Source organism: Schistocerca americana, chromosome 3 (assembly GCF_021461395.2).
Source record: "Schistocerca americana isolate TAMUIC-IGC-003095 chromosome 3, iqSchAmer2.1, whole genome shotgun sequence".
NCBI classification, from domain to species: Eukaryota; Metazoa; Arthropoda; class Insecta; order Orthoptera; family Acrididae; genus Schistocerca; species Schistocerca americana.
The window spans coordinates 302456184-302528272 of record NC_060121.1 but is presented as its reverse complement, the minus strand read 5'-3'; the positions used below and the strand labels follow the sequence as shown (position 1 = coordinate 302528272).

General features: G+C 47.0%; 1 non-coding gene across 1 annotated transcript; it reads right to left on the bottom strand.

Annotated features, from left to right (window-relative positions):
• Positions 1-37609: 37609 nt before the first annotated feature.
• On the bottom strand, positions 37610-37681 carry Trnac-gca. Its single transcript has one exon. It is a non-coding gene; the product is annotated as a tRNA-Cys (tRNA).
• Between the last annotated feature and the right edge of the window lie 34408 nt (positions 37682-72089).

Below are 72089 nucleotides of genomic sequence, written 5' to 3'. Positions count from 1 at the left end.
ACTCTGCAACTTATATTACGAGGGCAAGCGTTCGTTTACAATTTCGTTCACCTCCCCATATTTAGAAAAGGCATCTTTGAGTTGAGCATTGTGATTTTCAATCGGGAGATTTAGCACGCTAACAGCCCTAAAAGAAGTGTCAGCATGTTTTAACGAAACGATACTTTTAGTACCGTCTCTATGAATAAATTCAACGTGACTGCCAAATTCGCCGCAAATTTTGTCCACAGTCACAGGATTCAAAAATTTGACAAAGACGCAGTAGTTACTAGAATCGAGCTGATTAGTACTTACTGAATCAGAAGATTCCGATTACCTCAGTTAAATCAGTCGTGTATCTCGAGGGCCGTTGGTTGAACTCACGGAGTTTCTTTGTCAACGACAAAACCAGGGTATTCTTCCGAACGTAGGTAACCATGGTATGCAGCGCCGGTGGGATTTCGGTCATAATCGAAATGCCTTCGAACGACGAAACACCGTCGAGTAACCAAGTGACACACAAGAAAACGACGTACAAATCACACTATTAGTACAGGAAAACCAGGAAGAGAAACACTAAACACTGGCATAAATACTGATTAAACATAGCGACAGTTAGTACGTCTGGTCTCGTCAACAGCTTGAACCAGAATAGACTGACCTAGACCCCTTTTCAGTGTTTCTATTCCGATAACTTGGCGATATATATTATACTCAGTCTTGGTAAAGACGTCTAATCGAGCAAAATATTGCGTTATCATTATCTCTGTTAGATATTAGCGTCAAACGATATAAATAACAAAAATACACGTCTAGAGTAAGTGCCAGTTGGCACCTTGACCTTAATGTCAGAATGCGAAAATTGCACTAGCAGACCTTTTCAAGCAGGCTCTCTTCACCCGTTCTCTGCAATCACCAGGGAGCGGACGAAACTGTCCCTGTCAGGCGAGACAAGGCCAAACAGGTGCGACAAAGAATGAACTATACCACAGCAACACAGGAGAGCAATCAAAAACCGTTGAAGAAATGAGCAGGGGAATAGTCAGACAGTGGAAATGACAACTTAGTGGCCTCCGCGCGTACAAAGCTGACTGCAAAGAGTAAAATTGTAACTGCAAAACAACGTACAGGAGCACAAGCGGGAGTAACTGGGAACCGGAAAGACACTCATTCCCATAACCGGGCTGGTGGTAAAGAAGATGAGGAACAGGACATTGACATAACGGAAGCCGCTGATGCACCGAACCTTTGAATTAGAGCGAAGAACAATCTCACCAAATACGACATTACCTGGCACGAGAAACAGGCACCGATGATGACGTAGGTTTCTATTAAGTGAACAGGCGAACACCGGAAAAGACAATATATATCTATATCGCCAGGAAGATAGAACGATAGGAAGTCAGTTATATTACTAACTTACGTTCAAGCTAATATGGCAGAATTACAAGCTTACAAGCGTACAGGATTGCAACATTAAATATTAATGAGATACTGTGTACACTGAATTTGCGGAATCTCCAGGACGTTATCTATGCAGCCGACATCGGTTTCGTATTGTTACAAGAAGTGATAGATATTGACCTCGAACACATACCGGGCAATAATGTTGTTAACCCCTGTTGCAACAAAGAACTTGGTACGGCGTTATTACTTAAAGAAGGTATTATAATCCGTAACGCTGAGAAACCACCCATCTGTAGAGGTATAGCTGGCACCGTCAATAGCACCACAATCATCAATGTTCATGCACCTTCCGGAACTGGTAACAGACAGCGGCGAGCCGTATTCTTCAAACAAGAGGTAGTATCACTTTTCGGAACGGGCCGTGATCACATGTTATTTGGCGGGGATTTTAACAGTGTAATTCATTCAAAAGACGAATCGCTGAACTTAACTAAATCACATGAGCTTGAAACCATTATCAATGAGTTATGACATGTTAACACGTAGGAACATCAACATGGTGACGTGTCCGGTTTCACACACGTCACTGGCCATTCTGGGAGCCGTTGAGACCGGATCTACACAACAGCTGATGTTCAAATGTGTGTGAATTCCCAAGGGACCAAACTGCTTCGGTCATCGGTCCCTAGACTTACACACTACACTAACTGATGCTAAGAACACCACACACACCCATACCCGAGGGAGGACTTGTCAGCGATTAGTTTCGTGCATCAGTGTGCGTCTGCTTGTCATCAGCAATTAGGCCTTCGTGTTAATTCGCGTCACGGTCCGCATTTTTTCCAGGAAAAACACGGCGAATTTAGAATTTGACAAAGAAACCCCATCTGTTCAACCTACTTCTCTCGAGGTGCATGCCTGGAGAGTGGATACTATTGGAGTGACCAGTGAGCAAATTCTTACTGCCTACTATGACTTAGAGCAGTATTGCTTTTTCGTGAAGCTGTTCAATCCCGTCCTTAGGGAACGCCTGGTGCTCAAATGTGGCGGAGGTGCTGAATTCCGGCATCGAGATGCGACGGTGAGTACTGTTAAAATATCCACTGCAGAAGTAGACTACAAAAATGTCCGTATTTACGATTTACCGCCTGAGGTTGGCAACTCGTTCTTAAAAGAAACGTCGCTGCAATACAGTGATGTCAGGAATATTCGGCTTGAACGGTGGTCCACCCAGCATAAGTTGCAGTGCTATAATGGCATCCGAAATGCACGTTACATTATTCCCTCGCACATTGTGATTGGTAGCAATCGGGTGCAAGTAACATATTCCGGCAAAGTGTCTAGCTGTTATATATGTAATACAGGTGTGCACATGCGACAAGATTGTCTGAAACGTGTAACAGTCCTCAAAACCACCCTCTAGCAACGTAAAAAATTAATATTAGCTGACGTGGTTGCTGAGAATCCCTTAAAAGCCCCGAGGCGTTCCAGTCCCGTTGTAACTGTGACTGCTAAGGATCTCACTACTCCCGAATTCCCCCCCACTGCCTCACAAACCGGACGTGGATCAGAACCCCTCCAAAGGTGTCGTACCGACCGCCACAAATACGAGACGCAAGACGTGCGACGGGAACGACACCGATGAAGACTCACCTGAACCGGATCCGATTGTCAAGCCTGATATGGTGACACCCATGACACGTCCAACTGCCTGGTGACACCATCCTGAAGCCCACATGCGTCAGTCACAGTTCACAATCCGCACAGCGTCTTGTCCAGTGTCCGACATCTTCGACCCTCAGTACCATGAACCCAGCCAACCAGTACCAGACCAGGCGTCAGTCGTAAATACTCCCGGCGCGGAAGTGAGTGAGTGCTAGTGCACAACCTGTTGCGTGGCAACGTCCGCTTGATGCCAAGGATAACATCGGTGATACTATACATTCACCGTCTGCCAATACCAGTGTTAGTAAACAATCTGAACACGATGATGTACACTAACTTACTCATTCTTTGAGTGAACATAGTGACACGCCGGATGAACAACGCGATGAGGCGCGTGTTACAGACGTTGCGCGTGAAGCTACCGAAAGGGAAGTGCGTCCAGGTCTTCATCGCCCCTGTGGTAGAAAAGGCGTCATCCGTTGCGCGGACTAGAAAGAAGGTACAGCCGAACGTAAATGTGCCGCCCTACAAGAATCGAAGCAAAGATCGCAAGGACGACAACAAAACAAGCCAGGACATCGACTCCCCGTGCGAGTCGACCCTGGATTGGTTTAACGATAATGAAGGACCGTTCAGTTTAAAATAAGCTCAGTCCTTGCATGCTCCAAGCATATAAACTGTTTACTTTCAATGTTATTAAACTGAAATCTGAACTGTAACTCAATTCACCAAGACAATTCGTCTATGAGTTACAGGCGGCTATTTTATTATTGCAGTAAGGTGCCACCACTAACATTATCATCCCCGGCTTTCCGTCTATCGAAAATGTTGCCCATGAACAGCATACAGGCACAGCGACGTTGGTTCGGGAAGGCACCTCTGTAGCCGACGATGAAAAACTAGAATCCGGCCGTAGTATTTGTTGCACGATCTTTGATTTCACTGTGGTAAATGTGAACGCTCCCTCCGGGAGTAGCCACACAGCGACAAGGAGTGAATTTGTCGAGACTGATCTGTGTATTTACTTTGAAAGGACCCGCCTAACGTAGTGATAGGAGATTTTAATGGTGTTTTCCACCAGAAAGATCAGCGACCACATTTTAACTACTGTAAGGAGCTACATCATCTTATTAAGCACACTCTGCTCAAAGATAGTGAGAATTATTTCACCCAACTGTTGTGAAATTTACATTTTTACTCCCACTTCCAGTAGCAGTCTCGACGGAATTTGTCTCGTCGTCCATCAGTGACCGCGTAATTGCCGCTGACGTCATCCCTGCCGCCTTTACAGACCACTGCGCCTGTGACGTTAAATTCAGAGAAACAGCCCACGAGAAGGTGCAGAGGCCAATGGATGGTCACCTTTGCTATGCAGAGCTCGAAGATGTCATCAGAAACAAGTGGACAGTTTGTTTACGCTCTGTACACAGGCACTGGACTAAAATAGAATGGTGGACTCACACAGCTAAACCAAAATTGCGGCAGTGCTGTACTTGCTCTAACGGCGGGGTAAAGAGGTATCCTTCTGCTGGGTGCCTGGTCATGTAGGAATATGGGGCAATGAACAGGCCGATCGGGCTGCCAAGGGAGCCTGCAGAGAGCAGGATGTGGTCCAGGGTCATATTCCCTTGCAGTCTGTCCTTTCTGCACTCCACAAGAAGTGCATGGAGTTCTGGGAGGAAGAATGGCTGACGGTGACGGCCAATAAACTGCAGTTCGTGAAGTCAACAACTCGGCCGTGGCATTCGTCCTGCCGGTTGCTCAGGCGAGAAGAAGTGACCCTCACGCGTCTTCGGATTGGGCACTGTCCTCTCACTCATAGCTTTCTATTACGGCGGGATGGTCCCCCGTTTCGTGATGCTTGTGGTGCGCCCATCTCTGTCCGCCACATTTTTACAGACTGCATTTTATACCGGGATGCAAGGGCAGAAGCACAAGTTGATGGGGATCTGCCCTGTGTTTTAGCTAATGAGGAGACGTGTGTGTCTAGGGATTTAAAGTTTTGTGATGTGTCTGGACTCTGACCTAAGCTTTTAGGCTGTAGGTTTTAGTGTATTGCACATTGGCTGGCTCCTCTTTTTCCTTGCGGACAGCCAGGTACTTCCATCTGCTATATTGTTTTAGCTCCCTCTAACACTTTTTTCCTTGTGTTGCCCATGTTTTATTGCTGACGGCATGCTTCGTCCCACGTTTCGGTGTGGGTAGGCACATATTTTTCCAACCTTGTTACCTGTGTTTTACGTTTTGTTTTTACTTACTGTCTGAGTATTTTCTTGACACCAATCTCAATCTGTTACTGAGCGGGCGCTGAAGACCTTGCCCTCATGCGCCCATACAACCCTCTCCATCCATCATCACCACCACCACCACCTCCACCACCATTTCTTATTGTCGCCAGAAAGCGCATGACCAAAAAAAGGATCACAGAATTTTATTACACTGTGTTAAGAGAATTACACGACCAGTCCGACGCTACTCACACCTCCACAGCCCGAATACGGCAGTTCAAAGCAAAATTGCTTTGCATTAAACGCCAGCAAATTGAATGCCTCCGACTTCAGTCCAAAGTGAAGTGTTTCCGAAGGAGAAGCGGTGTCATCGTTCCATTTAATCAAACATCGTCCTAACCAGGTACGTACTTTCATTGCTGCACTAACTCCTGCAAATGGCGAACAGCTCACTGTACAAAAGGATATCGTTGAGGAATTTTATCGCTATTATGACGAGATGTATACTGCAGATCCCATTGACAACGATTCAGCGACTGAACTCCTTCAGACCTTAAGTAGTGACGTAGCAGCTGCCGATGATGATTACCTCTTGGACGACTTCGCCGTTCATGACGTTCTACACTTAATTACTCACTCTCCAGCGAACAAATCCCCCCGAGTTTCCTAAAGAATTTTACACCAAAGTCTGGCACATCATTGGCCCGACTTGCACAGATCTGTTCAATGAAATTTTGAGGGGTACCCACCTACCAGTTGAACTGAAAGAACGTAAAATAGTCTTAGTACCCAAAATAAGAGTTCAGCACAGAATTGACAATTTTCGGCCGATCGTGTTTTTAAATTTCTATTACAAGACTATAGCCCGAGCTCTGTCGTCGGATGACTCCTATCGCCAAGAAGGTTGTCAAATAGCATTAGGCGTGTATTCCAGGCCGAACCATCACGGCGACGTTAGCGGAAATAAGGGATGTCATCAGTCACTGCTGTCTCTAATATATTAAGTGCCCTCCTCTTCGTTCACTTCTCTAAGGCATTTGATAGGGTCAGTGATCAATACATATTGCTGATTATGAGACCAATTGGTTTGCACGCAGCGGTAAAAAGTGATCAGAATTTCATTACAGGCATCACTGCCCGAATAGTAATTAATGGGCAACTGACGGCACCAATCCATCTGAGGAGAGTGGTACCACAAGGGAGTCCTCTTTAACTGCTGTTCTTTGCATTCTCATTAGAACCCTTTCTGAGGAAACCAGACTGTAACGTAATGGGTGTCTTTCTTCCGGGTGTAAAACTAGCAGTGCGAGCATATGCTAATGAGGTTTCAATCGTCGTAAGGTGTACAGATTAAACTAAAACGGTCAAAATGGAGCTAGACTTGTACTGTAAGGCGTCTGGAGCCCAACTCAATGTTGATAAAACTCAAATGGTGAACTTGAGAACATTGGCAAATGTCACCATCCCATGAACCCTGAATGTGGACAACGTGAGCACTCTTGGAGTAGTCATTGACGAATGCCCACTTAAAATTACGGCAAAAAATTGGAAGGCAGTTACCAATAGTATTGAGGGTCTGATGGTAGAAACCACCTGGCAAGCTGTCACTGTACTAGAAAAAATCAAAATAGCCAACTTTTGTCTCTTTCTTTCCAGAGCCTACTACCTGGCACAATTATTCCCTATACCTGAACTACGAGATCGGAAACTGATGCAACTGGTCAACAGATTTGTGTGGAAAGGCGAAGTATTTAAGCTGGATTCTAAAATTCTTACCAAATCAAGGACGGACGGAGGCCTGGCGCTCATAGACATCCAACGGAAAGCCACTGCCCTTCCCACCTACCATCACCGCAAATATCTTTGGAGTCGTTTGTCCAGAAAGCACACAACCGCCAATAAATGCCAGTAAGATAAACCATATACGTGAATTTTACATAAATGCCAGTTACGTGGGCGACATCATTTCCGCAACCCGTACTTAACGACTGGAGATATCCTACAGAAATGGTGTACAGACGAAAAACTCAATACTGTTGAAACTAAATACCCAGATTTTAATTGGGAGATCATATGGCGAAAACTTAGCCTGAACGTTCACACAATGGAAGTGGCATTAACGTGGATTCAGGTGGTAAGTAACACAGTAGCCACTAATGAGAAATTACACAGAATAGGTTTACACCCCACTGATAAATGTCAGAAGGGTGGACTAGTCGACACTATGCTGCACCGTTTCGCCTGTTGCGGACACCTACATAATTGGAGATAGGTGAACGAAAAGCTTGCGCTCCTGTCAAAAAGCTCGGCAGCAAGATACACGACATAAATATTCGTAAAGCCAGACCCTAACTTCTACCAAACTTCAAACCATAATACTGTGATGTGGTTATTAGCCAGTTATGTAAATTACTTCATCACTCTACGTGGAGAAGACAACCTCGTTAGTTTTCTCGCATATATGCACACCGCATACTGGTACCTCAAATAGGCGGCAAATGTGAAAAAAAACATTTGTCAACATGGTCGATATTGTCTTCGAGTAGCAAGCCGTCGGCTAGCTATGGAAGGCTCAAGGCCACCTGATATTGCATGCTTAAGAAACGACGTGTACTGACGACAAGTGACAAAGAAATGTCGAGAGAACTAAAATAGTGTTTAAGATGAAGCTTAAGTTTCGACGGACCCCTATGTTTTGATTTACATTTCAGTCAGTTCATCACAAGGGACTACTATTAACGACGGCCCAGGAAGAGCAGTTTTCGCAGATTTCTTAATTATTATAAGAAAACAAAATAACGTTGACAGGCATACAGATTCCTTCTAGCAACGCTACGATGACGAAGAAGGCGCCAATCTGTGGAGGCATGGGAGGGACATTGTGGCCAGGCGTCATGCTCTTTGACCCCTGCCCACTTTTCCCCACCTGCCTCTCACTGAGAAGCTCTTATAATGCAATTAAGAAACACTTAAGAGTAAAGAACTTAGAATGAAACTTCCGCTAATAATTTAAAAAAAGTGGTAGTGTCTGCTTCGCATACAGGAACGCCTGGATTCAAATCCCAGCTCCTCTAATTTTTGTTTCTCCGTGCAGCAGTACAAGAAAAATTTTGCTTATCGGCATAGCATACAAGATTCTTCCCCAAGCATGCGGATTTCGTACAGTCCGCCCTCATAGCGAGAGGACGATGACCTACACTACCCTGGGCTACGATCCCACCATTGAAATGTTGCTCCATAGCCTTCGGTATGGCGTGCGGAGTACATCACAAACATGAATTTGCAATTCATAGCGACAGTCGTCAATTTTTTCAAGATACTGAAAAATGAAGGGATCACCCGGGATTGAATGGGGACCTCTCGATCTGCAGTCGAATGCTCTGACTTTTTTTTTCTCCTAGAAGCTCATCAGTAACAGGCAGATGGAGGCAAAATGGGCAGGGGTCAAAGATAATTTGAGGCCTGGCCAGATTGCGTCCACCATACCTCTCACAGAGTTGCTACCGTATCGGTCTGTTGATAAAAATTGCCTTATCTAGCAGAACTTTATTTTTATTTTTAATTTTTCTTTTCTGTTGTTGTATGGTTTATTATTATTATTATTATTATTATTATTATTAAACCAAGAGAACTGGCTCCTGATAAATGTAATGGCGGTTTTTGAGCATAAAATAAAAAGTGCAGCTTAATCTTCTCCTTGTTTCTCAGTTTTTTATGATCGATTTTCCATAGAGGGAAATCAGCAAAAATGAAAGTATAAAAAAAGAAACAGCAGTGCCTCTTAACATGTAAAATAGTCACAATATTTTTGTGCAAGAATGCTAAAGTAGTTCTCAAGTCGATGGGTTTTCGCCTATCCCCATTCTATCAAATGTAATTTTCAGCATATTACCATTTTTTTCCCTTGTGATCTGCATCCATACTAATCTTGGAGTATTCACACTGCTATATATCTTAAAATCAGTAATGGTGTCAGGTCCAACATCGTGAATTACGTAAGTTACATAATTTCCTAGTAGCCAATATACGGCATTATTCTTTCTCTCTGGGAAATAACCCTCTTGTGGTCTGTGCAGCACTAACGATGAGATGTTCTGAGGAACGATGAGATGTTCTGAGGTGAAGTCTTTGTAATAAGAGCTATTTGCACTTTCAGCAAATTCCAAATATGTATATTGCCGTCACAGGTGTATTACGGATTATTATGTTAACTAGACAAATCAAAAGATGATTTGCATCACCTCGGTTCCGAGTGTTCCGGAACCTGTACAGAAAATTGGAATTTCCACTTTTTTATTGCTCATGAAAACGACACATTGCATGTTGTACCACCAAACAGCGAGAACTTCAGAGGTGGTGGTCCAGATTGCTGCACATACAGATACCTCTAATGCCCAGTAGCACGTCCTCTTGCATTGACGCGTCCCTGTATTCATCGTGGCATACATCCACAAGTTCATCAAGGCTCTGTTGGTGCAGATTGTCCTACTCCTCAACGACGATTCGGCATCCCTCAGAATGGTTGGTGCGTCATATCGTCCATAAACAGCCATTTTCAATCAATCCCAGGCATATTCGATAGGGTTCATGACTGGAGAACACGCTGGCCACTCTAGTCGAGCGATGTCGTTATCCTGAAGGAAGTTATTGACAAGATGTGGACGATCGGGGCGCGAACTGTCGTCCATGAAGACGAATGCCTCGCCAATATGCTGCTGATGTGGTTGCACTATCAGTCAGAGGATGGCATTTATCTATCATACAACCGTTACAGGGTGTAGTGGCAACTCCTGCCACCGAATGTAACAGCAACACCAAATGTAGCAGGAAGAGGTAGAAGGCACCATATTAAGATTCGACAAACTTTCCAAGTGATTTATTGTTTTCAACCACAGTGTACCCGTTCCTCTCGATCTGCATCACTGGATCACGCAATGCTGAGGACACCACTTGGCTGTCTATGAAACGGCTTGGCACGGAATGGCTGCCTCAGTGAACCGGGCACGCACTGCTGTTCGTTGGCCTTGTACAGCAGCAGAGTTGCGGCGTCATCAGGATGCTGGCAGCTGACTCAATGGTCTGTGTCCTGCTGACTCAGTGCTGCTCGGTGTGAACCGCAGACGGCCAGCTCCGTGCTTCTCGCCGGCAAGACCAAGATCGCGGCGACAGCAAGTGCCCGCGATCTGGAGTCCGAATCTGCGCCCCCGCCTCAGGATGCCTCCGGCGTGTGTTGGAAGCCAGGACGACTGCCTGCAGTAGCGAGCCATGGAGTGGCCTACCGCCCTACCGCTGGCTGGTTATGGACCCCGCATCAGCCTCAGAGGGTCGAACCAGCGACCTGCGGTGGACTGGAATGCTGGCGCCCCATCTGCTGCTGCGTGCGTGCAGCTGGTGGTGTGACACGCCCCACCGTCCAGGAGAGCTGCCACACTTGAATGAATCTCTGTTCGGCCATAAGCGCTGCTTCGCGTCGCATACTCATAACACGCTAGGTTCACCAGTGTGTCCCTTCTGTGTGTGATTTGCGACATGAAAAACCGCTACATACACTCTTTCAGCAATTTGACAGCCCTGTGCCCTCTATTCTACTTCGGTATATGTAACGCACAGAAATCCAGCCCACACCTGGCTGTAACTTGTGCTCATAATATTGCACAAAACTAACTTCCCCTATCCTAAACGGTGGTGACGCTATGTTATTTCCCTCTTCGGAAAGCCCTGTCCCCTTGGTCGACCCTTAACTAGCTCTTAACTTGTTTGGTTCGGCACCTATGGCATATTTCCTTAGTATTAGAAAACTTAATTGTGGTCTAGTGCCCCTTAATACCATGACATGAAAAGAAACGTAAACATCCCTTACTGGCCGACCACTACTTGATCAACCCCTTACCTACCCGTCTCGTGTCCTCGGTATCCAATCCACTGGGACTTGGATTACCCTTGGTTTCCTATTGGAATTACATCTCCGCCTCATCAGAAAGAAAACAACACATAACAAAGTAAAGGCTGCAATGACACTTGGCACCGAGGTGCTCAAAATGATCATTATTTGCCATTCCCTTACTTAAATCTGAGAGTTGCCTCACGGCTTCCACCATGTAGTTCAGTTCATTTATATCGCTTTCGTCTGCGGTTCCAAAAAAATCTTTAATATCTTTTCCCCTGCATTCAGCCATCTTCGTTTCCGTCTTACCCATGGCACTGCTTTCTTCATCTGTCCTACCTGCTTCCGTAGCGACTTAAAAGCCTCACGCAATTTCTTATACTCCCCTGCAACGTCCTTCAGCATTCCTTTGCCATCTGCACAATTACTAAGCTCTTCGAACACTTCTTCAAGCCTCCTTACTTCATTCGGCATTTCCCATACCTTTCATACCAACCTTAATGTCCACTGGTGACTCAACACCACATTATCTTCCTACCTTGAGTACAGCACACCCCCATCCAGGTGCTGCACCCGTAAGGCGTCCATCCCGATGATGAAGAGATGAATCACCACCAGTGCTCCCACATTCAGTGTCCTGAGGGCAGGGATCACCATCACCCTTCCTCCCTCTTCAAAAGGTCTGCTGTCTGCAGCAGGCTATGTTCGAAAATATATACAACATATGAAAATACAATGCCTAATAACACGCAAACCGAATGATACATGACACGAAAACAAAAAAATGAAACGTACAAATACTAGACTACTTTCTGGATCTCAAAGCACACGGTACATGATGTTGTATCTTCCTGGTTCTCTCCATGCTTAGCACTTCTCTTCACTCTCCCTTCCTTCCTCTTACACACCTGGTATCACATCTGGGCAACCCTTAAATGGCCGCAATCGCCCACTGTGTACTATCGTTGTTCTAGTTGGCAGCTGAAGCTTAACATTAACGGGGATGTGATTTCAACAACTTGGTATGGCCCTTGATACCTCATGAGGAACTTATTCGTTTTCCCTTTTTGCGTATGGGGGTTGGACAGTATTACCCATCGCCTCACTCTATACTGTGGTAAACTTCCTTTTCACTTTACTGCGTCTTCCTGCCTTTTCAAAGCTTTCACATTCGCCTTCTGTACCCATTTCCAAACATACCGAATTGTCCTTGTGAATTGACGTACAGATTCACTGGTCCTTCTTTTCTGTAGCCTCACCAAATCAAACGGTGACGGCATTTTTCGCCCGTACACTACCTCATGTGGAAGCAAACTGGTATTTGCATTGGATGCGCATACAACATGCTTCAAATAGTCGTCCCACTGATGCTGATGAGAATCCACATAAAAACTCGGCATCTTCCCGATTGTTCTGTGTACCCGTTCTGTCCTGTTGGCCTGTGGATGCAATGCTCTCATCCTTAAATTCTTCACGTTCAACAATTTACACAATTCCTTCATTAAATTCGATAAGAAGTTGATCCCTTGGTTAGTAATTATTGTCTCCCGTACACCAAACTTCAAAATCCAGTTGTTTACTAACATCTCCACATACCTCGAAAAATGGTCTATTATTGTCAGAACGAATCTGTTCCCCAATGGTGTTCACCTGAAAGGTTCTAAGACATCGATCCCCAGCATAGAGAATGGACATGTCGCTTCTGGCAATCGTTGTAGCTGTATATGTTTCCAGCTCAAATTTGCTCTCTGTGCACATGGTATACAATTCTTCATATATTAATCCACATCTGCTTTCCTGCTTCTTCGCCAATACCTCTCCGCCACTCTCCTATTCGTCGCCCTATACCTTCCATGAGCGGATAACACATACTCACGTGTTTCCTTTAAAACCTCATCCCTCAACTTCGCTGGCACTACTACCCTTGGTCTTCTATGCAGGGAAACGAAGTTAGCGCCGTCATACATATTAAATTGTTGCTGTGTCCGATACAATTCACAATCGTTGTCAGTGTCCTGTAATTCTTGCCATACCGTTAGGTCATAACCTATGACTTCTACATTTGCTACCTTCCTACTTAGTGCATCCACTTTACCGTGCTTCTTCCCAGGCTTCTGCACCACCTCGTAGTCGAATTCACTAAGCCTCACAGCCCATCGAGTCAAGTGGACGGATCCTTCAACCCGAACAACCATTTCAGTGCAGCAGCATGATCTGTCACTACCCGAAATCTTCTCCCATATAAATAACATTTAAAAGACGTGATTCAATTTATTACGCTAAGAATCTCCTTCTCAGTTGTTCAGTAATTCCTGTCTGCTGCATTCAACTGCCAAGACATACCCTAATGCTTGATTCGATGCATCGCATGCTTGTATAAACTCCTTTTCAAAATCTGGAAACACAAGAACAGGACTTGATATCAACACTCCTTTCAGTTTGTCTAACGCTTTCTGACTCCCTTACTGTCCACTCAAATTTCACACCCTTCCGTAACAATCGCCTCAAAAGCTGTGCTACATCTGAAAAACCCTTCACGAGCTTAAGATAGAAATTACAAATTCCGATGAATGACTGCACTTCCTTAACTGTTGTCGGTTTCCGAAAATCCCTTACAGCCTGTATCAACTTCGGATCTGTTCGCACTCCGTCCTTATTGATAATGACCCAAATATTTTTCTTCTAATGCAAAATGAATCTTCTCCAGGCTCAACGACAAACGAGCTGCTCTTAATCTCATAGAGACTTCCCTTAACCGCTGTCTATGTTGCTCCATATTACTTAAAAACCCTAGAATATCATCCAAATAGTCCAGACACTGCCGTGGTTTCAAACCCCCCCAAGACACGTCTAGCAGCCTCTGAAACGTTGTCGGAGCGTTTTTCAATTCGAATGGCATTCTAGTGTACTGGTAGTGACCTCCAGGACTAGAGAAAGCAGATTTTGGACGATCCTCTGGAGCCACCTCTAACTGATGATAACCCCTTATCAAATCCATTGTAGAAAAGCACTGACACTGTCCTAAGCGATCCACAGTCTCCGATATGTTCGGAATGGGGTATGAGGCCGTTTCCATCTTATTATTGAGGTATCGGTTGTCACAACAGGGCCTGTATTTATTAGTTCCATCTATAGATTTTTAGGCACAACGACAATGCCCACTCCCCTGCAACTATTACTATGCTTCATAATACCGTCCGCAAGCTGCTGATCAATGAAATCCTTCGCAATCGACTGCAGATACCTCGGTATTCTGTACGGCTTACGGTAAACATGTGCTTCATTCCCTGTTGGTGTCATCTGCTGAACTAATTGAGTTGCTGGTAACAGTCATTGTGGATAAAACAAATCCTTAAATTCCCACAATAATTCTTCCATATGCTCCTCCTCCTCCTTTCAAATGCTTAATTTTGTCACGTAGTGCAGTTCTATCGGCAGTTTGTGGTTGATCGCTTTGCCTACCTCTTGAACACCAATCTTCGTCATCTGGGACATTCAAATTTTCTACTAAAACTCCTTTCCTCAAATTCGCGTCTACAGCGCTAAAATCATCCACATTCACGGGATACGTACGGATACAACGCTACAGTTCACAAAACAACCCAATGGACCCAACACTTCATTATCCTTAAATGGTTCAATAACACATACTGTACCCACAGGTAGATTTGACTCCAAACTTACGCAAAGCGACTTTCGGTGCCACTAGACACACTCATGCGAATTAAGCCTTAATGCAAATGTATGCGGTTCAGTTGGTTTGTTAATTACGTTGATCTCCCCTCGAGACAGCTCGGCATTGACAACAGTTTCCACTATCGGAAATAACTTACCGCAAGGTTCCTCAGTTCGTTGTCCAGAGTCAATTTTGGCATGATGTGCATCCTAGGAGTAGATTTCTTGCATGATGTCGTAACCCCTGCTTACCCATGGTGCTATCTCCATGGATTCATTAAATAAGACTTTCTCTTTTCGGAAGTAAACTGTCACCGACCCCAAAGGCGTGACCTCCTGATCACCCACTCAACGCAACCTACAACGTGGTGGGGTCTAGCTTCCTTCGTCACATTATATTCCTAGTAGCCACTGATACTTGCACCTGTGTGTCCAACAAAATCTTAAAGTTTCTAGTTCCTATGTATCCTTCCACTGAACATTCCACCTCTGCATATGTATTCATAGCACTGAAATTAAACGGGAGCTCCCTTAGTGGGTCTTAGGCCCCCTCTGGTGAAATGGAGATAGGAGAGGTGGACAAACGTTAAACGGCATTCTCTCCGCTGCCGATTTCCAGCCCTTCCTTCATTCCTCGGTGACTGGGTACAACGCCTCTGCACATGCCCGGTACAACCACACTTAAAACATTTCACACCCGCTGTAAACACAGTTTGCCTCTTGCGTATCCCTGTTGCCACGTCTATTACCCCACACTGAATTGCCTGCTGAATAGCCGAATACAAATCTTTCGGAGTCCCTTCACGCACTCTCCGTGACATGTGCGCTGGTAAACCCTCTAAAAAATTGCGTCAAGTGCCCTTTGCCCGGCCTCCTGCAACAGAACACTATTCCCTTGATCGCTCTGACCCAACATGTAAGTATACTCATTAATTTCCCTTATCTTCTCCGCAAATTTCTCCGTCGTCTCCCCCTGTCTCTTTCTCATTGTACTTATCCTCTCTCTCTACAGTACCGAGCGCTATTCTGTTTTTTGTACCTTTCTTTAACTGCTTAAACTTTCCTGCCTTCCTTAAGGTGTCAGAACACCTTCCATATGCTTTCGCTTCACCCATTAATCTTATCTTAGCTATATATAACAACTGCTCATCAGACCAATCAATCATCACCGCTGAAATCTCAAAGTCCTCCACAATCGAGCTCACATCGTCAGATGCCTTGCCAGGAAACAGAATAATCAAACACGCGGCAGCTGGATTATTTTCCTGCACCCTAGGCGACGACGACTGATCAGATGCGGTTTCCCACTCACTTCTAGATGTTAATTCATTTCTGAACTGCGTATTGTTTGCTGTCAGTTGTTCTACTTTTTATGATAAAATCCATACCGCTTCTGGTTCAGACACACCTCGTGTCGCTGCCTCTGGGATTTTGTTGTTTCCATTCCCATTTAGTCCTGAAACAAAACATTTAAGTATAAGAACAACGTAACTACCTACACATCATCATCATTATACTCGGTAACGTCATACTCAAACCAATACAAAAATAGTTAAATGCCACAAAAAAAAATCTTACTGCCCCAAATACACTAACATTTATTTTGACATAATAATAATAAGCCCCGTGGAGGCCCGGGTAAAGCCCCGTGGAGGCCCGGGAAAAGAATAGGCCTCTGGTATGTTCTGCCAGTCGTAAAAGGCGACGAAAAGAAAAAAACCACTAATAGGGCTAACCCCCCTTTTAGTGTGATTAGTTGGTTCAGGACAGAACTAAAGAAGCCTCGGACAAGCGCCGTCATCGTCGGGGACGACGCTTGAACCCTATGCCCGCCCACAATGGTAACGACACTGCTAGCCAACTGGAAATTGATTTAAATCCAAATAGAGGTGTTTTGCAGGATATGCTTCCTGCAACCACCCTAGAAGGAAAACAAAGACAGAGGATGAGATGGTCAGATGAAGTTAATCGACACCTCATGTTCTGTTATTACCAAGCAACAAACCCAGGAACCAACACAACTGGATACAGATCACAAGTATACACAACATTACCAGATACCCAGAATTAAAATTTTTAACAGAACAACGACTAGCTGATCAGATCCGTGTAATAATGAAAAATAACAGGATACCCCAGTCAGAATTAGAAAACATCAAACAACAAGTACAACAAATACTGGAACAAAATAATGTGCAATCAGAAGAAGAAGAAAATACAGTAATGGACTCAAACATCCCAGAGCAAACAAACAAAGAACAACACGCACCAATTAAACAATCAGAGGAAAACGAAATCTTAAGACAGCCACCGGAACAAGCACAAATAGAACACGAAGTGACACAGATGTTAGATATAGAAGAAAAATTTCAGCTAACATATATAGAATACAAAGACACAAATACAGACATTAGACCATTCTTGCATAGACCACCAAATAACCCACAAGTCGAAACAACAATAAAAACTATCAACACAATCATACACAACAAAATAAATGAGAACACAACTATGGAAGAGTTACAACTACTGGTTTATATAGGAGCACTCACTACACTAAATATACACACTAGCCAGAGATCAGAACCAACCAACACACAGAAGAAACCCACAAAACCAGCATAGCAACATAGGCTACAGATCAAAATAGAAAAACTGAGGAAAGACATCGGACAGCTAACACAATTTATAAGAAATGAAATCTCGGAAAAAAAACGAAAAAGGTTAGGTAAAATCTCACAACAAGAAGCGATGGAGCAATTAGATGAAAAGAAGCAGAAATTACAAGCATTGGCCAAACGACTTAGAAGATACAAAAAAGTGAAAATAGAAGGAAACAAAACCAAACATTCAACACAAACCAAAAGAAATTTTACCAGACAATAGATAAGACACACATTAAAATAAACAATCCACCAAACATTAGACATGGAACACTTCTGGAGCAACGTATGGTCAAACCCGGTACAACATAACAGGCATGCACGATGGATACAAGCAGAAACAGACACATACAAGACGATACCACAAATGCCTGAAGTGATAATTTTGCAACATGAAGTCACCCAAGCAATTAATTCTACTCACAATTGGAAAGCCCCTGGAAATGACAAAATAGCAAATTTCTGGTTAAAGAAGTTCACCTCAACACATTCACATCTAACTAAATTATTTAACAGTTACATTGCAGACCCATACACATTCCCTGATACACTTACACACGGAATAACATATCTGAAACCTAAAGATCAAGCAGACACAGCGAACCCAGCTAAATATCGCCCCATAACATGCCTACCAACAATATACAAAATATTAACTTCAGTCATTAAACAGAAATTAATGACACATACAACACAGAACAAAATTATAAATGAAGAACAAAAAGGCTGTTGCAAAGGAGCACGAGGATGTAAAGAGCAACTGATAATAGATCCAGAGGTGACATATCAAGCTAAAACTAAACAAAGGTCGCTACACTACGCATACATTGATTACCAAAAAGCTTTTGATAGTGTACCCCACTCATGGTTACTACAAATATTGGAAATATACAAAGTAGATCCTAAATTGATACAGTTCCTAAACATAGTAATGAAAAATTGGAAAACCACACTTAATATCCAAACAAATTCAAATAATATCACATCACAGCCAATACAGATTAAGCGTGGAATATACCAAGGAGATTCATTAAGTCCTTTCTGGTTCTGCCTTGCTCTGAACCCACTATCCAACATGCTAAATAATTCAAATTATGGATACAATATTACTGGAACATACCCACACAAAATCACACATTTGCTATACATGGATGATCTAAAACTACTGGCAGCAACAAATCAACAACTCAACCAATTACTAAAGATAACAGAAGGATTCAGCAATGATATAAATATGGCTTTTGGAACAGACAAATGTAAGAAAAATAGCATAGTCAAGGGAAAACATACTAAACAAGAAGATTACATATTGGTTAACCACAGCGACTGCATAGAAGCGATGGAAAAAACGGATGCCTATAAATATCTAGGATACAGACAAAAAATAGGAATAGATAATACAAATATCAAAGAAGAACTAAAAGAAAAATATAGACAAAGACTAACAAAAATACTGAAAACAGAACTGACAGCAAGAAACAAGACAAAAGCTATAAATACCTATGCCATACCAATATTGACCTACTCATTTGGAGTAGTGAAATGGAGTAACACAGACCTAGAAGCACTCAATACACTAACACGATCACAATGCCACAAATATAGAATACATCACATACATTCAGCAACAGAAAGATTCACATTAAGCAGAAAGGAAGGAGGAAGGGGATTTATCGACATAAAAAACCTACATTATGGACAGGTAGACAATTTAAGAAAATTCTTTCTAGAACGAGCAGAAACTAGCAAAATACATAAGGCAATCACTCTTATAAATACATCGGCTACACCACTGCAATTTCATAACCACTTCTACAACCCTTTAGATCACATAACATCAACAGACATGAAGAAAGTAAATTGGAAAATGAAAACACTACATGGCAAGCACCCGTATCATCTAACACAGCCACACATCGATCAAGACGCATCCAACACATGGCTAAGAAAAGGCAATATATACAGTGAGACAGAAGGATTCATAATTGCAATACAGGATCAAACAATAAACACCAGGTATTACAGCAAGCATATTATTAAAGATCCCAATACCACAACGGATAAATGCAGACTTTGTAAACAACAAATAGAAACAGTAGATCACATCACAAGCGGATGTACAATACTAGCAAATACAGAATACCCCAGAAGACATGACAATGTCGCAAAAATAATACATCAACAGCTTGCCTTACAACATAAACTTTTAAAACAACACATTCCTACATACAAGTATACACCACAAAATGTACTGGAGAATGATGAATACAAATTATACTGGAACAGAACCATTATAACAGATACAACAACGCCACATAACAAACCTGACATCATACTCACCAATAAAAAGAAGAAATTAACACAACTAATCGAAATATCCATACCCAATACAACAAATATACAACAGAAAACAGGAGAAAAAATTGAAAAATACATCCAACTGGCTGAGGAAGTCAAAGACATGTGGCATCAGGATAAAGTTGACATCATACCAATTACACTATCAACTACAGGAGGCATACCACACAATATCCACCAGTACATCAATGCAATACAGCTACATCCAAACATATATATACAGCTACAGAAATCCGCAATTATTGATACATGTTCAATTACCCGAAAGTTCCTAAATGCAATATAACACATACCGTACAGTTAAAAGTAAGTGACGCTTGATCAAGGTCCGCGTCACTCCATCTTTAACCGGAGTTAATGTCTGAGAAAGTGAAGATAATAATAATAATAATAATAATAATAATAATAATAATAATAATAATAATAATAATAATAAGCCTACACAAAACATCTAAAATGTGGCTCCTGGCAGGCCATACTCAAAACACAAACAAGAAAGAAAACGACTAACACTCCAAACAAAACTGGTCAAAACTCACCACATCTTGTCAATGTAATGCTTGTAGAGGACTCGAATGGCGTAATGCACAGACGATATCTACTATTCTGACACCAAATGTGGTGGGACCTTCTGCCACCAAATGTAACAGCAACACCGAATGTAGCAGGAAGAGGTAGAAGGCACTGTATTAAGACTTGTCAGAGCTTTCCAAGTGATTTATTGTTTCCAACTACAGTGCCCCTGTTCCTCTCAATCTGCATCACTGGGTCCTGCAATGCTGAGGACACCACCTCATTGTTTGCAAAACTGCTTGGCACGGAATGGCTGCCTCAGTGACCCGTGCACGCACTGCTGTGTGTCGGCCTTGTACGGCAGTGGAGTTGTGGCGTCGTCAGGATGCTGGTAGTTGACTCGGTGATCTGCGTCCCTGCAGACTCAGTGATACTCAGTGTGAGCCGCTTGTGGCGAGCTGCGTGTTTCTCGCCAGCATCGCTAAGATCACAGTGCCATCAAGCACCCACAATCTGGAGTCCGAATCTGCGGTCCTCGCCTTGGGATGCCTCCGGTGTGTGTTCGAAGCCCGGACGACTGCATGCGGCAGCGTGCCGTGGAGTGGCCCGCCGTTGGCTGGTTACGGACCCCGCATCAGCCTCAGAGGGTCAAACCAGTGACCTGCCGTGGACTGGTACGCTGGTGCCCCATCTGGTGCTACTTGTAGCTGGTGGTGTGACACGCCCCGCCATCCAGGAGAGCTGCCACACTTGAAAGAATCTCATTAGAAACCTGCACCTATTTATAAGTGGTTGTGCGCCTCTCCTTTGCCATATGCGCCGCATTGCGTCACGTGCTCGTAACATGCTGTGTTGTCCAGTGGAGCAACTTCTGCCTGTGATTTGCAACATGCAAAACCACTACATATACTCTTTCAGCAATTTGACGGCCCTGTGGCCTTCATTCTACTTCGCAGCTATTGGTATGCGTGACTGACTGCAATCCGGCCCGCACCTGGCTATAACTTGTGCTCAGAATATTGCACAAAACTAACTTTCCCTATCCTAAACGGTAGTGCCGCTACAGGGGCTTTCCATGATCACCAGCGGCGTACGTCGACCCCACCTAATGCCACCCCGAGACAGCAGGGATCCTCCACCTTGTTGCACTCGCTGGGCAGTGTGTCTAAGGCATTCAGCCTGACTTGGTTGCCTCCAAACACGTATCCGACGATTGTCTGATTGAAGGAATATGTGACATCGGTGAAGAGAACATGTCAATCCTGAGCAGTCCATTTGGCGTGTTGTTGGGACCATCTGTACCGCGCTGCATGGTGTCGTGGTTGCAAAGACGGACCTCACCATTGACGTCTGGAGTAAAGTTGCGCGTCATGCAGCCTATTGCGCACAGGTCGAGACGTAACACGACGTCCTGTGGCTGCACGAAAAGCATTATTCAACATGGTGGCGTTGCTGTCAGGGTGCTTTTGAGCCATAATCGATAGGTAGCGATCATCCACTGCGGTTGTAGCCCTTGGGCGTTCTGAACGAGGCATGTCATCGACAGTTTGTGTGTCGCTGTATCTCCTTAGAGTCCGAATAACATCGCTTTGGTTCACTCTGAGATGCGTGGACACTTTCCTTGTTGCGAGCTCTTCCTGGCACAAAGTAACAATGAGGACGCGACCGAACCGTGGTTTTGACCGTCTAGGCATGGATGAACTACAAACAACAGGAGACGTGCATCTGCTTCCTGTTGAAATGACTGGAACTGGTCGGATATCGGACCTCTTCCGTCTAATAGGCGCTGCTCATGCATGGTAGTTTACATCTTAGAGTGGGTTTAGTGAAATCTCTAAACAGTCAAAGGGAGTGTGTCTGTGATACAATATCCACTCCCATCTTCCAGAGTTCTGGGATCTGGGGTGAAGCAAAACTTTTTTTTGATGTGTGTAGATTGCATCGTTCACATAGATTGGTGTAACAGAGGCCGATTTCATATAATCTGTCGTTGATACTAATTATTAATGGCTTTGTACCATGCTGTCTTTATTTCAGAAGATAAAACTTATAAATTGATATTTTGTCAGATAATAGTCCAGTGGCTGACCGGAAAAGTCTTTCTAATTTATTTATTCCTTCCTTCACATTGCTGCCAGACCCGCATCTCTTTTGGTGTTAGGTAACGTAGCCGTGTAACTTCCTCTCCCAAATAGCTAGGTTCAATATAAAAGGCTCGCACATGTTGTAGAAAGTTGTATATTTTTTCCACATCAATAGGGGGCTGCAAGCTGCGAGGTTTTACGAGGTGCATTCAAGTTCTAAGGCCTCCGATTTTTTTTCTTATTAACTACTCACCCGAAATCGATGAAACTGGCGTTATTTCTCGACGTAATCGCCCTGCAGACGTACACATTTTTCACAACGCTGACGCCATGATTCCATGGCAGCGGCGATGGCTTCTTTAGGAGTCTGTTTTGACCACTGGTAAATCGTGGAGGCAATAGTAGCACGGCTGGTGAATGTGCAGCCACGGAGAGTGTCTTTCACTGTTGGAAAAAGCCAAAAGTCACTAGGAGCCAGGTCAAGTGAGTAGGGGGCATGAGGAATCACTTCAAAGTTATCAGGAAAAAACTGTTGCGTAACGTTAGCTCGATGTGCGGGTGCGTTGGCTTGGTGAAACAGCACACGCGCAGCTCTTCCTGGACGTTTCTGTTGCAGTGCAGGAAGGAATTTGTTCTTCAAAACATTATCGTAGGCTGCACCTGTTACCGTAGTGCCCTTTGGAACGCAATGGGTAAGGATTACGCCTTCGCTGTCCCAGAACACGGACACCATCATTTTTTCAGCACTGGCGGTTACCCGAAATTTTTTTGGTGGTGGTGAATCTGTGTGCTTTCATTGAGCTGACTGGCGCTTTGTTTCTGGATTGAAAAATGGCATTCACGTCTCATCCATTGTCACAACCGACGAAAAGAAAGTCCCATTCATGCTGTCGTTGCACGTCAACATTGCTTGGCAACATTCCACACAGGCAGCCATGTGGTCGTCCATCAGCATTCATGGCACCCACCTCGATGACACTTTTCGCATTTTCAGGTCGTCATGCAGGATTGTGTGCACAGAACCCACAGAAATGCCAACTCTGGAGGCGATCTGTTTAACAGTCATTCGCGATCCCCCAAAACAATTCTCTCCACTTTCTCGATCATGTCGACAGACCGGCTTGTGCGAGCCCGAGGTTGTTTCGGTTTGTCGTCACACGATGTTCTGCCTTCATTAAACTGTCGCACCCACAAACGCACTTTCGACACATCCATAACTCCATCACCACATGTCTGCTTCAACTGTCGATGAATTTCAATTGGTTTCACACCACGCAAATTCAGAAAACGAATGATTGCATGCTGTTCAAGTAAGGAAAACGTCGCCATTTTAAGTATTTAAAACAGTTCTCATTCTCGCCGCTGGCGGTAAAATTCCATCTGCCGTACGGTGCTGCCATCTCTGGGATGTATTGACAATGAACGCGGCCTCATTTTAAAACAATGCGCGTGTTTCTATCTGTTTCCAGTTCGGAGAAAAAAAATCGGAGGCCTTAGAACTTGAATGCACCTCGTAGTATTTCAAAAAGTTGGCTTGAAATACTTCTCGGCATTTCTCGAAACATAGTTGCCTTTTGATGAAGAGTGCAGGGGCTTTGTTGGTAATCTTGATCAGACCTAAACCACCATTTCAAGGATCTAAGGTGGCTACTTTGGCGGTTACTCGAAACACTTCTCATTTCCACAGAAAATTTGTGACATTGAACATTATGCTCTTTGCTATCATTTTAGGTAGTGGAAGGAGTTGAGCAGTGTAGTATGCTGTAGCTGAGATAAACGAGTTTACGTACTTATTCCTCTGAGTCTGGTTCATATTCGGTGATAAATTTTCCGTCGTAGCACCCTGTACTTCCCGTGCCGCAGCTTCCCAATTCAAAGCGGTCATTTTGATTGGACATGTAGTTAATGTGATGCCAAGCGTCGTATACTGCCTGGTCGACTTTACCCAGCCTACGTTTAGTTACTCAAAACACCTAAGATTTAAAATGTTGCTTTACATTTGCGTTCGCTCTAAACGCACAACAGTAAGTTTGAATCATTGCAGCTAACGTGGCTACATCTTCGTTATTTCCGATTAGAACGCCTACATCATCAGTATAAGCTTTTATGACTGTTCAGCACTCTGAGAATGTTATACCTGTTAATTTAGCATGAATACGTTTAAGAAATTGTTCCAGTGAAATGGCAAATAGAGACATAGCGAGGGGGCTTCCCTGAGGAACCCGCGTATTATAGTTACGTGTTTGGTAGTTCGACTGTTAACTGCTATATATGCGTTTATTCCTATCGCCACGTTTATTACCGACAAGGCTCGTTCCCAGAAACCTAGCATTTTTAACGTCTTGAAGAGGTATGTATGGTTCACGAGATCAAAGGATTTATAAAAATCAAGGAAAACCAGGGTGCATTTGATGTTTGTGACTAAAGTTATTACAATGACATCCCTAAATTCCGCTAAATTCTGAAATATAGTTTTACCTGCAATGCAGTGTTGATGTTTACTAAGACGCTTACTTGCTATTATTTTGTAGTCCGCATTGAGTAAAGAAATGGGCCGGAAGTTAGTAAGATCTTTGCGCCCTTTATTTTTGGGTATAACTACTATTTTACTTCGAATTCAGAAGGTATTATTGTGCCCTGAACTTCATTGACATTCGCTGTAGTTTTCCCTCCCACTATCCGCCAGTAATGGACATAATTCTGCTGGTAGACCATCAGGTCCTGGGGATTTTTTCAGTAGTGAGGTACACAGTGTCTCATAAATGTCCTCATCACAGAGGTGCGTAAGGAAAGTCCCGTTGTCATATTCCATCAGCTGTGATACTAGAAAGTCGAGGAAGCCATAAACAGATTCCTCGCAACCGGTATTTTCAGAAAATAATTTATTTTTAATGGTGATAGATCTCATTCATAACCTCTTTCTGTGTTCGAAGACGTGTACCATTTGTTGCTCGTATTTCGTCAATAACCGTTGTTCTTCTGTTTATAGCGTGCTTCAGAAGTTGGTACAGGGAAGTTGTTTCGTCCTCTGATACAGATTTTGCGTTCGATTTTATTTTTAATCCTTCCAGTTGCTTCCTCTCGATGTTGAGTAATTTTCCTTTAATTTTTTTCATGTCTGTCAGTTGAAGGTTTGGACCAGATGTTCATTCATATAGCTCTCTGAGTACTTAGTAGTACAACTCTATAGTGTTTTTAAGCGAGACATTTAAATTCCACTGATTTTTGAATGGATGTATTGGCTGCGCTTGTAAATTTATACAGGCCAACACACCGGAATGATCCGAAAAATATACAGGAATCGTTTCTGTTTTCAATAGAGCTGTTTCGAGATGTTCGGTAATGTAGAACCTATAGATTCTGCTACATGCATTGGAATTTGCAGAAGTATACTCGACAATACCAAGGTGTTTGCATTCCCACGCATCCTTTAACTTTAAGCTGGAAACGAGATGTTTTAATTCAGCAGAATAATTAAAATTCGGGTTCTGATCTTTCCTGTTCAAGACGCAATTAAAATCACTCTCCCATTATAAGTAGACTTTGGTTTTTGCGTAATAAGTATATTATCTCGTCTTTAAAAAATCGTGTTATATCCGATCGATGTGATCTGCCGGAAGGGGCGTACAAGTTAATAAGGGAGACACCATGAATCATGAGCCTTGTTCCCCTTTCAGATTCCAGTCGTTCTACATCCGTTACGCGAATCCCAACCCGGATTAAAACAGCTGTGCCAACGCTAGGTTCGTAAGAGACCATTATGTGAGAAACGTATCCTATAATATTAAACTCTGACAACTTCCTACATCAAGGCTGCATCAGTTCCTGAATCATATAAAAATTCTTTTAGCGCTGCTATTTTCAATTCCGACCGTATTTTATTAATGTTGATTGTAGTGATAGTATAAGAATGGGTCATTGCACTATCACTTGTTAGATGTTATGACACTGAATAATTTAGTAACATGCCACTAAGTTGTTAGTTAGGTTACACAGTAATATGAGACAGAACAGAACATCCCTTTCAGAGGTTGCAAGTTACCGTATCGTTGCAGTCTAGTTTTGAGATTTCCCTCCTGTGTCATCAGAAGATTGTTTGTCTTGAGATTCCTCAGGAAATTCTTTCAGTGTCCCGTGCCCAACAGTTTCGTAACGCACATTGTGTGGTTTCGTGTCGCCTTTCCCGTTCTTTAACTTCCCTTGATTTGGTTGTGGCTTGACCTTACCTCGTGGAGCGTCTGGAGGCTTCGTGACAGGTTTCGTACTGTTCGATTGTGACATAGGTCTTGTCGTATTGTCAGAGTGTACGACATGGCCTGTACTGCTTAGTTTTATCTTGCGGTCAAATTCCTTCTGAGAAGCACTGGCAGTTAGAGGTGGGCAGTGTGGGACACACTACCTTTTTCTCATGAGTGAGTGTCAGAAGGCTGCTAATCTTCGTAAACTTGGTCCCCTCCTGATGTTTCTTGCTTATTGCTAGAAGCATCCCCATCTTCGCAGTTTCCCGCAGACTGTGTACGATCTGGTTGATTACCAGCGCCCATCCGCATTTCTTAGAGTCTTCGTATTAGCTCCTCATCGCACGGTTCTTGCTTGCGTGCGAAGTGAGATTTTTCAACAACTCGTCATCAGAACAGCTATCAGTTCTGAAATTAAAGAATGGAAAACCACTGCTTCAACCAAGAACGTTCCAGACAGATAAGTCGGAACTTCCAGAGTAGCCATGAACTCTTGCAAAACAAATAAAATTCCTCAGAGTTCAGCGGAACCTTCTCTCCAAGAGATAAAAACAGAACGACCTGTAGTGAGGCTGTGGCGCGCTCCATGAACTTCAGCACAAGGTAAATAAGTAAAATGAAGAGGAAAAAAATAAAAACTGAACCGTGTGCACTGGTTAAAACTTGTTTCAAGAGGTGGTTCGCAGTGCCGTGTCATAGCTGTATTCCAAGGCTGCAGATAAATAGTTTGAGGTATTTCGCACAGGCTTTCACTTTCAGATACTGTTCCCGCACATAATCCAGGTATATCACAGCATCGCTAATGTTGAGATCTATAAGTGGATAAATCGTCTGCCCTAAGATCCATACGGTGGAATTGTTCTTCGTCTGCGGAAATGCTTTAAATTCAGGTATAATCACACGACTAACAGTCACTAGATGTGGAGGCATTCTGTTAATGCGGACGACCATTTGTTGTCAGAGCCTCCATACCGTCGACACCGAGCTACATTCGAAACGATGTTCACGTGTGTCTTGATCACCACATCTCCCACAGTTGGCAGAGGGAAGGAGATGGATCTCCGCAAGCCGCTGGTTCGTCACCAGGGTGTGGTGGACGATCATAAACCAAACTGCGCTAACGTCCGACGGCAACGATGCCGTCGATGTTTGCGCACACCTTCACCCATTCCACTGCGGGTTTCCGGATCACTAGCTTGTGACGCGAAGGTTGTCCAGTCAGGGCAACGTACAGACGGCGAGCCGTCCTGTTCCCGTCTGTGGCTGTTGACAGAGCATAACTCCTGGTTAAAAAAACTCCCGTGCATACATCTTATACGGAATGGCCGCAAGAGAGACGGTCGCCCCCGCAGAGTGCGGGCGGTAGCGCTCCAGAAGTGCTGCTGTTGTTCCTGCCGGGTTGTCGGTCTGCAGGGTGGCCGTTCGGTGGACGAGCAGCGCTGCGCACTTCAGCGGAAAGTCGGTGAGGCCGAGGCCGCCCAGCTGCTTGTCGAGAACACAGGTCACCGCTTTGACTTTAAAAATTTCGTGCCTCCACAGAAGTCAGTAGACTGCTTGTGAAATTGCCCTGCCGATTGGCATCGGAACGCTGAGCAGTTGGGCGATGTACCATGCATTAGATGAAATTAGTGTTGATGAAGGTAGAGTCGTCTACCCGAGTGGCTGCGACATAGGGCCTTCACAGTTACGCAAATTCGCCTCCACATTAGTGCTTGCAGTTTTTGTGTACACGTGACAACGTCAAGTCCTAAAATTCTATGGTTGCGCCCAACACGGAACCAGTCCTGCTCAGTGTACATTTCCCGCCGACCCAGTGGTACCAACACAATGTTCCGTGTGTTCTGAGCTGCACCAGAGGCACGTTCGTGTAACGTCAGAATATCGTGGACGCTATCCAAGTTGTGGACCCGCTCGATGCTGAGTCCCACGTCCTCAGCGTAGCCTGCGCGCTTAAGAGAGGCGCGACAGATACGGATACCCTTCAGTGATATGACCAACTACTCGCAAAAATGAGGGCATTGATAGGACAGCCCTGCCTGACGGACCTTGTAAAAGCTACTAGCGTCGACTGCCAACCAGTGATAATTACTGGTCCCGCCGCCGTTATAAGATATCGGAGAGCCATGAGAAAGTGGCCGCCGAACCTCATTTAGTCATTACGGACAGAAGATAGTCACACAGGATGCGGTCAAAAGCATTTGCAAAGTCAATGGAGAGAATGCCAGCGGACAGGCCATTGATGGCCGTGAACCCGACTACGTCTCGACATGAGGCTACAGCGTGAAAAAATACTACGATGTTGGACATCACATCAGAGGAAGGGACAGATGATCTTGTCCATTACCACTTAGAGTTTCGTCGCAAGGCACTTTGCCACAAGTTTGTAATCGGCATTTATAAGTGTAATAGGGCGTAACGCCTCACCGTGGCATGTTGTCGGTGTCATCGGGAGTAAAACAATGCGCCCTTCAACAAACTTCGAAGGAACAGGACTACCACTAACAATTTCGTTGGCCATGGTCGTCAGCGTTTCACCGAAGTGATCCCAGTAACTCAGGTAAAACTCAATTGTAAGACCATCTGGTCCTGGAGACTTCCGTTTACGACATGTGCGGCCGGCCGAAGTGGCCGTGCGGTTAAAGGCGCTGCAGTCTGGAACTGCAAGACCGCTACGGTCGCAGGTTCGAATCCTGCCTCGGGCATGGATGTTTGTGATGTCCTTAGGTTAGTTAGGTTTAACTAGTTCTAAGTTCTAGGGGACTAATGACCTCAGCAGTTGAGTCCCATAGTGCTCAGAGCCATTTGAACCATTTGACATGTGCGTAAAACTGCTTGCACGTCACCCTGTGACAACCTCTCATCCAACGCCTGACGGTCCCCGCCAGAGAGGACACAATCAAATTCGTCTAACAGAAAAGTAAGCGCTACGTCGTCGGCGTCAGTCCGTCGGAATAACTGTCGAAAGTAGTCGGAGACGTGAGCAACTATCTCATGCTTTTCCGTGAGACCAGCGTCAGTGTCCGTTACGAGGTTGGTAATTACTTTCCTCAGCGCCAGCCATTTTTCACGTGCCAAGTGGTAGAGCGTTGGCACCTCTTCAATCGTCTCACACAGTAGTCGGCACATAATCAGAATACCTTTTGCCTTTTGGAATTGAAGACGTAATATCTTGCTTTTATTCTATCTAAGCTTGCGCGTAAGTTATGATCTGGCACTATGAGTGCATCAAGCGCATCTTGGAGGCATTGTTGATAAAATGCAATGGTGCGTTGCTGCCAAAATCATTGCTGCCGCGCATACCAAATTGCGACACTGCGCAAGTGCGGTTTCGCTATGTCGATCCACCATTGTAATACCGAGCCATAGTTACCCCGTTTTCGGAACAACGTTCCCACATGCTCTGGATCTCGTAACGGAACACGACGGCAGAAAGATGACGGGTATTTAGCTTCCAAGCGCGGGAAGGTGGGGCCTGCCGAGTGGCCTGTAATTGCAGGTCACACACACAACACCGCAGTGGTCACTAAAAGCGAAGGGGTGGACCGCTACTCGCTGAAGATGGTGTCGAAGTGGTGGAGACACATTAGTGCGATCGATCTTACTGGCACTGTCATGATAAAAATGAGTGTACTGCGTCGTCGCTGGATAAAAATGACGCCAAACATGAATGACGTCATTGGTTACAATTAATTGAGATAGTTCCGGACACATGGCAGCCGTGGGAAATTGATCGACTGAGGCAATAACATAGTTGAAGTCGCCGTCGACTGTGACATTGCAGGTCGACCCAAGGAAGGGATACCCAAACTGATAAAGTACAGACGGAGCACAATTGTGATCGGTGCCAGTCGTCGCGTCAATATTAATAAATGAAATGCTAGATGGTACATGCAACTAGGCGGCCATTTGGTAAAAGTTGAACGACAGTCGGTTGTTCAGTTTTATAAACGACAGCGATGCCACAATTACCTTCAACATTGATATTATAAATGTCACCGTAGCCTGGGATGTTGTCGAATCTCTTGGCTGTGACTACTCTGAGCAGTGCAACGTCATAGCCGCCAAGAGCGTGCTATTTCATCCGCAGCTATCAGATACTCAATTAGTAGCAATAAAAATGCAAGTTGAAGCTCTAGATTCTGCAACCTGGTCACACCAAGAACGTCCGCAGCTCGTGGTCGTGCGGTAGCGTTCTCGCTTCCCACGCCCGGGTTCCCGGGTTCGATTCCCGGCGGGGTCAGGGATTTTCTCTGCCTCGTGATGACTGGGTGTTGTGTGATGCCCTTAGGTTAGTTAGGTTTAAGTAGTTCTAAGTTCTAGGGGACTGATGACCATAGATGTTAAGTCCCATAGTGCTCAGAGCCATTTGAACCATTTTGAACACCAAGAAAAACTGTCACAAGGCGCTGCAGTGCGTAAGGTTAGTCTTAGACAATACGATGCAGAAGACAACCTTCCTTGTGCAAGAATATCATAAGTTGACACAACTTGTAGACGGGCCACGAATTACCGCTGTTTCGCCTAGAGGGCCGCTAGTGAGGGCCCGGGTCGTCGTCGTCCTGCTGCCACCACTGCTGCTCCGCTTGTTGGTCGGTCTGCTGGGCGCGACAGCCAGCGGTGTCTGTTGACGTGGCGGCGTCCGTTTGCTGTCCGCGCCGTGCAGTAGCTGCGCCGGGCGCTGACATCACCGAATGCCTACGTGTGCGCTGCGGCACCTGCTTGCTGCTTTGCTCTCTTTTTCTCTTCTCAGCGTTCGCATCCTGATCGCGTGCCGTACGCAGTAAAACGTTAAGATGATCGGTCTGCTCCCGTATGGGTTCCTGGCGCCCAGAGCTTTCAGATGGCGGAGGGAGAGAGGAGATGGGGGGCGGAGACAAAGTGTCTCATTGTCACACTCACTGACAGTCTCTGATCCGGGGGTGCTCGGCAAATCGTCGGACTTAAGACTCCTACTGCTCTTGCTTTTGTTTTTATTCATACGCCCTTTCTTAGCTGCGAGGGGAACCTCCTCAGGCGGAGGAGGTGGCGGTAAGGTAATGTCAATGTCTTCCGAAATCTCAAGAGGTATACTAACCAAAGCAACTGGGATCTGATGATTAACCGAATCTGACTTTTCCACTGCTGAAGACAAAATGAGACCGTGCTCCATTCGCTCTTGAGGCTCGTCAACAGTAACGTTCGCCTCAACTGGTACGTCCTCGGCACGTACGGGGTCGATGTGTCGGGGTTATGATACGGTGCCCGCTACTACATAATTCAATAACTGTGCAAAGCGGCCGCCCGGAGCTGCAGCGTAATCACGTGGGAGCTGCACAGGTCGCCTAAGGGTACAATCAATCTGTGTACGCTCAGTTGAATGAGAAATCGAGCATGTAGGTGGCTGTCAGGTATAAGAGACCTGGGCGCGACAGCCCGCAATCATCACATACGACGGAATATGTTTCTTTAAATCAATTCGCACACTTCGTACGCCACTATTTACCTCGTAACGGTACGCACTGGACCACAGCTCATTAACTACAGACAATACCACTTCGTACTGTGTCCAAACACGTGCAATTAAGTCAGTGCCACGTTCAGGGGGCACATTAAACACGCGGGCAGTTCGAACACCATAACTGGATGCCATAATTTGCATATCACTGAGTTCCATTTATATGCTTAAACTTTCGCACTCCGCCAAATTTCTCTATAAATTTATCACTAAAGTCTCTGGAAACAAATTTCAAAAATAGAGAGTACTGCACGAAATAAAACTGAAAAGTGTCTAAAAGAGGTTGCAGCAGTTCCAAGTCTCCGAATATAAATTCATCGATTTCAAACGAGGTTGGCGGCAAAGCATTCCTATCGAGCACAAACTGAGCAGTGTTCGCCCTATTAACTGTCCACATTGTAGTCACTCCAGATGTATCACGAACACGTGGCCTTCGGAACACTCACTGAGCGCCGCCCGCTGCGATGTCAACCATGCCGGAACCGCTCCGCGCGATTGGCACGGAGGCGCTGTCCGAATCAAAAGGCTACCAGCCTTTTTCAAGCATGATCTGTCCGTCCGTTCTGTACAATCGTTTGCTATCTGATTAAATTGACATTCTCGCCTACGGTATATGTAATCGAAAATTTCATTGTGACCCCCAAGTGATTTGAACACGCAACCATCTAATCTGGAATCAAACGTCCTACCGTTGCGCCACGGAGTCGACGCTGCTTAGGATTTATAATGAATAGGTTCCTCAAACATTTATTGTACCATTCAAACCGAAGAAATGATGGCGGCAGGATGCACGAGAGACTTGCCCCAGATGTACTTTCTCTGGCGGGTATGTGTCTCAGTGGTAGTGTGTCTGGTTCGAATGCAGGAAGTCCTGGGTTCAAGTCCCCGCTCGTCCAATTTGTTTTTCCCGTGCAGCAGCACATGAAAACTTTTGCTTATCACCATATTCTGCAGAATTCAGCGTAGAAGATTCTTTTCAAGCAAGCGGATTTCGTACAGTTCGAACTCGTAGCGCGAGGACGATGACCTGCAAGACCCTGGGTTGAGATCCCCCCATTGAAATGTTGTTTGTCAGCCTTCAGTATGGCGTGCGGAGTTCATCGCAAACATTTATTTGCAATTCGTAACGACAATCGTAATTTTTTCGAGATAATGAAAAATGAAGGGGACACCCGGGATTGAAACGGGGACCTCTCGATTTTTTTTTCCTCTCTTCATTTCATCTAAATAACAAATTGCCACTTCCAATGGCGTGTCAGTCCACGCCAGGCAGGTGGCGGCAAAGAGGGCAGGGGTCAAGAAACCTGAGGCCTGGACACGATGCCGCCCCCATACCTGTCACGACGCAAATTGTTTGTAACATAACTGCTTTTTTGTGTTGAAAGCTCTATTTTGATTTTTTAAACATTGGGTCATGAGTGAAAAAATCAAAACGGAAAAAAATATTAACACATAATGAAACCAAAATCGTCTTCACTAACAAAAGGAACCGAAGACTACTGCGGTAGTTGACCCAGAAACTATTCTACTCTAAAAGGGAACGTATTGCTAGCCACACAGCCTTTGTGATTTGTGTCTAAACAATGCTTTGTTTTCAAACATGGTATCGATCATACTTTCAAAAGTTTGCTTATGGTTATGGAGCTGTTTTACCCTCCAGTATGCCGTCTGCAAATAAGTCATAAAACTGACGACGTTGTCTTCTTCCTGTCTTGTGACTGTGTAATTTACATAATTTGCCAGGAGCCACATCACCGTATTGTACTTGCTAGTTGGGTAGAAGTGATCTTCTGGCTTCGTGGGTATTGCAGGGGTGTAGTTAAAAACAGAGCTCCTCGAGAGGAGGGCAAGTTTTAGTTGCACCCATCGTCAGTTTTGCAGATGACCGCAGCACGTGAATCTGTGTAACAACGTATCAACAAGGCCACACTTTTGTCATTTATCAATGGTGTTTATTCCTATTATATATAATTTTTCATTCGTGGCGATCGTGTTATGAACCACTTGGTACCACGTTGAGGCGACTTCCAGTCTATGTATAGTCAGGCTAATGTTCTTCCATATTGCCTTCCAGTGAAAACATGGGTACTTGGTTTCAATGGTGCAGGGGATAGTCCTCCTATGCAGTTTCTGCATTATGTCATTAGTAGTTACATGGGGTCGCCGCAAGAGAGCTTCACCCACATAACTTGTTTCAATGTAAAACTCACGGACATACTTGAGTTCGAAAGGTATTTGGTATATGTTGACTGGCGGCGTTGTACTGTCCGGGCGGACTGTCTTGAAGAGCTTGACAGTTATGTTTCGGGGATTATTATATCTTCTTCACGAGATGAGCTTCAGTAACAGAGCAGTGGCCTTCATTTCAATGTCAGCTCTAATCCTCCTCCTGATCTGGATTTGGTGAGAGTGCTGGGCGTCAGCTTACAGACATTTCCTTTTCACATTTTCCTCGCCTGTGATTTGGGCACAGGGAATATTTACGCCATGTAATAAGTTCTTAAAAATATGAATATTCTAATTATTTTAATTTTTTCAAGCAGGGACCCGACCCGCCAGTTGCTTTCTCCGAGCAGACCCTGCATGCTTCTTGTTATTGCTTTTCAATTTGCGGCAGCCGTCTTAGTACCAAGGGTTTTATGATTCTGAACATCCTGGCTGGGCCCATGGTATGAACAACTTGTCAATCCCTCGCAGGGGAATTGACTCACTTTTCCCTTCATTTATTTACGCAACCTATGCCGTACAGTACTTCTCAATCCCCAATCCCCTTTTAGTATATGCTACTTCGTCGTCACTGCGTATCAGGACCGCAACATAATAGGCATACGCCCTGACAGCGAAAGATGTATCCAATAAAGATCGGCTCGTTAAGCTACTCTCCCATCTGATGAGGAAGGTTTCTAACGAGAAGGCGAAGGGCATCATTGAGAGTGGGCCTCCCTCCGGGACCCCTCTTCTGAGTGGTATGGTTTTCGTCAATTGTCCGTTTACAGCAATCGTGGCTGCAATCCTTTAGTAATGTTATGAAGTACGTGAACTGCTTTGTCGGCCAGACCAAGGCGTTGGATGACTCGCAGAAGGTACGGATGATTGAGCCTATCAAAAGCTTTAGAAAAATCAACAAACAATAAGGCACCCTTAATACATGTTGATGCAGCGATCGATATGATATCCCTGATTTCTGCCGCCGTGGTGATTATAGTCCTGCATGGAAGACGGTGGTGGTGGTGGTGGTGGTGGTGGTGGTGGTGGTGGTGGTGGTGGTGGTGGTGGTGGTGGAGGAGGAGGAGGAGGAGGAGGAGGAGGAGGACTTTTTTGCTGTTGGCGTCACTGTACTTTCAACTACCCTGGATATAGTTTTATAATGAAAATTTAGTAACGAATTTGATCCACCATTCAATGGTTGAAACGTATCTTGGTCTCGCTCTGAGGCACATATTCCAGGTCACCTGTGTGTAGTCATTTAAGTCTGTGTCGTTAAGGAGACTCACATTCAATTTCCAGTATCCGCCTACACTCCTTACAGTCCCTTGATGTGCTGCAAAAGGTTGAACTCGTTGACAATTACATGGTGTCGAAGATAATATATTTGGCAAGAATATTTCCGATGCCACGCGCGACAGCTTCCAGGCATTCCTCGGACATCTCTTCAAGGTAAGTTACATGACTCATCGGACTTTCAGTGAGTACATCAAGACTTCGGCGTTATTCGTGCGACTGACGCTATGGCACTGAAACGCGACCATAGCCGTCTGATCTCATTCCTCCTTACAGAAACTGTACCACCCAATTTGGACCCACCGATAGATATTCTCCACATCCCTACAGCATTGTCCCACTGCCGTACTTTTCTGCTAAAGTACAGTTACCTGAGGAGGTTGCTGCGCACTGACGATCTGCCCGTAGTCCGCAGTGTGTGCGCAACCTCATGTTGGGACATCGTCGGAATGTGGTAGAAAGCAAATGCCCTACGGCTGAGTGGAATGCGGTTTGGTGTAATATACACACACACCCTTAAACTACCGACAGCGGCGCGAACCACATGGTACTATTATGTAAATCGTAAATACCAGACGCAGGCCCGTCTGCACTAGATTAATCTCGCGGCTACACCGTTGTGCACGCCGTGCTATATGCAAGATATAGACACCAACCGGCTAATTTGTGGGGCAGCAAAGGAAGTGTGGCAACTACTCTGCCGCCTATTGGCCTTCATCCAAAGCAACGTGCCGCAAGCGATTTGTACGATGTCTTTACTCTGCCCTGACGATATCCCATACCCGAGAACGAAGACATGCAGTACACTGGCTAATGGGAGTCACCGTGTACTACATATTAAGCACATCGGAACATGTCATTGGTGATTATAGAACATTGCTGGAGAACCAATACTCGATGCTGAAGAGAACTCAGATCTACCACAAACATTATGCCAATTTTCTTCTGAAGGTATTTGAAGACTTTCTGGTGATCGTTTGACGATGGACTTCAGAAGACTGTGTACATATATCTAGATATGGGTAAGTGGGGATTAAATATTGTAATAACAAAACAAGAAAAAACTGAATTCACCGGTTCCAAATACGCATCGAGAAGACGGCAGTGTGTCCGGAAGTTCCGAAAGTCTCCATCCTTCTGTCCCACAGTAAGAAATATGTCCCAGAAGGGAACCACTTGACTTCTGGTCCAGGAGGGGCCTTTACTTTCGATGTTTCTCTTCTGTATTTAACAAAAAAGTTTGGGTATTTGCAGAGTGAAAACACTGTTTCTTTGAGTGCCTGCTTCGCATGCAGAAAGTTCGGGGTTCAAATCGCAGCTCCTCCAATTTTTGTTTTTCCGTGCAGCAGTACATGAAAACGTTTGCTTATCACAGTTTTCTGTAAAATCTAGCGTACAAAATTCTTCGCCCAAGCAAGCGGATTTCGTATATTTTCACCTCATCGTGAGAGACGATGACCTGCAAGACCCTGGGCTGCGATCCCCCACATTGAAATTTATTCCAAAGCCTTCGTTATGGCTTGCTGAGTACATCATAAACATGTATTTGCAACTAATAGCGACAATCGTCAATATTTTTGAGATACTGAAAAATGAAGGGGGCACCCAGGATTGAACCGGGGACCTCTTGATCTGCAGTCCAATATTATACTCAGCCTTGCTAAAGACTTCTAATCGTGCAAAATATTGCGTAATCATTCTCGTTTAGGTATTAGCGATAAACGATATAAACAACAAAGATACTGGACACTTCGCGCCTGGAGAAAATGCGAGTCGTCGGCTTCACCTTAATGTCAGAATGCGAAAATTGCACTAGCAGCCTTTTTCAAGCAGCTTCTGTTCGTCCGTTCTCCGTAATCGTTCGGTATCTGATTAAACTGACATACTCGCCTATGGCTTTCGTAAACGAAAATGTCATTGTGACCCCGACGTGATTTGAACACGCAACCTTCTGCTTTGCAGTCAGACGCGCTGCCGTTGCGCCACGGAGTCGACGCTGCTTAGGTCTTATCATTAATAGGTTCCTCGAACATTTACTGTACCGTTCAAACGTAAGAAATAATGACAGCAGGATCTACAAGAGACCCGTCCCAGATTTATTTTCTTGGACGTGCTTAGTCTTCCACTCCGCCGTAGCCTTCCGTATAGTGGACATCGTTAGTTTACATGGTGTGTTGTATTTTCTGTGAGGGTTTCTATGTCGGTGCTTAATCCTTTGTGTCAATTACTGTGTTTATTTACGTCTGTTTTGTGTGGCGCGTCATTAAAAACATGTCGTCTGAGAATTCCTCGCCAGGCTACTGTTAGTTTTGCCTTTAAAAATAAATGAATAAATAAAATCGTCAGGACAGCGCGGTCGCAATCGCAATCCGGACTACGAAAAATTATGCTCCCGAGTGACACGCATGTCCGATGGCAGGAATGGACTACTAATGTTAGCGCATACCTGCTTCCAGACGACCGTTTGCATCCGTATTTCCAGTTAGGTGGACAGCCTAGGAGAGCTTTATAGATCCGTCGAGCCGACGTATTCCTATCTTTAGCCGCCTCCAAGACATAACTGCGTGCGAGATAAAATTCCGTGACGTAGGATATCTTTTAGGGGATGCTCACTAATGAAACTGGAGCGCATTCTGACTGAGGCCGATCTCTATTGCCGGCTGGAGTGGCCGAGCGGTTAAAGGCGCTACAGTCTGGACCCGCACGACCGCTGCGGTCGCGAGTTCGAGTCCTGCCTCGGGCGTGGATGTGTGTGGTGTCCTTAGGTTGGTTGGGTTTGGGTAGTTCTAAGTTCTAGGGGACTTACGACCACGGCAGTTGAGTCCCATAGTGCTCAGAGCCATTTGAACCATTTGAACCGAAATCTATCCAATGTGGCTGCCGTTGTCCCGTTCGGGTGTTCGATCTGCAGCGTCTCTCTTCAGTGGATGAGTGGTGCCATGCGCTTCCGCCGGAGGACGATCAATTCCGGTCCCGCGATTGACCGATAGAGAGCGCGGGTGGTGGCTCGCACTTTGAAGATGTAGTGTCGCCACAGCAGCCAGTAAACTGCTTTCATAATCGAATTTCCCAGATGTTTCGGGGCGGTGGGGCGGTCAGCAGCTGGGCGACATACCACGCCTTGCGAGGATCGTCGTGTTAATGACAGACACCGCCTGGTGAACGTTCAGACGCCGCTTGGCGTGGCAACCGCACGATCCCCTATTGGTGTGGAGGAGTCGCCTCCATGTGAGGGTCTGCATTTTCTGAGGGCAGGCACGCACCTGCAGTCCCAGCAATTTGTGCTCCTGGACAGTCTTGTACCACCGGCGTTCGTCATCAGAAAGGTGCAGTCAGAGTGGAAGCACGTCAGTTTTACGTTGGTTAATTGCAGCTCCAGATGCACGTTCATAGATGTTCAACACTTGACGTGTGGATTCTGTCTCTCTTGTGTCGGCCAGAAAGACGCCGACGTAGTCTGCGTAGGCGACGCAGAGGAGAGGTACTAATAGTAGCCGGCCGCGGTGGTCTAGCAGTTCTAGGCGCGCAGTCCGGAACCGCGTGACTGCTACGGTCGCAGGTTCAAATCCTGCCTCGGGCATGGATGTGTGTGATGTCCTTCGGTTAGTTAGGTTTAATTAGTTCTAAGTTCTAGGGGACTGATGACCACAGATGTTAAGTCCCATAGTGCTCAGAGCCATTTTTACTAAGAGTACACTGGCTGCATTTCCTAAGGCCCTCAGTAGCGGGTCAATAGCCAGCACAAAGAACTACATCGATAACTGGAATCCCTGACGTACAGAGCGACGTATCGGTATAGAAGGGGTACAGCATCCATTTATTGCCACCACAGAATTGGCACATGAGTATATGCCTGACTACACTGATAAAATTTAGTCCAAATCCCATTCTTTTCATGACGCGAAACAGGTACGCGGTCGAAGGCACTAGCGAAGTCGACCGAGAGTATGCCAATCCGAAGTGTGTGCACTGCCGCGTACGAAACGATGTCTCTGTACGCCAATGCTGCGTTTAAAATGGTCGTTCGAGCAACTCCGCACGACTGGTATGGGCTGATCACTTAGTTCATGATTGCTCTTAGTTTGGAAGCCACACACCGTTCCACGAGTTCGTAATCGGCGTTCAACAAAGTTATTGGTCGCAGGTCTTGTGCTCGACATCTACTTTGCACCTTGGGAATTAAAACAGCTCGACCTTTTAAAAATGGACTGGGTACATCACATCCACTGATTACTTCATTAGCTATTTTAGTAAAATGTTGACCAAAAATGTCCCAAAACGCCATATAAAATTCAACTGGGAGTCCTTCGGGTCCCGGTGACTTTCGGCACGATTTTAAAACAGAAGTGATGTCATCTGTAGAGAGTTCGTCTACCAATTGCTGACGATCAGAGTCATCGAGGCTACAGTGGAGATGGTGCAACAGAACGCGCGTGCCCGCTGGGTCATCATCGAGGGCACTGAAGATCGAGATAAAATCGTCGGTAAGGTACGCGATAATATCAGCACTTTCATTGAGTTTGACTCCCGCATCTGTTAAGAGATACTCCATGCTGTTTGCTTTCGCCATTCTCTTTTTCCCTAGCGAGGTGGTATCCCGAGGTAGTGGGGCGTATGTGTACCAACAGTCCTTTCGCCTGTTCACGATGGAGACGCAGGAAGTGGTTTTTGATCTTGTTAAGCCTCAGACGGAGGTGAGCGTAATCTTGAACAGGCGCTACGAATGCATCCATGAGGCACTGTTGATAAACGTCCTGTCTCTTTCTCTTCCAATAGGCAGCCTCCCTACAATACCTTTTCACAGCTGTTCGTAGCTCCGGCTTAGCTACCGCGACTCACCAGGCGAGAGTCGAAGGGTAGTTACTTACCTTCTGAAGACTGGAGCCACACAGAAAGGATGTCTGTGCGGAGGTTCGCCGCGCCCAGGTGGGCGGTGTTTAGTTCCCAATAATGCGTAGAGGCCGCCGCCATATCCTAACCCTATAGGCGCATGGTACACAAGTTAAGCACGATGATCACTGAAGGCGACAGAAAGAACTTGAACGCCGAGCAAGTTGTTGTTAAGTTGACGAGAAACATAAATTTGATCAATACGGCTAGCGCCGGTGCTATATATATATATATATATATATATATATATATATATATATATATATATATATATATATATATATATATATGTGTGTGTGTGTGTGTATTGCGTCGTATGAAGGCAAAAATGACACCACGTGTCCATCAAGTCCGTCTTATTAATAAGATGCGTAAGCTCGTGATATCTGGAAGGCGTCGGTATATGGTCCACATCTGCTGTTGCTAGAAGTGTAGTGACGTCCTCCGTGAAAAATTTTCCTGACGAGTCGGTTTAAGCTGCGAGAGGGTGCGTACACGTTGACAAATTGTATCCCTCGAATTACACACGCGATAGCACGTCCGTTAGGTAGGAGTTGGACGTATGTTGCTCCCAAATCGGATATTTGCACGATCGCAGTGCCACACTTGGTATCCTGATCGATATTATATCACACTTCATAACCAGGAATGTTTTTGAGAACTGGCATCGATAGTTGGTGAATGAAAATAACGTCATATGCACCATCACATATAGAAGTTGTTAAAGACAAGATCTTGTGAAATCGTGGAATTGTATTTATATTTACAGTTAAGACAGAAAATGCACCAGTCTCTCTCTACTTGGCTCACATTTAAATTTAAGTAAAGGGGCTTGAAAACGACGCAATGAAGTGGTATAGCATATACTTTCAGGAAGGGAGGTAAAATGATTCGATGATCGCATGCCATTAAGTGTACGTTTACACTGCCTGTGACGAGATGAGATGAGATGCGACGCGACGCGATGGGAGGCATAATGACCAAAGCGATGCGATGCAATGCGATGGAGCGTTCACATTGAACACGATAAAGCGCGCGCGCGCGATCTGGCCAGCAGTTATTGAGCGGTCTCGGCAAGATGTCGTTTTTCCTTAACCCATTAAATTCCTTTTTCTTCGAAAACAGTGCTATGAGAATTCAACGCTCGGCCCAGCCTGCAGTCTAAATGGGCACCGGTCTGTTGCCGCTGTTGAACCAAGCCTGCCCATTGTCACGCGATTTCAGCGCGTCATCGCTCCGCTCGGCTCGGCATCGCATCGCATTGCATCGCGGACAGTGCAAATTTAGCCTAAGCCGTTGCTAAATAAGCACATCGCACTGTAGCGCACCTCGCCCTCTACTGCAGCAGTTATTCATCGCCCCACCACCGGCCACCACCTCTAGCGTGCCGCGTCGCACCGCCCGGGTCTTGCGGCGCGGCAGCTGACGTCAGCGAGTGTTTACGTGTCCGCTGGGGCAGAGGCGTGCCGCCCTGGTCTCCCTTCTGCTTCGCCGGTAAGGCACCCCGCTTCCTCGCAGAGTTCAGCAACGCCACCGGATTCCTCGCCTCCTCCCGAATTCTATCGCACCTGTCCAAGGAGTTCGACCGCACAATGCCAGAGCATTGTGATTCTACGTCACTGCCGCTCTCTGCCAATGGTAAACTCGATGATTCCTCCATATCCTATTCCTGGTGTCTGCGTCTCCTGTTTCTGCACTTCCGTTTCTTTTGCTGTTCGACCGCCTGATCTTCGGAAACGTGCGGTGACGAGAAACTGACGTCCATCTGATCAACCGTTTCCGTATTGATCTCCGCCGCGTGGGAAGGTTCAATTACGGGAGCCACCTGTTCCTCAGCCGGGCGGACGTAGTGGGAAGGGCCACAGCAACCGCTTCCTGCTCAACGTTCCCAATGGCTGGCGCGTTTTCTACACGCACTTCCTCACGCACCGCAGAGGCAGGGACGTGGGGGGGGGGGGGGGGGGCGGGGGCGGAGGCGGAGGTACAGTTCCCTGCACTACGTCACTAAGCAGGCGTACGAACTGTCTGCTACCGTCGACCAAATTACCGCGAGGGAGTTGTACGGGTCGTCTACGTGGACAATTCAGTCTCGGATGTTCCGTGGACTGACAAATGGAACACGTCAGAGGCTGTCCGACGTACGATATTTGCGCGCACACGCCTGCAATGTTTATGTAGTAGGGCACATGGTTCTCAGGTCCATGCGAACACTCCTCACGCCACTACTGACCTGATACCTATATGCACTGGATCATTTCTCGCTTGTCACAGAGAGTACCGTTCCATATGCTGATAAAACTCGCGAGATGACCTCGTTACGGCATTCCAGTGGTACATGGAATACCCTTCCATTCCGTACACCGTATCCTGATGGCACCACGTGTGCTTTACTGACACTGCCGTCAGTGTGACGGAATCTATGCTCTCCACATGTTCTTCTACGAATTCATCGTATTTCTCCTCATCCACCAATTTTACAGAGAGAGAATACACGACAAAATCAAGTTGAAATGGATCAATGTCGACTTCCGGAATGTTCATGTCCTCGAATAACCACTCATGGGGTTAAAACGCCGTCGTCCTAAGCGCGTCGCGGTCGATAACGCACTGCACGCACCCGCCATGTACAACCTGGTTCCCTTGAGATCCATGACTGGTTAGTAGCTACCTTTGAAATTAATTCGGATCAGGTGCACAGTGCCTATTTGATACTGTGTATTCTTTGTTAAATTTATGGACCCCCTTCAGGTTGATAAAATATTTCTCAAATTGGGTAATGCGGTTCTCTTTCGGCAACGGAATAATTCTGTAAGTACCGTGCTGCTTTCAAATGCTTCGATTACTTACACGAATGTTCGTGTTTACAACCTTGCGCCGGAGGTTGATAATGCTTATCTTAAGGAGGGTTTACTAAAGTATGGTGATGTTAAGAGTATCCGCATTGAACGTTGTTCTAGCCTACATCTCCTGCAATATTACAGCGGTATTCGCTCAGTCGAAATGCACGTTAAGCAGAATATTCCCTCGCACCTTCAGATCTGTGGCTGTCGTGTACATGTCACGTATAGTGGTGAGGTTGCGACCTGTTTTTTGTGCAATGAGAATGGACACGTGGGTACGAACTGTCCACGGAGAGTTTCCGTTTTAAAAAATTCTCTCGAACAGCGCCGCAAATTAACGGTCTCTGACCTCGTTGCAGGTAGTTCTGATCTAGGTGTAGAAGAGTCCAGCCCTAATAGCAACCCGCAGCAGGTTTTGCAAACCCCCGACACAGAATTTCCTCCTATACGTGCTAAGTCTGACGTTGTTGCGACATTCCCTCAGGTGGATGTGCCGATTTTGAATAATAAACGGCGTCGCACCCAGGATGGACATGGTACGGATGAGGATCTCCCTGAGATGCCCCAGTCTGAGCGACCGGCATCCTCCGAGCCGCAGAGTAGTCTAGCTGCTCCCTGCCCTCCTGAGGTAGAGGTTCCGTTGGCGGCTGTTGACGTTGCTCCGGCCTCAGGCGCGGCTTCTCTCGAGTCGGATCGTAGGTCGGGCCTGTTGGCTCCGTCTTCCGAACCGACTTCGTTGTCACAAAAAGTTCCCCGTCATTTACTCCATCGACCCTGTCAGGTCCTTGGAGCCACCCCGTGCCTCCTTGGACCTGCGGCGCATCAACTGGGACTCCTATCGGCGACGCGTCGAGGCGGCTCTGCCCACCATCCCCGACGCCGCCAGGGTGGGGGCTGACCTCACCCTCGCACAATTCACGGATGCCGCCGTAGCTGCTGCTGTTGCTGCCACCCCTCCCCATCCCCCTTACCCGCCATCCCACTTGCGCCCTCTACCCCCGGCCATCTGTGCGCTCATCACTGCTAAGAACTGAGCCATCCGTGACTGGCAACGCACCCGCGACCCTGCCACAAAGTGCTGCGTGAACCGCATGCAACACGAGATACGGGCCACTATTCAAGCCCATCGCAACGAAGCCTGGGAGACAAAGCTCTCCGCCCTCAACCTCCGTGAGGCATCTGCCTGGCGCCTGGTCTCCCAGTTCCTCCATAAGCGTCCCCATATTCCCCCCTCCTGGTCGGTGCCGTGGCTGTGTGCGATCCTGACGCTAAGGCCGACACCTTGGCTGATGTTTCTGCGCGTTGTTTCACGCCGGTCGGTGACCCCAATGACCCCACCCATGTCCGCACGGTCACGGACCGAGTCCACCAGTTCCTCGGCACTCATGACCCTGACGACCTCAACACCCCCATCACGGATGAGGAGGTCGCCCGGGAGCTTCAGTACCTCCATCCTTGGAAAGCTGGCGGCCTCGCCACCATGACCAACCAGCTTCTCAAACAGCTTCCCCCACCCTCCATTCCCATCCTTACCTCCGCTTTCAATTCCATCCTCTACACCGGGCAATTCCCTTCCACTTGGAAACAGGCAGAGGTGATCGCCATCCCTAAACCTGGGAAAGATCCTCGCTCCCCTTTCAGTTATCGTCCCATCAGCCTCCTTCCCGCCCCCTCCAAGCTGTTTGAGAGGCTGTATCTAAAGCGAGTCCTTGTCCATGTGGCCCGGGAGCGCGTGCTCCCTGACTTTCAATTTGGCTTCCGCCGTGGCCATGCCACCGCGCACCAGCTGCTCCGCCTCGTCAAGGAGGCACTGGACGCAATCGAGTGTCGGGAGTACTTCGGGGCCATCTTTCTCGACGTCTCCCGGGCCTTCGACTCAGTCTGGCATGAGGGTCTGCTCTATAAGCTGTTAGGCCATGGCTTCTCCACCTCCCATGTCCATCTCATCGCCACCTGCCTTGAAGGCAGCACTTTCCATGTCCAGATCCCGGGAGGTACCTCCACCAGGAGGCGCATCAGGGCAGGTGTTCCTCAGGGGAGTGTGCTCGGCCCTGCCCTGCCCTGTCCTCTACAGCCTTTTCACGGCCGACACGCCCACTGTTCCGTGGGTTCATCTTGCCCTGTATGCCGATGATATGGAGATCTATGCTCGCTCCTGGAGCAAGGCCCTCCTCCATCATAAGCTTCAATCTGCCATTGACGCCCTCCTGGAGTATGTCACAAAATGGCGCCTCGCCTTTAACCCTGTCAAGACACAGGCGCTCATCATGTCGTCGGTACCACCGCCCCATAGGCAGGGACCGCCAAATATCTGGGGGTCACCCTGGACAGGGCCGTCACCTGGCGTCCCCACATTGGGGACATACGGCGCAAGGCCTTGGGGCTCCTCGGCCAGCTCTATCCTTTCATCAATCCGACTTCCTCCCTTCCCCAGCATCTTGGGGTCGTCCTCTATACGTCCCTGATCCACCCCATCCTCGAATATGCTTCGGTTGTGTGGGGCAATGCCGCCCCTACATATCTCCACCGTCTCCAGACGGTGCAGAACCACGTGCTCCGGCTTGCCCTCTGCCTCCCATACTGTTTCCCCACCCACTATCTTTCACTTGCTTGCTGGTATCACCCTCCTTCATGACCGTGTATGCTCCTCTACCGTTTCCTTTTACCACCACTCCCGCCAATCTGCCAATCCTCTCATCCTTTCCCTTGGCACCCGCCTCCATCGCCTGGCCACCACCCGATGGCCTGACCTCCTTACCCACTGATCCCTGTTAGCCCCTTCTCCCCTCCTCACTCCCCATGTTCCCTTCCTTTCTTTCTCCCCCTCTTCTCCCTGCTGGCTGCTCCACGCCTCTCCCACGTTCTCTCGTCCTTCTTCCCTCTTTGTTCTAGTCCTCCACTCCCTCCATAACTCTCCCCCCCACCCCAAGACCGCTCCCCTCCCCCTTATTCGGTTCTCCCACCCCTCATTCTGCTCGTGTCTGCCTCGCCGTCAGCGACCGGCTGGGTTGGCCTTCGTTTTTCTGAACTACTTCTCCTCTCATTCTCTCTTCTGCTTCTTCTCTCCAATCTCATTCAAAGACTGGCTTGTCAATTGAGCCTTTCGTTTTCCTGCTTCTCTTACTGTCCTTTCTACTATCCTCTTCTCTTTCAAAAAAAAAAAAAAATTTATAATGCATATGCACACCGCCATGGTGTTCCATACCTCCACGTCACAACTCGCCACACCGCCACGAGGAAGGCGAAGCGCACCAGCGCTAGAACTTCCTAATAACGTCGTGGGTCCACCCTCACCTGTGCAGCGTCAGCGTCACAAGAAGTGGAGTCGCCACAACTTCTTGCTTCGCTGCCCCAGACCTCTGCCGGCGGAGCTGCTCCGCTTCCTTCCGCATTTCCGGCTATGAAGTTTCCTGCATACGCTCCACTTCCTTATGGTACAAGTTTGCCACATGCTAGTACTGCTGTCGGCCAATCAGTTCCATTGGATGTTTGCCCCGCAACCCCGGATCCCGAATGTGGTCTGGCGCGGGTGGTGTCGGATTCAGAACTTCACCCTCCTACTTCGCCGACGGATGATGCTTCCTTGCCCGACAGCCGTCGTAAGATAAGCGTCCAGCAGAACGTCAATGCTGTTCGTAAAAAGCCGAAGCGTAAGGGATCCACGGAACGAGGTAGCAGGCCCCCTCCCTCGAACTCCTCCACAGCCCCTGCTATGGACTGCGACGTCGGTGCGTCGGTGTAAGTGGTTTCTTCTCTCGTTTTTCCCCTCCATGGTTCAAGCATTCACCCTTCTTACTTTAAATGTTAACCGTATTGAGTCTGACGTTCGCATTTCCCCCTTGCGCAGTTTATTTACGACTCCTGTGCGGACATCGTGTTTTTCCAGAAAGTGTTGTTTTCTGGAATCTCTCTACTTCGATATCAAACTGTTTTTAACGTGGCACCCAAATATTCGACTGGTACTGCCCTTCCCTTTCGAGAGAGTATTCCTATTACTGACATTGAATTCCTTCACTCTCGTCGTGGGATTGGTTGTCGAATTTTTATCTCAGCTTAGTTGTTTTGTTTGCCCCTTGTGGTTCGGGTCAAACTATGAATCGATCGCGCTTTTATAAAGAACAGAGTATTTGTCTTTTGAGCCAGGAGCCCTCGGTGTCTTAGGCTGGGCGGCGATGTTGATTGTGTTTTACGCTCTGAAGACCAGACCCCAAATTTTAATTATTGCCGTGATTTACATGACTTGGTTCGTACGATGCACTTGCGGGATGTTTGGGAACACAAATATCCCACCCTAGTGAAGTTTACGTTTTCTACCGCGTCCTCCTACAGTAGACTGGATAGATTGTACTTACCTAATATTTTATGTGATAAAATTCTTACTGTCTGTTATTCCTTCTAGTTCTTTTGACCATTGTGCTTCAGCTGCAACTATTAATCTTAATCGCCAACCTGCAAATCTTTATCGTGCCCAGTGGATGTTAAATGTGTCCTACCTTGCCGATAGTGCTATAGATGACGTTGTAAGTGCCGTGTGGGAGCGATGTCTTTCCTCTGTCCCGCGTTACCCCTCCTTGTTAGATTGGTGGACTGCATTTGCCAAGCCAAAGATATGTCAGACTCGGATTTTTTACTGTGCTGCAAGGGCGCGGGATTTTAAGAACACGTATGAATTTTATTACTCTGATCTGCGTGAACTATATGACGGGGCGGGTGCCTCTCCTTTGCGGCCCCTCTTCTTCGTCGTATTAAAGCCAAGCTCTTGACCCTTAAACGACGACAGATGGATGGTCTCCGAGTTAAGTCGATACCTCACTCTTGTGCTGAAAGAGCACTGACTCTTCATCGTCGCTCCTTTCTCTCTTCTCTTATGGTGGATGGTGGACGACAGCTTAGTGCACAGGAGGAAATGATTCGTGCTCTCCATTAGTATTACGCCAGTCTGTATTCTGCCGATGATTCTGGAGAGTCATTCTCGGATGATGTCCTTGGAGCCCTTAATGCGACGGTCACGTCTGCCGCGAACGGCGACTTTCTCCGGGAGTTCCAGGTAGATGATTACGATTTTATTGCTAGACCTCCGTCCGGTAAATCGCCGGGTCTTGACGGCCTCCCTAAAGAATTTTATCTTCGTTGTTGGTCTCTTTTGGGTGGCACTTTAACGCAGATTTGAAATGAAATTGTCAGGGGGATGGATGTGCCTGCCGATTTTGAAGTAGGGAAAATTGTTTAATTCCGAAGTCCTCTGGTCGATTCTCTGTTGATAAACGTCGTCCACTCACCTTGATGAACTTTGACAATAAGACTGCTGCTAGGGCGTTCAATAGCCTGTTGTCCTCTCTGCTTAGGGGTGTGATTGGTGCACATCAATGTTTCTTTCATGATTGCTCTATTCTGACCCCAGTAGCGGAATATCGAAATGTGGTCTCGATTGCGGCGGTTACAAACGTCCATTGTGCCTTTGTTTTCCTCCATTTTTATAAGTGATCACGTCAGCCACGTATTTTTAAATCGTGTGTTGGATAGAATCGGTTTTAAGGCTTCATCACGTGGTCAGCTCATTGCTATCCGCCGAGGGGTGACTCAGGGTAGTCCGGTTTCTGTGTCTTTATTCGTATTGTCCCTTGAACCGCTGCTTCCGACTGTTGCTCTCAAGCTTCAGGGCGCCCCCTGCGGGTCCGGGGTAAGAATAGGCCCGAGTTATTCCTGCCTGTCGTAAGAGGCGACTAACGAGAGTCCCTCCACCCCACCCCCCCAGGGGGTAGTTTGACGGGAGGGGGAGCTTCCTCTGCCGGTGAACGGCCAGATGTTCGGCTACCAGCGGTGCGGCCGGGCGAAACGGATGATGGCCTGGGGCGGCAGCCGCTGTGTGGCGCAGGAGGAGAAACGCGCCGTGGCGGAGGAGGAGAACAACTTTTCTTCGTATGAGCCTTCTTTGAAGGTCGTTTAGTCGAAGTACTGGTCGATGGCTGGGAGTTCGGGGTACTTAAGAAGTCTTCACGGGATGGTTCCTTCTTGAAGGTCCGTGCATCTGACTTCTGGATCTTAAGCAGCCCATACACAGCCGGAACGGTCCGCCGACCGACCCGTTGAGAGGGTTGGCCGCTACCGGCTCGCCTATGTGCGAGCGATGGGCTCGCGCTTGTGTCCGAAGTTTGGCCCCCCAGGGGGTCCACAACTCTTTCGTGGATACGTGCGTGGCGAGCACGGGGCCCCGAGCCATTGCAGCCTTCTTTCTCTCCCGGGCTGCATTTCCTTTCCCTTCCCCTCCTTTCCCCTCCATACCCCTTTCCCCTCGCCCTCTCCTCTCCCTCTATTGGTGTCCTTGCTTATGTTGGCCCCCGCTATCCTCCTGGTTCTGTTGGTTTTACACTCTGGCTTTGTTGCGTAATCATCTCCTCCTTTTGGCATTCCTTGGTCCACCTCTGGGGTTTGACCTCCATTCCAAAATTTCTCTTTCCGTAGTGTGAGCCATTTGGGGAAGAGCACCTTACCTAGTGTCTCCGACGTGTGCCCTCCTAGTATATTCCACCTTTTCTTCTACATCGTTGTCTGATGCTAGGGTGCATAGCCAGCACGGTAGCCAGCCCGTGTGGTGGGGTCGCTATGTACCCTTTTGGTTGAGCCCCCTGAACACACAGGGATCACACTTCTGATACCTGAGCTGTGACCTCCTCATGCATGCCTTGGAGTGGTTGCTCATCATCCTGGAGCATCGGAACTCCCGGCAATGGCCGCCATGCCAGACAGCCCTTGCTGTGGCTGGGTGGCGCCCGTGAGGAGAGCCCCTGATCGGAGTGGGTGGTATCAGGGCGGACGCTATGCAGATGAAACGCATAAGGGTCCAAACCTCTGGCCGCTCTTCTGCGGCCGTCTCTCTGCGTGGTACTGATTCCTCAAGTGCTGCTTCTCTTGCCTCTTCGGCCTTCCCTTCCATGGCTACCCCCTGGGAGGAGGGTCAGGCCCGTCGTCTAGGGGCAAAACCTTTCCCCCGTTATCTAGTTTGCACCAGGACTGATGGAGATACTTTCACCGGTGTCAAACCTTTATTCTTTGTGGAACACATTGAAGACAAGTTCGGCGAAGTGGACTCCCTGAGCAAGATGCGGTCGGGTTCATTACTGATAAAAACTGCTTCGGCTGCCCAATCTGCGGCCCTTCGTGCCTGTACCCATCTTGGCACAATTCCCGTGTCCATTACCCCTCACCAGTCTCTAAATATGGTACAAGGTGTAATTTTTCACAGAGACCTCATCCTTCAAACTGATGAGGAACTTCGGGACAATCTCGGACGGCGGGGTGTTCACTTTGTTCGGCGTGTTCAGAAGGGTCCTAAAGATAATCGTATTGATACTGGTGCCTTTATCCTGGCCTTTGAAGGGGATACCCTTCCTGAGAAAGTTAAGATTATGGTCTATCGCTGTGATGTGAAGCCGTACATCCCACCTCCTATGCGGTGTTTTAAGTGCTTGCGTTTTGGCCACATGTCTTCTCGCTGTACCCAGGACACTCTCTGTGGTGACTGTGGACGTCCACTCAATGAGGGGAGTCCCTGTGTGTGTAAATTGTCACAGTAGTCATTCTCCACGTTCAGCAGATTGCCCAGTCTATAAGAAAGAAAAAAAGATACAAGAGTATAAGTCTCTTGATCGTTTAAGCTACACAGAGGCCCGTAAGAAATATGCACGATTGCACCCTGTGTCCATGACATCTAGTTACGCCTTGGTTACATCTTCATCCCTTCCTCCCCCTTCCTTACCCCCGTCCCGGACCCCTCTCCATCCCCCCTCCCCTGCGGCTCCCACACCTTCTCCTCTGGGCGCCGCTCCCCCTCCCCAGCCGGAGAAGTGTCCCACACCTTCGGCGTCTGCCGGTCAAGGGCGCCTCTCCCGGGATGCCCCTTCCCGGCACCTTCCAGGTCAAAGGTCTGCTGCAGCGCGGCGACCGCGAGAGCCGCGGTCTATCGGCCCCCAGGTCGCCCGGTCTCTTTCTGTTCCTGATCTTGCTGCAGCTGGCTCCATTATGCCACACAGCCCTCCTCGATCTCAGCCTGAAAAGACGAAGAAACATAAGTCCCGGGACAAAGAGCCTCTGGTGTCACCGGAGGTCCCTTCCCCGGCTTCACAACCGGATTCTGACCTGTCGTTTATGGATGTCGCCCCCTCCTTGTCGGTGACAGGTGGGGACCCGGCGGTATGACTGGATTTAGCGTGTTCAGCCCTCATTTAAACCATCGTTCTGTGGTTCTCCAATGGAATTGTAATGGCTACTATCGTCACCTTCCGGAATTGAAATCCCTTCTTTCGTCCTACTCAGCAGCTTGTGTGGTTCTCCAGGAATCTCATTTTACTGATGCTCACTCACCGACCCTCCGTGGGTTCCGTGTTTTCTGTCGAAATCGGGTCGGACCCTTGCGGGCTTCTGGTGGCGTTTGTACGTTGGTCCGTACAGACATTGCTAGCACGTGGATTCCTCTCCAAACTACATTGGAAGCAGTTGCTGTTAGGGTCCACTTAGACTCTGCAGTCACAGTATGCAATCTTTATCTCCCTCCTGACAGGACTCTTACACCTGCTGCCTTAACCACCCTTCTTCAGCAACTTCCTCCTCCCTTCCTCCTCCTTGGGGATTTTAATGCTCATCATCCTTTGTGGGGCAGTGCCTTTCCATCTAGACGAGGTCTTCTTATCGACCAATTTATTGCAGACCACGACCTGTGCCTTCTTAATGATGGCTCCCCTACTCATTTCAGTGCTGGTCATGGTACCTTTTCTGCCATTGATCTTTCTCTTTCTTCTCCCTCTTTCCTCCCTTCATTACACTGGTCGCCACACGACGACCTTTGTGGTAGTGACCATTTCCCGTTGATTATCACGCTCCCTTCCCGCTCCCCGATGGAGAGGTTACCTCGTTGGTCTTTCCACCGCGCCGATTGGCCTCTATATACTGCACAGGTCGAGTTTTCTCCCTCTTTGTCGGGTTGTATTGATGACGTCCTACGTGACGTGTCTGACGCGATTGTTCGCGCTGCTAACCTTGCTGTCCCGCGCTCATCTGGACAATTTCGTCGTCGGCAAGTCCCGTGGTGGAGTACGGCCATTGCCATTGCCATCCGTGATCGCCGTCGAGCTTTGCAACACTTTAAGAGGCACCCATCTGTAGCCAGCCTTTCTACCTTTAAGCGCCTTCGCGCTAAAGCCCGTTATTTAATCAAACAGAGCAAGCGGATATGTTGGGAACGATTCGTTTCTTCCCTTGGTTCCACTGTCCCTCTGTCACGGGTATGGGCTACACTTCGCTCTCTCCAAGTTTGCCATCGGCAGTCCACCCTCCCAGGCCTTCACCTCCCAGATGGCATTTGTACGGACCCATTAGTTCTCGCAGAACATCTTGCGACCCATTTTGCAGTGGCATCAGCGTCGGCCTCCTATCCAGCTGCTTTCCTTCATCAAAAACAGCAGGCTGAAGCTGTCACCTTAAGTTTCACCACTTGTGAGTCAGAATCTTACAACGAACCTTTCACTGAATGGGAATTTCTTTCTGCTCTATCTGCTTCTCATGATACGGCTCCTGGCCCAGATTCCATTCATAACCAGCTGCTTCAACATCTCAGTGCTCCACAACGGCACCATCTTCTTCGGGTGTTTAACCGTATCTGGCTCCAGGGTGACTTCCCTTCTCAGTGGAGGGATAGCATTGTGGTTCCTGTCCTTAAGCCTGGTCAGAACCCCCTATCTGTTGACAGCTATCGGCCAATTAGTTTGACCAATGTTGGTTGTAAGTTACTTGAACGGCTGGTAGCCCGTCGGCTCACTTGGGTCCTCGAATCTCGGGATCTATTGTCCCCTTACCAGTGTGGCTTTCGAGAGGGACGATCTCCAATCGATCATTTGCTTCGCTTGGAATCCGCAGTTCGGCAGGCTTTTTCCCAGCGCCGCCATTTGGTTGCAGTGTTTTTTGACCTTCGCAAGGCCTATGACACGGCCTGGCGCCATCACATCTTACTAACCCTTCATCAGTGGGGTCTTCGGGGCCCACTCCCGATTTTTATCCGCCAGTTCCTGATCCATCGGTCATTCAGAGTTCGAGTTGGTACTGCTTTTAGTTCTCCATGGACCCAGGAGACGGGCATCCCACAGGGTTCTGTCTTGAGTGTCCTTCTTTTCCTCATTGCTATCGATGGACTTGTGGCCTCTGTCGGTCCCTTGGTCGCCCCTGCCCTGTATGTGGATGATTTCTGCATTTGGGTTAGTTCCTCCTTGATGCCATCTGCAGAACGGCAGCTCCAGGTGGCTATACGGCGTGCCTCTGCATGGACCCTCTCCCACGGGTTTCAATTCTCTCCTTTAAAATCGCGGGTGGTCCACTTCTGTCGCCGTACTACGGTCCACCCTGATCCAGAGCTCTATCTCGCTGCACAAAGATTGCCTGTGGTTCCACAGTTTCGTTTCCTAGGTCTTCTTTTCGACAACAAGCTCACTTGGCTGCCCCATATCAGACTCCTGAAGGTAGGATGTTTCCGTAAACTCAATGTCCTTCGCTTCCTTGCCCACTCCTCCTGGGGTGCGGACCGTTCCCTCCTCCTCCGTCTTTATCGTGCTCTAGTTCTGTCACGTTTGGACTATGGTTGTCAAGTTTATGGTTCAGCTGCTCCTTGCACGCTGCACGTGCTGGATCCAGTCCACCATCGTGGTATCCGTTTGGCCACCGGTGCCTTCCCTACTAGCCCTGTTGATAGTCTCCTGGTTGAAGCTGGGATCCCCCCCCCCTTTCTGTTCGGCGGTCCCAGCTTCTGGTGTCTTATGCCCTTACTATCCGTTCTTCTCCCGCTCATCCTTCCTATTCTATCCTATTCCCAGACCATGGGCGTCGCCCGCCTGACTCCCGCCCTCGGGCGGGTTTACCGGTTGGGCTGCGCCTTGCATCTCTTACCCGTGATTTTCGGCTTCCTTCTTTGTCCTGTCTTCCTCGCTCCCTCCCCTCCACCCCTCCTTGGTTAGTTCCTCGGCCTCGAATTCGGATAGATCTCCGCCGCGGTCCGAAAGATTCCATCCCCCCGGTGGTGTTCCGTTCCTTTTCCCGCCAAATTTTATGGGAGTTTCGGGATGCTGTTGTTTTTTACACTGATGGTTCAAAATCTGCTGATCATGTTGGGTATGCCTTCACGTCCTTTGTTGGAACGGAAAATCATCTACTGCCACCCTCATGTGGGGTGTTTACTGCGGAATTGATGGCAATTTCCCGGGCCCTTACCTTTATTAAACAATCCCAACACAACCGCGTTTTGTTATGTACGGACTCGATGAGTGGCCTTCTTGCTATTGACCGGTGTTTTTCGCTCCATCCCTTGGTCTCTGCCATCCATGACCATCTCGCTGATCTTCACCGTGCTGCTTGTTCCATTGACTTCCTATGGGTCCCGGGCCATGTGGGTATCCCGGGTAATGAGCTCGCTGATCGTTTGGCTGGGGGAGCAGTTACTTACCCCCCGTTTTCTGTAACCCCTCCTGCAGCGGATTTACGGCTTCACATCAAATCCCACTTTGCACAGTCATGGGCCAATTCTTGGGAGGCTACTCCACTGTCTAATAAACTTCGTGCCATTAAGGTGAATACAGGCCCATGGCGTTCTTCCTTTAGCCTCTCCCGCAAGGACTCGACCACACTGTGTCGTCTCCGCATTGGCCATACCAGGCTGACCCATGGTTTCCTTTTGCGTGATGAGCCACCCCCGCTATGTGGTTGTGGAGCCTTCCAGTCAGTGGCCCACATTTTGGTTGAATGCCCCCTTCTTTTGGCTCTGCGTGCTAAGTACAGACTCCCCCACACTTTACCTTTGATGTTGGCTGACGATTCCCGGATGGTCTCTCTGGTTCTAGGTTTCCTCCGGGAGAGTGGTTTTTATTCTCAGTTTTAAAGTTTTTAATCTCCCCCTGGTGTTGGGGCAGGGCGGTGAGTGTTTGGGTGTCTCCCACTGTAGGCAGTGTTCAGAGATTCCCGATTCACCTCCCTGACCGGAATCCTCTTTTCTTTCCCTTTTACTCTGTTTTCACCCCTTCTTTTTAAGGCTTGGTTAGTTTTTCTATTCCCATACGTACTTTCTGCATTATAGCAGTTGTACCTTTTAAGTCACAGGTGGTCTTGCCTATGCTGTTTCAGCATAGTGTTGGGTTCGTTCTCTTGCCAACTTCCCTCATTTGTTTTTACTATTGACAACGTGACTGCCCTTTTACGTTTCCCCTTTTTCCGTTTTATTGTTCTGACTTTTCTGAGATGTCCCGTTAGCAGAATGGAGTCTATTTGAAACAAGGGACTGATGACCTTGCTGTTTGGTCCCTTTAACCTCAAACAACCAACCAACCAACCATCCGAAGTTCGGGTGCGTCGCCTCCACCGGCGAGGCGCCACCTGCTTCCCCGACCGCCACCTGCTGAGCCGAAGCCACAGCTCAGGCCGGCCGCTTCCTCCTAGCCCACATTCCGTCAGTACGGTGTCCCACTCTGTTATTCAGTACTTCTTTCGTTGTCACTGCTTTTCGCTGCTTTTATGATAACGTCGTTCGAGGAAAACAAAGGCTTTTGGGCGTGTTTCATTAATAATGTACAGAGAATGGCCATGTTTGTGGGAGATAAAAATAGGACTACTCCAATAGGAATATGAGGAACAAAGCCTACAAAGTTCTTATAGCTAAGTGCAAAGAGATAAATCGTGCAGCAGACAAGGCGTTTGTTATTAAAAAAAAGTAGTTCTCTACGAGCGTCTTTCCGGCGACAGTGTAGAAAAATACAGGACGCTAAATCAGCAACTAGAAGTGCTGCTGAAAACGTGCCAGAACCGACGCTTTGGTACTACGATCTCCTGCAGTTCACCCTGGATCGAGAAGAGGTGCGATGTGGGATATCTTCACTAAAACAGTGGAGGACTCTGGAGGATGACCAGACTGAGGAAGTAAATAATGAGTCAGATACTGATGTTGTAAGTATACAAACGCTTTTATTTATTAAGTATACAAAGTATAAATAAATGTTGCTCTGCACATAAACACTAAATGAACAAAGTTTCTTGAAATTGAAGTTCATTCACGTCACTGAAAAATTTCTTGTATTTTCCTCGCACTTCCTCTGCAGTAACTGTGCTGGTTTGTCGTGTCGTATCGAGTCTTAACATTTGTTGACTACCTGACTGCAAGTTTTTATCAGTAAGGTTTACAGCTAGTGAGTTACGGCAATCACCAGCAGTATGAATGTAATTACGGCTTTTCTTCCTTAAAAAGTTGTGCAAAACTGTACATGCAAGAACAATTCCATCAACAGTTTTTACGTCAACCTCTATTGGCATTAATAACACTCTAAATCTGTTTGCCATTATTCCAAAAGCATTCTCAACTACCCACCGAGCTCTGCGAAGCCTGTAATTGAAGATCTTTTTCTCCCTTGTTAAGTTCCTTTGATGATACGGTTTCATTAAATTCGGCATCAAAGGGAACGCTTCATCACCTACAAACCAAATGGCACTGTAGAATCCTCTCCTTCCACATAAACGGGATCTGGTAAACTTAGAGTACTAGATACTAGTGAAGTGTAGAAATCTGTAAGCTTTAGAATACCACCATCTGACACTCGACCATTCGTACCGGTGTGAACATACATAAACTCATAGTTTGCATTTACAACAGCGAAAAGGACAACTGAAAGTACCTTTGTAATTATAGTAATAGGAGCCACTACCCGCAGGTTTTTTAAATCAGGACATGCTTGTTACTAGTCGCTCCTCAGCAGTGATGGTAGCTGTTATATGCGTTTCTTTCTTCTCGATTTTAGGCCGTATGAGATCCAGTAATTCACAAAACATATTGTCATCCATACGTAAGAAGTCAGTAGGCTCCTGAACTTGGAGGGTACGTAACAGATTTGTGTGAGAAAACTTGAATTTATCTCTCAACCATTCTTTCATCCATAAACTTTTCTTTTTCTTGTCTTTATGTACACATCACTGCTGCAGCCACACCAAGTTTTCCTTTTTGTTTTGGCATGGCGAACGCTGCCACGAGACTGTGCGCTCGCAGCTAGAAGCCGCCCAGCGGTCGGGGATGGTCACACACAGCCCGACTTGTCGGGGCTAGCGTTTTTCTCTTTGACCCGAATTTCCAGTATACAGCTTTCGTCCTTGTAGATGGGACAGTCGCGAGAGGACGCTGCACGGTCACCCTGACAGTTCACGCAACGAGGAGACGGAGGTGGACAGTCACCCTCATGGGCGTCCCTGCAACAAGTGACGCATTTAGCCGCATTAGAAAAAGACTGGCGGGTGTGGTTAAAACGCCGACACTGGCAGCAGCGCGTAGGTGTAGGGACAAAAGGGCGAACAGAAACAACCTCACAGCCCGCTTTGATGCGCGACGGTAGCTGAACACTATCAAAGGTCAAGAAAAGTGTCCGGGTCGGTACAAGGTCATTGTCGACCTTTTTCATGACCCTATGGACAGCCGTCACGCCCTGCTCATCGAGGAAAGACTGAATCTCCTCATCAGTCAATCCGTAGAGTGATCTAGTAGATACCCCATCACACCACGCGACGAAATCAAAGTGCGGTGAGCCTCCACCCGGACAGGGAACGTGTACAAGTGTGTGGCCCGAAGAAGTTTTTGTGCCTGAAAGGCATGGTCGGAAGGTGTCAGCTCGGGCAATCACCCCTCCCCAGGCCTGGCCTTTACCAGGGGGTACACATGGGCCCTACTAGTCTACCCAGGGCGGGGAATTACACTTTACCCCGTCACCGGCTACGTGTGTGAACGCGTGGGTCGGCCATTTGGCATGCACAGGTAGGAAAGAAGAATAGGAAAAAAAGGGAGAGAAAGAGAGAAAGGACAGACTGTCTCAAACGCCAAGGCGGAGACCATAGGGCGGACAAGAAGGCAAGGAGGAGGAGGAGGAGGCAAGGTAAAAGGAAAGGAACACTTCGTTTGTTTGTTTGTTTCCTTCCTTTGTCATTCAACCTCTCTCAAAGGAAGGAAGAAACCAGAATAAGAGAAAAACCAAAATGATCGAGACGGATGGTTCAACAGAGGCGGCAAGACCACCTAACTTCCGCTCCTCGAATCATGAAAGTTATAATGCCCCATTCACCATGCGGGAACTCGAAAGTGCACTTGCCCAATCACGGCCCTCCGCTCCGGGGCCTAATTCTATTCATATTCAGATGCTGATGAACCTTCTTCGTACTTACAATCGCATCTGGATTGAGGGTTATGTTCCCACATGCTAGCGCGAATCTATTGTCCCGATTCTTAAGCCGGGAAAGGACATGAACATGCCTTCCAGTTATCGACCCATCTCGCTTACCAGCTGTGTCTGTAAGGTGATGGAGCGCATGGTTCACTCTCGTTTGGTTTGGCTGCTCGAATCTCTACGCCTACTTACCAATGTACAATGAGGATTTCGTAGGCGCCGCTCTGCTGTTTACCATCTGGTTGCCTTGTCGATCTTCTTTATGAATAACTTCTTGCGGAAGCGCCAGACAGTGGCTGTGTTCTTTGATTTGGAGAAGGCTTACGACACCTATTGGATGGTGGGTATTCTCCGCACCATGCATACATGGGGGCCTTCGCGGTTGCCTCCCTCTTTTTATTCGTTCATTTTTAATGGATCGAAAGTTCAGGGTACGTGTGGGTTCTGTCCTGTCTGGCGCCTTTCGCCAGGAGAATGGGGTGCCATCGGCCTCAGTTCCAATCCAATAATGGATGTTGTTTCTTCGTCTGCTTTTTGTTTTTCTTTTTTGCCCTAATGTTGCACGAAAACTTCAGTCTTGGTGGAAAGGACGATATAGAAGAGCGGCAAATCCAGCAAACTTTATGATAGAGGGGCTCACACAGGCGACCTTATCCAACACCCTCTCTTTCAATTGTCAGGTCAAGCATAATTGTAAAGTCATCACGGAGGCGTGGCAATCGCAAGCGGTTCTACTAAGCAGTGTGCATGTACTACCGAAACGCTAGGTGATAATCACCTTCATTGCAAGTGACGACAAAAGGTACAAAATATCCAATCAACCACATGACGGTATTGTGCTTTACTCGCGGAAAAAAGTAAGACTCTGGCCGTAAGACGATGTCATTGGTATAAGCGGCTTCAGCAGATCTAGTTACAAAGACCAGTTGTTTCCTGTGCCAACGCCAATTACCGAGGTGGCCACAGCAGGTGAATCGATGCTCAAGGGTATCCAGGAGACCACACCGAGTACATGTGTCCGTGTCAGAAAGACCAATACGGTACAGTCGTACAGTGGTGGGGAGCAAATTACTAATTATCCTATACCACGTGGACGCCACAGTCATAGAGTGGATCGGTAGACTTAACATTCTTCCAGACGGCCCTCCAGGACACGGATGCAGATGCCAGTTCTATTGGATTGGGACCGTCCATCCCCTTCCATCGGGCAATTAAGCACTTGGTCGATGGCACCAGTCGTCGCAAAAAGATGTCAGCGAGGTAACTCACCCCAATGTAAAATTCACGGATGTGTTTCAACTTAAAATCAAGGCGGCCGACGTCGACAGGTGGAGCAAGGCTCGCCGGACGCAGGACAGTAAAAAGCCTGGCTGTAATAGTATTCAGTTCTTGTGTAACAGTGAGAGTCGTACGGCGGATGTACAAGGCAGATGCCTTGCGAGTAGTATCAGAGAGGGGCAACCCATCTGAGAGGCGAGGATTCATCATGACCTCGTAACGTAAGTTGAACAGATGGCCCTTCCATATAAACATCCTGGACAATTGTCGCAACCTTCTCGCCACAAACAAGGGAAGTGTGAACAGTTGAGCAACATAATAGGTTTTACGTAGAACGTGTGTGTCTAAAATTCTGACTTTTTTGCAAAATGCTTGAAAAGTGCTGTATCTTTTTGGTGACTGATTTCCAATTGAGAGCCGCCATTTTCAGAGGAAACCGATCAGTTATAATTCCCAATGACGTATGTCGTTCGACAAAAATGGCCCAAGGGACAGCAACATAGTGAAATCCTCGAATATCAAGGAACTTGCATTTGCCTTGATTGTGACGCGCTCCAGAGACACGACAATAAGCATCAACTGTCCTTTTCAACAACACGATATAATCACGTCGACTGAGTAGAGCAACGACATCATCCGCGTATGCCTTAACAGTGAGGTTCCCACCAGAGAGGATCACACCCTGAAGCTCTTTTCTTGGTGGTTTTAGGGCGCACGACCACAGTGGTCATTGGCGCCCAGACTAAATTATGAATGCATTGCGAAGCACAATGTTAAAACAGCAACTAAAAAGGACAACACTATAAAAGGCACATTAACAGACAAGGGATTAAAAGAAAACAGCATAAACAAATGCCCTTAGACAAGTTGTCAAGTGGATAAAACGAAGAAAGCGAGCAGCTGCTCCTGGGTCATCCGCTAAAATTTCTTCCAGAGTACATGGCAGGCCAAGATCAATGCGCAGTGTATTAAAATTCGGACAGGACGTTAAAATGTGGCGTACCGTTAGCAATTGCCCACATGGGCAGAACGGCGCCGGTGCAGCCGTCAGCAGGTGGCGGTGACTGAACCGGCAGTGTCCAATCCGTAACCGGGCCAAAACGACCTCCTCCTGCCGAGAAGGGTGTGAAGAGGTCGTCCAAGCCATGGGGAGAGGTTTCAAGGCCCAAAGCTTGTTTTCAGTAAGTTTAGACGAATCGGCATGCCACAGCGATAAATTGCGCTGTCAAATGACCCTGCTAAAATCACATGAAGGCACACAAGAAGAAGCTGTTAGAGGCTGGAGGACCGCAGCCTTGGCCGCGGCATCTGCAGCTTCGTTCCCTGGGATACCGACATGGCCAGAATTCCACATAAGGGAAAACGGAGAACCGTCGTCCGCCAGTTGCTGAAGAGAGCGTTGGATCCGGTGCACGAATAGGTGAACCGGATACGGATCACTGAGGCTCTGGATGGCGCTCAGGGAATCAGACCATATGACATCAGCAGAATGTCGGTGGCGGCAGATGTAAAGAACAGCCTGGCAGAGGGCAAATAGCTCAGCTGTGAAGACCGAACAACTGTGCGCCCCGACAATAAAAGAACGCCCGACACCGTCATTGGTCTTAGAGCCATCTGTATAAATGAACATCACATTAATGAACATCGAACTAAGTTCGAAAAACCGCGAGCAGTATACCGAAGCTGGGGTTACCTCCTTTGGGAGCGAGCTGAGGTCAACGTGAACGCGAACCTGAGCCTGGAGCCAAGGTGGCGTTTGGCTCTCGCCCACTCGAAAGGTTGCAGGGAGTGAAAAATCAAGGTGTTGAAGGAGGCGACGAAAGCAAACTCCAGGGGGTAGCAGGGCAGAGACATACAACCCGTATTGACGGTCGAGAGAGTCGTCAAAAAAGGAGCGATAAGACGGGTGGTCGAGCATTGACAACAGCCGACAGGCATACCGACAAAGCAGTATATCGCGCCGGTAGGTTAGTGGCAATTCACCGGCTTCAGCATGAAGACCCTCGACGGGACTACTATAGAACGCTCCAATCGCAAGACGTAAACCCCGATGTTGCATGGAGTTGAGGCGGCGTAAGATGGGCGGCCGTGCAGAGGAGTACACGAAGCTCCCATAATCCAGCTTTGAGCGGACGATCGACCGATATAGGCGAAGTAGGACGGTTCGATCCGCTCCCCACGACATACCGTTGAGAACACGGAGGACATTTGGAGAACGGGTACAACGGGCAGCCAAATATGACATGTGGAGACCAGCTAAGTTTCCTGTCAAATGTAAGACCTAAACATTTTGTTGTCTCCACGAATGGGAGAGCAACGGGACCGAGATGTAAGGTCGGTGGGAGAAACTCTTTGTAGCGCCAGAAGTTAATACAGACAATCTTCTCGGCAGAAAAACGGAAGCCATTGACGACACTCCAGGAGTAAAGACGGTCAAGACAACGCTGAAGACAGCGCTGCAGGAAACATGTAGGCTGCGCGCTGCAGTAGATGGTACAATCGTCCACAAAAAGGGAGCCTGATACCTCAGCTGGGAGGCAATCCATTATTGGATAGATCGCTATGGCGAAGAGAGAGACGCCCTTGTACAGGTGCCATTCGGAGACAGGACGGTGGAGCCATCGTGGCCAGGCCTCGGTATTCGACCCCTGCCCATTTTGTCTCCGCAGGCCTGAATCTGACTGTCACCTATTCTAAGTGAGAAAATATCTAAATAAGAAATAAAATAATTCAGAAATAAAAGAACCGAATAAGAAAATAAAAAGAAAAATAATAAAGAAAAACAAACCAGTGGCTAGGATACCTGGCAAATATAGAAAAGAAAAACAAGTCGTCGAACAAAAATTTAAAAAAAAGTGGCTAGCGGAACGGAAGTTTTTGCACACAAAAGACAAAAAAAAGTGGTAGAGTGTCTGCTTCGCATGCAGAAGTCCTGGGTTCAAATCCCAGCTCCTCCAATTTTTGTTCCTCCGTGCAGCAGTACATGAAAACTTTTGCCTGTCATCCTATTCTATAAAATTCAGTGTAAAAGATTCTTGCCCCAAGAGAGCGGATTTCGTACAGTTCGACCTCAAAGCGAGAGGACGATGACCTGCAAGACCGTGGTCTGCGATGCCCCCATTGAAATGTTGCTGCAAAGCCTTCGGTATGGCGTGCGGAGTACATTTGCTCCCTGATGGTGGGACGTTGGAAATTGATCTAAATGGTCACAGTAGAGATTGTAGCAAGTGTCTTGTTGTGTGCGACGAGAAACTGTTTCCGCCCGGAATAGAACAGGGGACCTCCTGCGTCTATTTTTTTAAATCCAGACTTCCTCTGTGAAAGCCAGGTATTTTGCCCACTTGGTTGTTTCCTGATCCTTTTTTGTTTCTTCTATAGATTTCTCATTTTTAATTTTTTTTTCGAAACGGTAATCCTCCCACATTTTAAATATCGTGAAAAACCTGCGTTGTATTTAATTTCCGCCTTTGGATTGTCTCGTTATCCGATACCTTTCTTACAAAGATAATTTGGAACATGTTACCAAATGGCTTCTTGCTGTTTCAGTAGCGTTACATCGTCCAATACGATGTTAGCCTATAATCATGGAAGTCGAACATGTCATCAGCACCTTTCTTAGCGACGATGTAGTTGACGTTTCCCCTAACAGCCACATCACCGCATTATTGTTGGTCATGGGAAAGTATTAAGTTTGAGTCCAAACTAAGCACTCCGTCGTAATTGTACCTTCAGCGCTTCTGGTGATTACTGCCATCGTATTCCTAACCAATTTCAAGTTTCGAAGGTGACCGCCGCAGGTAAATCGATGAACCAATGTGTCTGATAGCCCACCTTTTGTCACTCAACCCAACGCGATGCCGTTTTTCATTGGTGGCGACGTCGTCTCGTGCCACTTTGTGCCACGTGGAGCGGATATCGGTAGAGTGCATCGGCAGACTGATGTTTGTCCGTACGACATTACAGTTGACCGTCGGGTGTTCTATTGCAATGGTGTTAGGTGCGTCTGTCGTTCGCTACTTATCTAGAAAGTCCGTTGTCCTCAGGTGTCCCTTGTTCAGAACTGTTTCACCTATGTAACTGTGTTCAAGGTAGAAGTCTCTGACATGTTTAAGTTGATAATGTATTGTAGTCACATTGATCGGCGGTTGCATGCTATCGGGACAGAGAATCCCGAATAACTGTGCAGTAATATTGTTGAGTCCCTCGTTGAGCGTTAGGACGGTTCATTTTATGTATAAGGCGGTTGCTTTCCTGTGAATGTCAGTCATTTGCAGTCCTTCATGCGTGTTCGGTTGCGTCACAGTGGTGAGCTTCACTTTCAATATATTGCCTTTCCAAATCAGCAGTTTCATCATCAACCGCGCTAGTAATTCTGGCAAAGGGAAAACCTGTGCTAAATAGTAGGCTTTGGAAAGTATGTAGGTACTGATGACTGGAGAAAATTTACAGAACGGCAGCTATGTTCTATAATGGCTCTGTGTATGCCCTGAGTTGTGGCTTTCCAATTTTTAGCAGCCATTTTTAAGGGACATTAGTCTATAAGTATCCCCAACGTTGCAAGATTGTCAACGGGTTGTGCCCATGGTATATCTATGCCTTCTAAGTCCCGGAGGTTGACCAGTTCACACTTGTCGAAACTTATTGCGGCTCCCCAAGCGCCGCAGTATTTGTCAATCACGTTCTTCGGCTGTGCTAATTCTTCTTCGCGTCTTACGATAACACCTAAATCATCTGCATATGTTCGCACTGTAACATTTATCCCAAAGATCGTGATTCCAGTTAGTTGTGCAGAAATCATTCGAAGAAGGGGTTCCAAAGTGAGGACATACAGTAGCAATGAGAGGGGTGGACTTCTTTGTGGTACATCCCTGCCTGTGTGAATCAAGTTTGTCAGTTGCATATTGACACTGATCCTAGCCGCTAAGCCAGTTGTCAATGTACGAATTACACTTAAAACCGTTTCTTGAAATCCAAGCGTGATCAGAATCTGTTTCATGTATCAGTAGTTTACACTGTCGAACGCTTTACAAAATGCAATAAAAAGTAGGCCGCACCGGATATTGGTCACTGAGGCTATCGCTGCTTCATCTCGATACTCAGAGAGAGTCGACCGATGGACCTGCCTGGAACACACGATTGATGTGGAGCAATTATTTTCTTGAGAAGCTGGGCCAGTCTACTTTTGATCGCTCTCCCTATAGTTTTTTAATCAAAATTTAAACGTGTGGTATGTCTGAAGTTATCTATTGTCTCCTTACGTCTGTTTTTTGGCATTACAACTGTTTCCCCTTCACTGAAGTCCGGTAGTACATCCACCCTTTGCAGTGTTTCATTGACCATCTGAGTAAACTACGGCCTCACATTATGCCAATATTTGCGGTAAAACTCTTCGGGGAGGCCATCTGGTCCAGGCGATTTGTTGTTCGGCGACTGAGAGATTAAGGAACAAACTTCAGCTACACTGAAATCAGTCAAGAGCTCACAGTTATCGTCATTCGTGATGACAGTGACCAGTGCTTAGACTACGTCAGCTATCGAGTCTCCATCAGTGTCACCTGGCGAATATAGCTTTTCGAATGTTATTTGGATTTCGTGTTATTTGGATTTCGTGTTATTTGGATTTCGTGTTCTTTGGATTTCGTGTTCTTTGGATTTCGTGTACTATATCACGTTGGATCGAGAGCAATCTACTATCTGCTGTTTCGAGGACATCTATGAAGGCGCGTTTACGGTTTGAGCGGTGTTGAAGTAAGTGGTATAGGGATGTCGCCTCATCGTCAGCCAGTGATTGAACCATAGATTTTACCTTTAGGCCCTCCAACTGTTATCGATTGAGCCTTAAGTTTGGCTTTACTTTTTTTAATTTCCTCCATGCGGGTGTTCGTTAACCTCTGCTGTCCATAAAGCTCTCGCAATAGAGTATAATAAAATTCAGCGGTCGGCCTGTCATCTCTCGCTTTTTGTCTGCCGTAGTTCATGAGGCACTGTCTGAGTTTGCGTTTCGCTTCATGGGTCCACCACTCAATAGTATAGCGGTACCTATTGAGCGACCGAAGGCAGAACGTACATGTGTCGAGAATGGCCTCATCAAGGTCCTCATCTTGTAAGTGGGACACATTTAATACCCACTGATTCCTGTAAAGCTTGGTGGACTGTTTCGGTAGGTTACCAGTAACTGCTAAGGCACAGTGGTCTGTTAAACTGGCAGGGATGACATCTACGTCGAGAAATCTTTCACTAATATTCTCAGAGATACACATTCTATCCAACTGCTACAAGAACTATCGGAGAAAAACGTGTATTTGACTTGTTTGGAATATTTTAACCCCCAAGCATCTTTGAGGTTCATGTGTCTGACTGGGTCATGAGGTGCTTTCAATTGTTACAATTGGGAACCTGGCCTTGTTTGCGTAAAACACCGTTAAAATCACCGGCTAACAGCAGATGCTGTGGGTCTCGTCGTAGCAGATCAATAAGACTTTCTGTATAAAACAAGCTTCTTTCGCCCTTTTTTTGTATTTCCCGACGGGGCATATATGTTCACAATGGTTGTACCGTAAATTTGGCACCCTAGACCTCGTCCGCATTCCAATGTCCGAATTTCCTCGATAGGGATACCTTCACGTACCAAGAAAGCGGTTCCTGGACTGAAGTCGGGAGGTACATTTAGTATGGTTTGAAATCCAGCGACTATCAGATCACCACTTACGACTTCCTGTAACGAAACCACATCAGCTTCTGATGCGCAAATAAACCGCCGCAAGGAAGCAAGTTTTAAATCTGACTGAATCCTGTTAACATTGAGCGACATGATTTTATATGTTTGTATCATTTAGCGGACGTTGTATTCCTGTTTCGTATCATATGACTGCTGATGGTCCTTGAACAATTACAGTCTGTGTCCACTCCATCGTCATACCTGCCTGACAGTCAGACACTTCTCTATCATTATGTTGATCTTTGTAGTCCTGCCTCTTGTTCTTTTTACTCCCCACATTGACACTGGGTTTCACTTTAAATCTGCGCCGTACGCTATTAGCATAAGTTTCGGGAGACGGGGGGAATGGGAGGGTCCTTGCGCACGTTGGGATCTGACAGTTGTGAAACCGTTTCCCGCGCCTGTAATGCCTGCATATCAACCTCAAATGCGCACTCCGGAAGATCGGCACTCCGACTTTCAGTTTTCTTTGACCTGGTATCACTAACTTCCCTGTCCTGTATGTTGTCTTCCGAGCGAGGCAGCTCGAGATGTTGATGTTTACTATGTTACTTGTCAGGGATGACTACGAGGCGGGACGACATGTTTACAGTCTGAGCTGCTATCCTCCCGGTTCTGTTTACAGTCGGACTTGGCCTTCCGCGGTGCGGTGTGTTGTGATACCTGTACACCGCCTGGCAGGCTGGCAGGCTGGCTGGCAATGGCGCCTCTGCCTGCTGCGTGCCGGAAGTTCTAGTCAGAGCCCCGTTCAGTAATCGGCAGGAGAGTGGTAGCAATGTCTTTCGCAGCATCCAAAGCATCTGACACCAGTAAACCAGATAGAATTGCCGTTCGCAGTACCTTTTGAGTCTCCCCATCATCTTCGTCCGGACCACCGTCACCGCTTATTTGCAATTAGAGGACTTGCTACTGCTGTCTGTGCGACAGTACGTTTACCAATAAGGGGCGGGAATTCTTCCCTGGAATCCTGTTTTTTATCCTCGGCATCCTCAACCGGGAATGGCTCCCCACTCACCAGCATCTGGGTGTCAGCTATCATATCCGCCAGCGTCAGCTTTTTACGCTGTTGCAAGTTACTCTTCAGCACGAACACTTTGCGAGGGCAATTTTGCCGCTGGTGTCCACTTTCGTTGCAGTATGACATGTCAATGCCTGACCGCTGCACATAACGTGGGCCTTGTATCCCCACATGACAATGGAGGATGGGATATTGTCTTTAACGTGCATTTTACCTGACCTGATCCCACTGTAGCATTGTAACTTGGACTGGACCATCGTTCGTTACGAATATAACGCACATCGCCGCATGTACTCAACACTTCCTTCAAGTAACAGTTCTCTATCTCTGGGCGTAAGTTAAAGACACGCACATTATTATATTCTACATCAGCGTTGGTAATAATAACAGCACTTACAGTTGCATTGCGATGGCGAAATTCTGCTTTCCCTCATGTTTTGAGGAGCATCCTATCTAGAAGCACCTGGTTCAGCATTTTAACAAAGAAACAGTATTGTTCAGTGTCATAATAAGCGGTGGGACTTAGTCCGATGTAATCCCAATGATGTCAACAATCCTCTCATGAACCTCTAAAGAACTGGGTTGCACAGGCCGTGAAGCCTTGTCGAATTCGAAGCGCAGGGTACACTTCCGTAGAAACATTAGTGAAATGGCTGTCGTTTTTTAGCGGCTGGAGCGGCTACGAACAACAAAACGACGGAGAAACAAACACAGAAAACACACAATCACACTCGAAAATAAGACGCCACACGTAATTTTACAAACTGTAGAAACAAACGTTCGAGACTTGTAAACACGAGCTAAGCGTCTTGGCAGCACGGCATCTCACGTGGAACTGTGGCTGAGCTATAGCCCCTTTCACAATGTTTCTATTCCGATAACTTAGCGAAATATATTATAGTCAGCCTTGCTGGAGACGTCTAATCGATCAAAATATTGCATTATCAGTACCTCTCAGATGTTAGCGATAAACGATAAAATTGAAGTCGGCGCCTTGACCCTAACGTCAGATGCAAACATTGCACTAGTAGGCTTTTTCAAGCAGGATCTGCTAGTCCGTTCTGTGTAATCGTTCGGTATCTGATTAAATTGACATACTCGCCTATGGCTTCCGTAAACGAAAATTTCATTGTGACCTTGACGTCAATAGAAAACGCAACCTTCTGATCTGGAGTAAGACGCGCTACCGTTGCGCCACGGAGTCGATGCTGTTTAGGTCATCTTGAATAGGTTCCTTGAATACTTACCGTACCGTTCAACCTAATACATAATGATAGATTGGTCCCAGACATACTTGCTCTGAAGGGGGTGTAACTCATTGGTAGTTTTGCTAATCCAAGTTAAATACGTTAAGTCACGATATTCACACAGAACATTTAACATCGATCGACCACTGGCTGCACTCGCCTAATAAGGTCCAAGTATTTTACTAAGGAGCATTTTAAGCCTGGCGTTCATAACTTGAAATCAGAGTGAAGCAACGTAATTGACCGAAAGTCATGGAAAATACTCGGTTTTGACGTTTTAGGAACCGGGACAACCATTCGCTCCGTGAACTGCGAAAGGGAGGGAGCGTTCGATAACAGTTCGTTGTACATTGCGGTCCGTTCGTCGCCGATCACATCCCAGTACCGTATATAAAATTCGACCGGTAAGCCGTCTAAGCCAGCAGCTTTTTTCTTGGCAGCGCACGCAAGGATGGACTTAACTTCAGAGTTGGAAACATTTGCCAAGAGTTCAGCGTTATCATCCTGAACCACCGTTGCGGTAATGTCACGTAAGAATTCATTTATTTTCGACAGCATTACTCAGAGCCAGATACCGATATACCGATATGCCGACATACCGGCGGGGGATGAAGACAAACGTCTTGCTCGCACCCTGCTCATTACATAGGTTCCTGCCATCATCCTTAATATGATGAATAATTTTTTGTTTGCCACATTTGTTTTCCCTGATCATGTGCACTCACGGTGAATGTCATCAGAAGTGCGCGATCGTACTCGATTGTCAACAAGTGCTTCACGGACTAAAGCTGTAATTTTTACTTTAATGCGCTTGGTGCGGACCAGGTTGTCGGGCAATGCAGATGGATTGTTGTACAACTGGCGTAGACCGATGAAATAAAATTCTGTAGTCCGTTTCTTCCAATAAGCCCTAGTTCTGGCAAACTGACGAACAAATTGCTTAATCTACGGCTGAACAAACTCCGTCCACCAAAGAACGCGCTCCCCATGTCTTTAATGTCTCTGGAGGCAATGCTGCCACGTGGCAACGAGGCATCGCCTTAAATCCGCTTCATCTAGCAGCGATACATTCAGCTGCCACGTGCCTCGTCCCAAAAAAGTTTTCTGTCGCACATGCCGGATCGTTATGTGGTATGCAGAGTGGTCACTAAAACTGAGCGGCCATATTTCACAACCACGAACGGTGCTTAAATTATCTTGAGATATATACACCCTATCCAGACGGCTAGAAGTGGTAGCGCTCGCGTAGGTATATCCCACCGTGTGTGGTCGAAGGTGACACTAACTAGCTTTTAAATTCGGACCATCAGTTAAAAGGAGTAGCTCGGGACAGTAATTAAAATTGGGAATTTGGTCTTCTTTGCGTAAAATGCAATTGAAATCCCTGCCCAGGATGATCTTCAGACGAACGTTTGTCAGTAAGGTTACAACTTCAGCCCTGAAAAAGTCACTTCTGTGCCTTCTGCCAGTGGACCCTGTCGGGGCGTACACGTTCAGAAGAAGCAAATCCTGTAATTGGGTGGCAAAGCCGCGTCCCGTTTCTAGAATCACTTTAGGTTGGTAATAGATGCCAGGTTTGAATAAAATTGCAGTGCCCGCCTCAGTGCCAATATTTAATATGGCATTATACCCAGGTATTTGTCCTATCTTGGGTGAGACAACTTCTTGAAAGAATACTGTATCTAAGCCCACGGAATACAGATCGTCGCTCAAATATTTAAGTTTTACATCTGATGCGATTTTATAATCTTGTGTAGTGGGGATATGAAGCGTCGGTTTTATTCACTATGCCCAAGACGTCTCGGCTGGCGTATGCTGATGGTCAGTATCAGTTCAGGACTCGGACGGTCAACATGCATTTCCATATCGGCCTCCCCGCATGGCGCGCGACGGAACCCATTTCATCTGTGCCTCTTTTTTTACCATCGTCCTTTCGAAGCTGCTTTATATTTCCCTGCAGCTTCTGTTCCAGGCTGCGGATCTCCTCCTCACTCTGCTTCCGTGTCGACCGTTTTGATTACCCTATTCTTTGGGGAGGTGCGTCGGCGTCAGAGCCAGTTTTGATGCCCGTCACAAGGATGTGTATAAATCCCATCTCAGATTGGTCACTGCCGGGAGGGAGTTGCCGCGGCGTTGTTAACATTCACTACGCCGACGTCTGGGGCTGCCACAGCCGGTTGTTGGAGTGTCGGGCTTGCTTGTTGGAGTGTCGGGCTTGCTTGTTGGAGTGTCGGGCTTGCTTGTTGGAGTGTCGGGCTTGCTTGTTGGAGTGTCGGGCTTGCTTGTTGGAGTGTCGGGCTTGCTTGTTGGAGTGTCGGGCTTGCTTGTTGGAGTGTCGGGCTTGCTTGTTGGAGTGTCGGGCTTGCTTGTTGGAGTGTCGGGCTTGCTTGTTGGAGTGTCGGGCTTGCTTGTTGGAGTGTCGGGCTTGCTTGTTGGAGTGTCGGGCTTGCTTGTTGGAGTGTCGGGCTTGCTTGTTGGAGTGTCGGGCTTGCTTGTTGGAGTGTCGGGCTTGCTTGTTGGAGTGTCGGGCTTGCTTGTTGGAGTGTCGGGCTTGCTTGTTGGAGTGTCGGGCTTGCTTGTTGGAGTGTCGGGCTTGCTTGTTGGAGTGTCGGGCTTGCTTGTTGGAGTGTCGGGCTTGCTTGTTGGAGTGTCGGGCTTGCTTGTTGGAGTGTCGGGCTTGCTTGTTGGAGTGTCGGGCTTGCTTGTTGGAGTGTCGGGCTTGCTTGTTGGAGTGTCGGGCTTGCTTGTTGGAGTGTCGGGCTTGCTTGTTGGAGTGTCGGGCTTGCTTGTTGGAGTGTCGGGCTTGCTTGTTGGAGTGTCGGGCTTGCTTGTTGGAGTGTCGGGCTTGCTTGTTGGAGTGTCGGGCTTGCTTGTTGGAGTGTCGGGCTTGCTTGTTGGAGTGTCGGGCTTGCTTGTTGGAGTGTCGGGCTTGCTTGTTGGAGTGTCGGGCTTGCTTGTTGGAGTGTCGGGCTTGCTTGTTGGAGTGTCGGGCTTGCTTGTTGGAGTGTCGGGCTTGCTTGTTGGAGTGTCGGGCTTGCTTGTTGGAGTGTCGGGCTTGCTTGTTGGAGTGTCGGGCTTGCTTGTTGGAGTGTCGGGCTTGCTTGTTGGAGTGTCGGGCTTGCTTGTTGGAGTGTCGGGCTTGCTTGTTGGAGTGTCGGGCTTGCTTGTTGGAGTGTCGGGCTTGC